This window comes from Colossoma macropomum, unplaced genomic scaffold, assembly GCF_904425465.1.
Source record: "Colossoma macropomum unplaced genomic scaffold, Colossoma_macropomum, whole genome shotgun sequence".
Taxonomy (NCBI): Eukaryota; Metazoa; Chordata; class Actinopteri; order Characiformes; family Serrasalmidae; genus Colossoma; species Colossoma macropomum.
In genome coordinates, this window is record NW_023494796.1 from 17,961,048 (window position 1) to 18,027,533 (window position 66,486).

At 38.4% G+C, this 66,486-nt stretch overlaps 2 protein-coding genes across 3 annotated transcripts; both read left to right on the forward strand.

The window, feature by feature from the left end:
* Positions 1 to 9,045: 9,045 nt before the first annotated feature.
* ldb2b (LIM domain binding 2b) lies at positions 9,046 to 31,335 on the forward strand. The gene is made up of 9 exons (XM_036583472.1): positions 9,046 to 9,180; positions 10,882 to 10,984; positions 15,941 to 16,113; positions 21,250 to 21,372; positions 23,090 to 23,173; positions 25,491 to 25,614; positions 27,058 to 27,111; positions 27,598 to 27,722; positions 30,408 to 31,335. Exons 1-9 carry the CDS (start codon positions 9,046 to 9,048, stop codon positions 30,642 to 30,644), a joined length of 1,158 nt encoding a protein of 385 aa, XP_036439365.1. The 3' UTR covers positions 30,645 to 31,335.
* Positions 31,336 to 32,619: 1,284 nt separating this feature from the next.
* tapt1b (transmembrane anterior posterior transformation 1b) lies at positions 32,620 to 57,249 on the forward strand. 2 transcript variants are annotated; one of them, XM_036583022.1, is made up of 15 exons: positions 32,620 to 32,844; positions 38,875 to 39,005; positions 40,889 to 41,007; positions 42,789 to 42,821; positions 44,775 to 44,937; positions 46,117 to 46,252; positions 46,789 to 46,886; positions 47,634 to 47,703; positions 47,801 to 47,881; positions 48,052 to 48,161; positions 52,568 to 52,627; positions 52,948 to 53,016; positions 53,859 to 53,935; positions 54,054 to 54,220; positions 56,351 to 57,249. In XM_036583022.1, exons 1-15 carry the CDS (start codon positions 32,655 to 32,657, stop codon positions 56,581 to 56,583), a joined length of 1,737 nt encoding a protein of 578 aa, XP_036438915.1. In that variant the 5' UTR covers positions 32,620 to 32,654; the 3' UTR covers positions 56,584 to 57,249. The 2 variants fall into 2 exon arrangements, with proteins under 2 accessions (XP_036438915.1, XP_036438916.1); XM_036583023.1 differs by lacking the exon at positions 42,789 to 42,821.
* The last annotated feature ends 9,237 nt before the right edge of the window (positions 57,250 to 66,486 follow it).

Genomic DNA, 66,486 nt, shown 5'->3' on the forward strand with positions numbered 1-66,486 from the left:
TCTGGCTCGTTTTTTTTAGGTCTCACTGACCCAATCAACATTATACTGATGAAGATATGATGACCACAGCAGATAGTTCACTTACATCCTTGTAAAACACATCCTTTACCAAGTTTTGACTGAGTTCTCTTTGAATGTTCTTTCAACACGCTCTCAATCATTACATTTGTCTGCTCGGGGAAGGGGTCCAAAGCACTACCTGTGTTACAAAATGTTCTTCCACATGTTGCATTCAATTACACATTTCCACCATGTAGGTCTCCAAATCCCCAAATCTTACATAGTGCAATTTTAATTATATTCCCCTGTTTTACGATAATGAACATTACATGTAAAACCTGAGAAGACACATGTAGGTTCACTGTTCATTTTATATAGTGAATAAAATGGCTCTATTTGTGTTGCAGACATCATGTCCCCGTTTCCTATCACCACCACTTTGTTGGTAAGTTTTGAGTGGTAAGTTTCTACAGTTAATAATTTCACATTGAACCACTCTGAATGATTTTATTGACATTGCAGTGGTTGAGTTATTGAAATATTGAAAAGTCAGTGAAATTTCCCTTTGTCAGCGATACAGTGGATCACTTTAGCAAAAAATATGTCTCCCATGAACGTAGTGTGAAAGTATGATCCTTTAAAAAGAGGATTTTTACCTACAAGTACATGTAAGTGAGTAAATGAATCTAGTTACTACCCACCTCTGCATGTCATTGACAAATAAAAGGTTTAATGTTTATCAATTCAGTTTTATGGAGTGATCATCTATACGTGTTTTAGTGCTGCTTCTTTCTCCCCGTATGCAAATATTTGTATTCACTTTTACATTCGAGGGTTCAATTTGGGCTTCAAATATGCAATTGCGCATGTAATAGAAGAACATAATTAGTCTTCGTCATTCAGATCCATTGTGGGGTCCTAGAAGAATATTTGTCGAAATACTTTCTGAAAAGTTTTATGCACAAGAGTCAATGAGAACCCAAGAGAATAAAGCACTGCCATTAGCATAGAAATACATCCTGCTCTTCTATTAATCAGCAAATCTCAAATATGTAAACAGCACACGACCAAGAGTAGATCCTTGGGGAACCCCACTTACAAATTTTGAAAACTCAAGATTATACATCTGTTTCGTAAGCTTATTTGGGTAAGACTAGGACAGGACTGTGCATTTTAATAGCAGCCAATCTGCACATAAATGAAGTGTGGTCAACTGTATCAAAAGTCTTTGATAAATGTACAAAATGAACAGCACATTTTTGCATTTTTCTCTAACATGCACTCTTTTTCACTATAATTAATGCTGCTGTATGGCCTGATTAGCAGTATAGTTTATTTCCAATTCCAAAACTGTATTATAGATTCTAAGTTTGTAGTGACTTTGCCTCCAATTCAGCAGTTCCTCCAAAAGATTTCCCTAATGCCATGGAATCTCATGCTGCAAAGGTAGCAGACCTTAGTTCAAAAAAAGATTTCTGGCTATCATTAATGTCAACACGAGAGATCACTGAAGTCACTGAAATACACTCCCTGAGTACTTTATTGGGAGCACCTGTAAACCTTCTCATTCGTGCAGTTATCGAATCAGCCAATCATGTAGCAGCAATGCAGTGCATAAAACCATGCAGGTGAAGTGCAACAGCTTCAGGTAATGTTCACATTTACCATCACAATGGGAAGAAAATGCGATCTCAGTGATTTTAACCATGTCATGATTTTTGGTGCCAGACGAGCTGGTTTGAGTATTTCTATAACTGCTGATTTCCTCCTAGTATTATCACATACAACAGTCTCTAGTGTTTATTCAGAATGGTGCAATAAAGAAAAAACATCCAGTGAGCAGCAACTCTGTGAATGAAAACTATGATAACCACTGTGTACAATTGTGGTTAGCACTAAAGCATCTCAGAACGCAAAACACACTGAACCTTGAGGTAGATGGGCTACAACAGCAAAAGACCATGTCGGGTTCAACTTCTGCCAGCCAAGAACAGAAAGCTAGGGCTGTATTGGACACAGGCCTTTCAAATCATTATTTCTGCTGAAGCGCACAATGGTAGAGTCAGAATGTGGCACAAACAACATGAATCCATGGATCCAACCTGCCTTGTGTTAAAAGTCTAGGCTAGTGGAGGTGGTGTAATGGTGTGGGAAATGACCCACTGACAGCTGACAATTTACTTGTCTTCTAGTGGCCCCATCCAGCAATGTGGTAGAACAGAAGATTTGCAGCCTGAAAGTTCACTTGAAAAATCTCCTGGAATTGCATAAGTTAAATAAAAAAAAGTGAAAAAGTAAAAAGTGTTCTATACAGCACTAAAAAGGTTTCTTCTATTGTTACAATGTCAAGCTTGTAACAAAAGAAGAACCCTTTTTGGTGCTATATAGAGCCCTTGTCTAAAAGGCTTTATATAGAACCATATTCAACACATTCTCCATCAATCTGAAGAGCCCTTTCTCAATTCAAAGAACCAATTAATCATGCAAAGGGTTCTTTGAGTGTTCATGGTTCTATAAAGAACCATTGTCTTTAATAAAGAACCTTTATAGAACCATCTTTTTTAAGAGTGTAGGTGGACGTACCGACTGTAGTCCACCTGTTTCTATGCATACTTGGTTAGCTCCCTTTTACCCTGTTCTTCCATAGTCAGGACCCCAACAAGGCCACTACAGAGCAGGTACTGTTTGGGTGGTGGATCATTCTCAGCACTGCAGTTACAAAGATGTGGTGGTGTTGTGTTAGTGTGTTTTGTGCTGGTATGAGTGGATCAGACACAGCACCAACCAGAAATGTCTGGCCAACAGTGTCCTGTGGGCAGAGTCCTGTGGCCACTGATGAGAGACTAGAGGATGACCCACACAAACTGTGCAACAACAGATGAGCTACTGTCTCTGACTTTACATCTACAAGGTGGACCAACAAAGTAAGTGTGTCTAATAGAGTGGACAGGGAGTGGAAAAAACTCCCGCAGCACTGCTGTGTTATAAAACTCCCGCAGCACTGCTGTGTTATATTTATCAGTAGATAATTTTCTATTAAATAAATGGCTGTATTGCTTTTTTCTCACAACCTTGAACAACCTTGTATGTACGTATGTAAGTATACATCTATGAGTGGTTGTGTGAGGGGAAAAATAAAGGATGTATATTTGATGCACAGTGAGGTGGTCTAGATGAGAAACAAGGAATGAGCCAAGACAACAGAGAGTTTCAGGCCTGCAGTGTGTGTGTGCGCGTGTGTATGTGTGTCTGAGAGAAGGAGAGAGAGAGGCAGCATTATGCTCTATAAAAAATACTGCATAGACAGTGCAGATTCTCTTATGTACACGGTCTATGCAGTATTTTTTAGAGAATGTGAAATTGCGTTAATATTTAATCAAAGACCGAATTCAACAATGAGGCCCATGTAGAACCAACTCTCTCTCTTTCTCTCTCACTCTCTCGCTCTGCCTTCTTTCTCTCTGTCTTTTTTGCTCTCACCAGCTTTCTCTGTTTTGCTCTATCTTCCCCTCTCAGTTTGTCTTGCTCTCCTCTCTTTCTTTCTCTTCTCTCTCTCTCTTGCTTTCCCTGGTGCTCTCTTTCTCTCACACTCAGTGTCTCTCTTTCTTGCTTTTATTAGCTCTTTCTTGTTTCTTTCTTTCTTGCTCTTTTTCTCTCTCTCCATCTTCCTCTCTTTTTTCTCTCTCTCTCACTCTCTGTCTTGCTCTCTCACTGGCTCTCTGTTGCTCTCTTCCTCTTACTGACTCTTTCTCTTACTCTCGCTGTCCCTCTTTCTCTCTCTCTCTCTCTGTCTCTCTCTCTTCTCTGAATCCCCTGTGTTTGTGCCTCTGTGTGTGTGTGAGTGTTTTACTCCAAACAATGAGCTACATTTCTTTCTCAGTTGAAGAAACCACAATCACCCAATAAACAATTAATTAAAATTGTTTGTTAAAACTGACTCTCATTACATTTCTACATTGACAATAGATGTTTTTTTTTATTCTATTCTATTCTGTTCTGTTCTATTCTGTTTGATACAGTATCATTTGAATAGACTTTCTGGTTATATATATTGCTGATTTTGGTGCAGTGCTGGGTGCAGCTTCTTCCACAGACCATCCAACACCCCGAAACAAACATAATAAGCAGCAACTAATAGGGGCCCAAGCACTCGCAGTAAAGATCAGAGAGTGACACCCTGTGGCCAGCTTTGATCACACCACCCCAAACACACTGGACTAATGTTGACAAATACAAAGAAAACCGAGATCCCCTCTTTCACTTATTCTCTCCTGTATTTTCAGTCCTTCATTTCTCTCTTACTCCCTCTCTCTCTCTCTCTCTCCATTCATACAGGACTAGAGTGGGTAAAATTCCACTCCTCTAGCACCCCCCTCCTTTTTTCCCCCATGAGACACTGCACTCGCTCACAAGAGCCCAGCAACCACTCTTATTAACTGACCTAGAGGGGGAGGGGTGTGTGTGTGTGTGTGTGTGTGTGTGTGTGTGTGTGCATTTGTGTGTGAGAGGGTGTGAAATGCTTGAGAGTGAAGACGAGAGCGAGCGATATAGAGAATTAGAGAAAACGAGAGAGAGAGAGAGAGAGAGAGAGAGAGAGAGAGAGAGAGAGAGAGAGCACTCATCTAAAGGTTTACATAGTATTAAGAGGACCACATTCCGATTGAAAAGCAAAAAAATGTCCAATGGCAGGACATTACAGCAAGACGTATGCGATATTTTCCCTCCTAATAAAACCAAAAATACATATATATAATTGTCCAAAATGAGCTGTTTTAATGGAGGGAGAGAGCATGTGGGTGTATGACTGACTTTCAGTGTTGTTTTCTAACAAGAGGGAGTTCCTTGTTCTTGGCCATGGGAAAGAGAGCAAGAGGAGAGAGAGAAAGAGGGAGAGAGAAAGAGAGAGAAGGAAAAAAAAAGAACAAGGAAAGAAAAAGAGGTGAACTCTTGGGGCCCTCGTCACCACCCCCCCGAATGAGAGTAATATAATCCAGATGTACTCTCTCTCTCTCTTCCCTTCTCTTTCTCTCTCCCTCTCTCACAATGCTATAAAATGCTTTCTCTCATTACAGATTTGTGTGTGTGTGAGAGAGAGAAGTGTGGTAATCCGAGAAATGCAATGTATTGTACAGAAATGCAAAGAAATGACTTTATGTAGTTAAATGTAAACCCAAAAAGAAACATTTTACAGTTCTGTACATGAGAGAAGGTGTGCATGAAAGACTGAAATAGGAGCAAACTGGTGATTCATACTTAGTTGCATGATTGCTGCAGTTTGCTACTCTGTACAATACTCTGAACATATTAAACCATGTTTGTAATCGCATTATGAAAAAAAACTGCATTTTGGCAACAGAAGGAGAGGCCCTGTTCTACAAGAGCCTCAGGCAGCCACCAAGCCCCTCCCCCTCAAAGAGGCCCCTCCCCTTCCACCCTCCTCCTGCCCCACCACAGGCTCCTTCCCCTCTAACACAGCCAGGTCCATAAGTATTTGGACAGTGACACAATTTCTGTAATTTTGCTTTTGTTCACCACCACAAGGGATTTGAAATGAAGCAAACAAGATGTGACTGAAGTGCAGATTTTCAGCTTTAATGCAAGGGGTATAACAAAATATTGCATTAACCATTTAGGAATTACAAACATTTTAAGCAGTTCTATGGTCAGGTGTGGCCTGTTCCTGTAACAAATTAAGGAGATAAAAGGTCTGGACTTGGTTCCAATTGTTGAATATGCATTTGGTAGCTGTTCATGGGAGCTCTCAATATGCAGTCCAAGGAGATGTTGATATAAGTGAAGAGGGCTGAAAAAACAAAACCTATCAGGTTTAGTAGTGGCCAAATCTATAAGCATGAACAATTTGGTACATTCTTAAAAAGAAGAACGTGCGAGTGAGCTCAGCAACACCAAAAGGCCTGAAAAACCATGGAAGACAACTGAAGTGGATGATCGCATAATTCTTTCAGTGGTGAAGAAAAACCGCTTTGCAACATCTAGTAAAATCAAGGACATTCTAGAGCAGGTTGGCATATTATTGTCAAAGTCTGCAATCAAGATGCAAACCACTGGCAACACTCAAAAACAGAAAGACCATATTACACTTCGCTAGAAAGCATCAAAAAAAGGTGCCCACTTCTGAAACAAGATGCTTTGGACAGATAAAACCAAAATTAACTTGTAACCAAATGATGAGAAGAGAAGAGTCTGGAGAAGGGAAGGAAGGGTTCATGATCCAAATCATACCACATCATCCATCATAGATGGTGGACGTAGTGTTACGGTATGTATGACTGCCAGTGGAACTGGGTGTTCATTGGTGATGTAACTGCTGACAGAAGTGGCAGGATGAATACTTAAGTGTACAGAGCAATACTCTCTGCTCAGATTCAGTTAAATGCTGCAAAACTGATAGGACAGCACTTCATAGTACAGACGGATAATGATTCAAAACATACCGCAAAAAAACCCAAGAGCTTCTTAAGGCAAAGAATAGGAATGTCCCTAAATGTCACCTAACCTCAACCACACCGAGCATGCTTCTCACTTACTGAAGACAAAACTGACGGAAAGATGCAAAAACGGAGGCTGCAGTAAAGGCCTGGCAAAACATCTCAAGGGAGGAAACTCAGCATTTGGTGATGTCCATGGGTTCCAGACCTCAGGCAGTCATTGGCTAAGTTTACATGCAAAGATTTTTGCCAATCCGATTGAATACAATCTGATTACAGATTCAGACTGAGGTGTTTATATGCTCACTCTATTCAACAATCTGATAAAAACCTTCGTTTATATGCTCACTACAAGTAATCCGATGCAAAATGACGCGCATGCGTGGAGTAGCGCTTAGAGTAAACGTTACCATGACAGCGAACATCACGTGAGGTCCAGTCCGCGTGAGATGAGTTTCCAGTTGGCGCGCTTGTGTTTTAATTGCTTGAAAATGATGTCAGACTCAGGAAAACGTGCTTCACATGAAGTTATTAAAGAAGGCCGAGAGGAAGACGTCGTGTTCTGAGACACATAAGCTGGAAGTCCGTCCTACCGCCGTCTTTTAAATCTTAAACTTCGTCTCCTCTGCAGACCAGTTTCTGCTCCGCCATGTTGAATGGTACAAACTTTCGCCATGACGCGACGCACATGCGCAGAACATACTTACACGTTCTGGTTGGAATGTAATCGGATTCAGGCGTTTACATGGCTATTATTCTTCTACTTAACAGATTATTTAGAGGTTTACCCACCTCGTTCAATCGGATAGAAATTGTATTCCGAATGGCCTCAATCGGACTAGACTATTCCGATTGAGGTGTTTACATGGACCTGTTCTATTCCGATTGAGCTATTAGTCGGATTATTAACGGATTATCAGGCTGCAGGTAAACGTGGCTAATATTGCATTAACCATTTAGGAATTACATTTTACATAGTGCCACCATTTTCACAGCCTCAAAAGTAATTGGACAAACTAAAATAGTTATAAATACAAGAATTATTGTCAATACTTGGATGCAAATCCTTTGCAGTCAATAGCCACGTTTACATGCAGCCTGATAATCCGTTTATAATCCGACTAATAGCTCAATCGGAATAGAATACGTCCATGTAAACACCTCAATCGGAATAGTCTAGTCCGATTGAGGCCATTCGGAATACAATTTCTATCCGATTGAACGAGGTGGGTAAACCTCTAAATAATCTGTTAAGTAGAAGAATAATAGCCATGTAAACGCCTGAATCCGATTACATTCCAACCAGAACGTGTAAGTATGTTCTGCGCATGTGCGTCGCGTCATGGCGAAAGTTTGTACCATTCAACATGGCGGAGCAGAAACTGGTCTGCAGAGGAGACGAAGTTTAAGATTTAAAAGACGGCGGTAGGACGGACTTCCAGCTTATGTGTCTCAGAACACGACGTCTTCCTCTCGGCCTTCTTTAATAACTTCATGTGAAGCACGTTTTCCTGAGTCTGACATCATTTTCAAGCAATTAAAACACAAGCGCGCCAACTGGAAACTCATCTCACGCGGACTGGACCTCACGTGATGTTCGCTGTCATGGTAACGTTTACTCTAAGCGCTACTCCACGCATGCGCGTCATTTTGCATCGGATTACTTGTAGTGAGCATATAAACGAAGGTTTTTATCAGATTGTTGAATAGAGTGAGCATATAAACACCTCAGTCTGAATCTGTAATCAGATTGTATTCAATCGGATTGGCAAAAATCTTTGCATGTAAACATAGCCATTGTTGTTAAATTCTTGAATTAAAGCTGAAAGTCTACACTTCATTTCAAATCCATTGTGGTGGAGCCCAAATACCTATGGACCTAACTGTAACACCTCTTTTTCAGCCTATTATCATCCCTCAGATGTTCAGCTCTTCCTCCATACAGGCCCCTCCTTTTCCACCGTAGCCCCTCCCCCTCTGCATATATCTAAGCTACTCCTCTTCCAGGCACCGCCCCTCTACTACAGCACCTCCCTTTCATCTCATCTCCTCTACCCTAGCTCCTCCCCTCCACCTAGACTCCTCCTCTCCATCTTCTCCCAGAGCACCTCCCCTCAGCTCCTCCTCTAAATCTTTTCCCTGAGCTCCACCCCTAGATCCTCCCAATCGGCTCCTCCCCCTCCCCTTAACTCCTATCCTAGATCTTCTCCCTTAGCTCCACCCTCTCCACTCAGCTCCTCATCTAGGTCTCCTATCAGCCCCCCCCCCTCCCCCCCCCCTACTTTACCTCCTTCCACATTTCTTCTCCCCCTCCGCCCCAGGTTCCGCCTCTTTCCCGTGAAGCCCCTCCCTCACTCTCTCCCTCTCTCTCTCCGTCAGAACGCGCGAGCGAGCGCACTAGAGGTGCCACTCGCTTTGCACCGTGTCCGCGCGCGCGCGCCTGCCTATCTCTCCCTGGGTCTCTCTCTCTCGCTCTCTCTCACTCACTCCTTCTGTCTCTCTCTCTCTCCCTCCGTGCGTGCGTCTGTTTACGAGAGTGCCGCGCTCCACGTGCGTTGTACAGCGCGGGGCTCGCGCAGCAGCAGCAGCAGCAGCGATGAGCGGCGCGCCGCCGCGAGACCCCTTCTACGCCTCTCCGTTCGGCCCATTCTACCGGAGGCACGCGCCGTGCGCCACACAGCCGGACTACCGCGTGCACGAGCTCAACAAACGCCTACAGTCCCGCACCGAGGTGAGTTTACTGACGTATTTATTAACGTGAGCCAAAGAAAAAAAACTTTGACTGCGTGTCGATGCATAAAATCCACACGCATGAGGCTCAAACGGGCTCCTGTAGTCGTGAATGTGTTACGTTATTCCACACGTTCTGTCGCAGGAAATCAGAGATGCTAAGTTCAGTTAGAAGTGCGCCTACGTCACAATCAGAGCAATTAAAGTAAACTTTGATCTTTTGGCTCCGCTTCTTTCTGATTTGTTGGTTTAATTCGGCGCCGATTTGAATGTAAACTCATTGGGTTTAACCGCTAATGCCTGGTCCGTTAGTGAAGGCTCAGCGGACTGGAGTTCCACAGAAAGAGAGAGAGAGAGAGAGAGAGAGACTCACATAACAATACGATCACGACTCAAATGCGTTCACACTGTCCTTTCGAATCGCTTTCAGCGCTCTGTTTGCTAAACTGATCAGGTTAAAGACTATTGGATTGCTAATGAGTGGGATCGAATTAGCCCCATTTGAACACAAAGCAGTGGACTCTGCACAGAGGTGCTGCATTGGTTTGGAGGAATTCAGACTGGGATGGTTGTGTGATTGAAAGTGTTGCTAAATGTAAACCGCTATAAGGTTTACAGACTTGGTAAAAAAAAGGGTCTGTATGCCATTAGCTAATCAGCTGTGGAGGAAATGGGAGGAAGAATTGTCAGGAAAAAGTCTGTCTGGGGGATGTCAGTTTTTTTTAGACATGTGAGAGAGTGAGTTTCAGTGGGGGGTATAGATGTGTGGTTATGTGAGCTCACTGACTGTGTAAGGGGATGTACGTATGTGGGGTTTATAGATGTGTGTGGGGGGTGTAGGTGCGGGGGTGTGCACACATATGTATGTGTGGTACAGGTGTGTGTGTGTGGATGTAGGGTATATAGGTGGGGTTGCTCGTGCTTACTTGTGATGTGCAGAAGTCAGAGACCGCCCATTAATTTACAGTCAAAATAACCATTAAGTGAAACTTACCTACATGCTATTGTTACATCTGCCATTCTTTTCAGTTCTTCGAAGAAATCTGTACTGATATTTTTCACACCTCCAAAGCTCAGTCTTAGAGGTTGGTTAGATTTTCTGCTTTTTGCGATTCGAATGACCCACGTTCAGTGATGTTGAGGTCTGGACTCTGAGGTGGTCAGTGCATTGTTCTGAGACCACCTGCAGCTTCTTTGTTTAATTTGCAGCTGTGTCTGTTTCCTTTTCCTGGTATTAGCTTCTTGACAGATACACATCCTTTCAGACTCATAGTGCTGAGTTGTCTTCTCACAGTGGAGAGATGGACAGAAACACCTGTGGATGTTTTTAGATCTGAAGCCGCTTCATTTTCTCTTCTCTCTCAATGATCTTGCACAGTTGTTAATCTTTCTGTTCTGTTTCTGTTTATCATTTTTGAACGCCAGTTTTGGAAACTCCCGTTTTTCACTTAATTTGACTTTCCTCTTCATTACACAAGTGGAATATAGTACTTATAAATTCCTGAAAGTGAACAGCTTGAACAGAAGGGCTGTTTTGAATGGAAATTGGAGGGTGGTCTCTGACTTTTGCACAGTACTGTACAGAGGTGTGTGTGGTGAATGTGGGGTCTGTGAGGATTAAGCATGCTCTATTATTTGCTGATTGGTTAGGAAGCATGAGCGTGTGATGTGCTGGGTAACAGTGTGTGTGTTTATCCTGCAGGACTGTGATATTCTGTGGTGGGATGCGTTCTGCACTGAGTTTTTCGAGGAGGATGCAACGCTAACACTCTCATTCTGTCTGGAGGAGGGACCAAAGACATATAGTGAGTATTGTGGGGGGCAGTGTTGCAAACTTTATTCACCACATACTTCAACAACACCAGATCACATTTAACACATATATATATAATCACATTTATGTGCTGTATGTTGCACCTTATTAGTAATTAAATGGTCAAGATGTGCACAAAGTAATTCAGAGAGGTTTGACTGAGACCTACTGAGTCTTAATTGTTCACAGTAGGGCTGGGCAATCTAATAATTATTATTACTACAATGATAAATTATGTCACAAAATGCTTTTCTGAGCACATAATGGATATCATCAGTATTTAAAAACACTTCCCAATTGTATGTTTGATTACAAAGAAAGCATAATTGATCCTGTTTAGGGCTCATTCTACAGAAACGTCCACTTTTTTTATTTATCCATAGGAGTCACTGGTGTTACTGATCATCATTGGTGTTACATGTAAGGAAGGTAACACCAGAGACAGTAACACCAGTGACATTTTTAATGAAAAATGCATTTTACAAAATGGCTGCTGCAGAGCATCAAACCGCATGTTGTCAATCATGGAATATCCACTAAAATATGTAATTTAATCCATTTGTGTTCTATTTTTTTTTACAATTACCTAAGAATAAAGTAGGTCATACTAGTGACTTCAACTAAAAGCTTCATATGAAATCATGAGCTAAATGCAAAAACATCTGGTAACTGAAAAGACACAGTGGACTTACCATGTGCTTTTCTTGATAGATCTTCAAAAATAGGTAAAAGGAAGTAAAGTGATGTCATCAGTGTGATTTTTATTTCAAAATAAGAGATTTTTTGTTATGCAGTAACACCAGTGACATGATTCCTGGGGACCACAACTTTCATTATATATTTTATAATATTTACGTGGCATTTGTTTTCCAGATTTCTAGAATTCTAGATAATTGATTTTATTTTAAAATATAAATAAATTGTAACCCTAACATGTTTTTTATGTGTAATATATCTGTAAATGCTAGGGGCACAAAAATGGATGTTTCCATAGAATGACCCTTGTTGTGTTTAGTGCAGCTCAGTATGAACATTGTTGAATACAAATAAGTAGATTAATTCATGAAAACGTCTTGACGTATTGTGATACTACATTTTTGCCATATCGCCCACCTCTAGGTCACAGTGGTGGTGATAGGAACCGGACGCTTGAAGCGTCCCTAAAAGCTACCTCACAGAAACTTATTTCAGGAATTGGCTATGAATACGTTGCCAAATGCCTGAGACGTTCTTTTACAATAGTTTTAGATAAGCTTTTGGCCTAAAGTGTGTTTGTCAAAATACATCCATGGTGGAGAGGTACATGCAAGGCATTGTAAGGCAAAATGATTTTTCAGCTTTGCCAATTTTTTATTATTATCAACATTACACATAAAGACTCTGTGATGTTGTTTTGGAAGTGAATAAAAGGGAAATTTACAGTGTAGATATTGTGGCTCCTGGTTCCTGTCAGTAAGAGTTTGAGAGTTTAATGATTTCGCTTTTCATGCTCCACTCACAAATGCATACTTTCTTAGCTACTGTTGCGAGGTTGGACAAGCTTTCAGAACAGTGGTATAAATATGTAATCGTCAGGGAATCCGATTTTGGCAATAATTTGCTCAACACGTTTACAAGCACTTAAGTAATCTAATAATGGCACAACATGCATCCCTCAATAATCAGAAAGCTTGCATGTGCACCTCTACCGTTGCTTAGCAACTCACCAATAAACTCAGTAAAGAAGCTCAGCGCATGGCGTAAAATTCAAGCTTCTTGCCACAGTTTTCTTTTTTAACATGCAATCTCTTTACTGGTAAATATTTATTTGGGAAAATATGTGGCTCCAAATTGCACAGAGTGCTGTCAGTTGTCGCCATTTTAGGGGTATAGCGTTGAAATAGGTGTTTGATGTTTAGCTCTACTCTGTCCGGCTCTGTTTCTGCATGTGCACAGATATAGAGGAATGAAAGAAATCAGATTAATGGTATATGTGTACTGAGAAACCCAATTTCTGAGCTAAAATTCATTCTTTATTGGATTTCTTGAAATCTGATAACGACTTCGGTGTGATCAGAGTAATTGCAATATGCTGTTAACATGACCACTTGAATCAAGTAACTGCCGTACTGTTAGTGTGCATGCAAGCACATTCACTGATAAAAGCCCATTTAACCTAATTAACCTCTTTCGATTCCAATAATGTTTTTAGTAATGTTGATACAGTATACAGTGTGTTTCGATAGAAATGTCAATGATTTACAAGCCAGAAAAACTAGAGGTTCATCATCCTAGGTGAGCAAGCAAAGGCAGTTGTAGACAGTTTTTTAATATTAAGAAAGCCGCACTTGTGTTTTCACAGCAGAGGGTTCTCACGCCTCCCCTTTCACTCCTCATTGCTCGTTAGCAGCTCAACACACAATCACATTTCACACACAGAGTCCTTGTTCTTCTGATAACAGTTACGAGGAAAAACACTTTTATTACTTTAATTTAAAACATCTGAGGCGATTTCCATTTCACCAGTGGAACGGCCACTAGGGGGCCTGCAGAAAGAGGTTCATTCAGGTTAAGCTGGACTGTGTTGTAGCTAATTGAAACCTGGCAGGTTGGAAATGACAGTGAAGTTGCCACTGTGCTCATATTAGCTCAGTTACACAACAAAAAGTCTGTCTTGTCGCTCGCATGCATCATAAATAATTTGAACATAATCTCCATCTGTATATTTTGACAAATCTGAGCTGCACTACAGTCTCTTGTTTGGTTGAATGGAATTTAACCACCATCCCATCATTCTGTAAAGTCTGTAGCAACCTGGCAACAGTTGCTATGAAAGAATGCGTTAGTGGGTGGAGCATGGATGGGCCAATTAATTATTAATCACTTAAAAGATGTGGAGCGCTCTCTCTTTCTCTCTCTCTCTCTCTCTCTCTCTCTCTCTCTCTCTGTCTGTCTCTAACTGTTTCTTTCTCTTCATCAGTTTATTTTAAAGTAGCTTCTCTGGGCTGGCATGGCGATCTTGATCTCCTCCCCTTCAGCCTTCCTTTCCCTCTCTTTCTCTGTCTCCCTCTAATGTGTTTTAAATGTGAAGTGTGGTTTGGTCAGTGCTGTGGTCAGACTCTTAGTCCACACTCCTTTGTGCTGTTGGTTTAAAATCCGCTATGTTGCGAATGACAGAGATGTTTACCAACACTGTCATCATCACCCCTTCATCGTAATGCCATTCACAAATCCAGAGAGACAGAGCGAAAGGCAAAGGGAGAGTGAACAAGAGAGAGAAAGAGAAAGAGACAGAGAGATGGAGAGAGAGAAATGCAAGGTAGAGATATACTGAGCTCGGGGGGAGATAGAGATAGAGCAAGAGACAGAACGTGGTAGGCAGAGAGAAGGGGGGGGTAGAGAGAAAGATAGATAGAGATGAAAAAAAGACAGAGATGTACCTAGAGTGAGAGATGAAGAGAAGGAAAGAGAGAGAGACAGAAAGACAGTTAGAATGAGAGAGCAAAAAAGGCCTGAGAGGGAAAGACTGCTAGAGTGAGAGAAGAAAGAAAGAAAAAGAATGGGTGTGGAAAAGAAAGAAAAGAGCGAGAAGAAGCTTGAGATAAAGAAGGAGTATAAGAAAGAGAGAGAGATTAAGAGCATAAAAGAGAAACAGACTGAGAGAATGAGAGAGAGAAACAGGGAAAGAGACGGATAGAGAGAGTGATAGAGAGAGAAATGGAAAAAAGAGAAACAGGGAGAGAGACATATAGAGAAATAGAGAGAGGGAAACGGGAAGATAAACATGTAGAGAAACAGAGAGCGAAACAGGGAGAGACACAGATGGAGAGAGATAGAGAGAGAGAGAGAGAAACAGATAGAGAGAGATAAACAGGGAGAGAGGGAGAGAGAGAGAGAGAGAGAGAGATGGGGGCTTGATTTTGCTCCGTTCTCATTCTGAATGTATGGGGCGAGATTTGATTGACAGCTACGGGGTGTTTAAATAAACATGCCGCTTCAGACTTCACACACATCTACTGCCATGATTGACAACTGCAGAACACTAACAGTAGTGAATGTGTGTGTGTGTGTGTGTGTGTGTGTGTGTGTGTATGTGTGTGTTTGTGTGTGTGTGTGTATGCAGTCTATTGGACTTAATGCCTCTGGCTCTATTCACCAGGCTGTTTGTTTCTAATTCTAAAGGGACCACCAGTGTGACTGAACTTCCTGCCCCACTCATTCTATATGGACAAATAAACAAGGGTTCTTTTGTTTGTTTTTGCTTTTTTTTGCTAATTATTTATTTATTTTGTATTTACTTAAGGGTGAGCAATGTGTCAAATATGTAACATTGCAATACTTTTCACAGTACACAATAGCGATCGACATATGTACACTTGTATGTATGCAAAAGTTTGGGCACTCCCAGGCGAACGACACGCTTTGTTGTTTTTTAAGTTAACACCCGCTACAGAGAACACAATTAAATATGCCATTTTTCTGCAAATTTTAATTGTATTTATTTGCTGAATTTAACATACTGAAAAAATAAATAATAAACTTTAAAATGTGCTATAACAAAAAATGTTTTATTTATTTCCTGTACATTAAATTCAGCAAATAAATAAAAATTGCACACTAAAATTTTCAGAAAAATGCCACATTTACTTTTCTCACTGTAGAGGATGTTAACTTATTTTTCACTAAAAAAAAACAAAAAACAATAGAGCATGTCATTTGACCGGGGTGCTTAAACTTTCACAAACGACTGTATGTAGTTTTCTGAGGTTCGACCAAGTGTACCTACAAATCGTCAGGACCACATTTAAAAAAGAGAACAAAAATGAAAGCAGTGATTTTTTAAAAATTTGCTGAATTTTTTTAAGCCGTGCACTGGGGGGCGGAGCTTATTCTATTGTCTTCTATTATGGGTATTGTAGCAAATATCATGCCTAATCCACAACCATTTCTCTCTCTCTTCCTGTCCCAGCAATCGGACGGGCGCTCATCCCCCGTTTCTTCAGCACGCTGTTTGAAGGAGGAGTGTACGAGCTGTTTTTCGAGTTGAAACACACAAAAGAGTCGTTTAACAACTCCACCATCACTGTAGACTGCCACCAGTGCACCATGATAACGCAGCATGGCAAGCCTACATTCGCAAAGGTACACACATGTACACTCACACAGGTTCGCTTCTATACACTGTCATGTATTTATGGGTCATAGTTATGTCCCCATGTGTATTATGGATATAAAGTACCAATGTGTAATAATAATATGTCCCATATTGTTGCTGCCCAAAGAAAAAACATGTATCTCCATTTTTTTCACTTTGTTACTTTTCTACATCATTCGAGCTTGGCAGATTGTGTGAAGATTTTGTGATGAATGGACCAACAGAAATGCTCTAAAATAGCTTGGAATAAAACCTTTTTACATCTACTTGCATTAAAAGTAAAGAACATTTTGTGCTCTGCTGTGAAGTTACTATTTTGGAGATATTTGTTTTTCCTTCAACAGTATGTATTATATATATGAAGTGCCTATGTGTAATATAGTCTCACTACCTGCTCTAAAATGCGGGAGTGTGGCTAAAATAAGGCTCCGCCTTTAGATTAAAACTCTTTGTGTTTCAGAAGTGACTTGAAAACGTGGAATGGTACTTTTTGAAAGTTGTTTTATTTCAAAATTAAATTCATGATAAATAGAAATCTTTTAACTCCACTGTAAAAGAAATCAAAAAGGTCTTTTATAGAAATTCCTGCATTTTAGAAATGCAGGAATTACTTTCACAAGTTGAAATTTAGCAGTTAGGGTTTGGGACAGACACCTCCCAATAGAAAATACCCTATAAATAGATGATTATTTTGTATATCATCGCTGTCCAAAGAAAAACACCTTTCTTCATTTTTGAATTTCTACTTTTCATTTGAGTATGGCAGCTGTCGTTTACATTGAATGGAAGTTTTATGAAGCCTGGATCAATGGAAATGCCCCAGAAATGCTTGCAATAAAATCTTTTTACATTAACTTACATTGAAAGTAAAGAGTGTTTTTGCCTTCTCCTATAAAGTCTCTGTTTTGGAGATACTTGTTTTTTTTGGACAATATATTTGGCTTATTACTTTTACTTTCAAGTGATGTCAAGGGTTTAAATAGATCCATCAAAGATCTGAAATCTAAATACTAGGAAAACTAGAAAACTAATTGTTGTTTTTACTGTGACTACAGTTTGAACTTAGTATATATATGTAAAATTATATACTAATAGTGTATATACTAATTCTTACTATATAATTGGAATGTGGAATTGGAGTTATATGTGATTTTCTAGGCCTAACTAACCCTAAATAAAACCCTAACCTTTACAAGCACTTTAAGCACTTTACAAAGTGGGGACCGTGTTTTTGGTCCTCATTAATGAGGAAATGAGGATGTTTTATAGGTTTTTGTCCTGAAAATATACTGAAACATTTTTTGTCCTGACAGTGCAGGAAAACAAACACACATACACACACGCCAACTATCAACAGTGTGTAACTCGGCGGAGCTTTTGTTTGCCACGTTTCTATGTATACACACCCGCTCACATTTTCGCATATCTTCTCTCGTTCGTTTTCTCTTTCTCTCTCAGCACACTGATATATTCACATATTCTCCTGCTCTCTCGCAAGCCCTCACTCTCTCTCATCCTCACACACACACACACACACACACACACACACACACACACACACACACACACACACACACTGCACTGTGCGTTTTTAGCTCCCTCATTGTGAGCAGGAATGTGTTCCTCCTCATTGTGAATTCAGGGCTGAGCTGCACAAAACAAAAAAGGAAAATATAGCCCCCCTTCTCTCTCCTGCTACCCACCTCTCCCTCTCCTGCTAGTTCTCTCTCACTCTCTCTCTCGCTCTCTCCTCTCTCTGTCTCTCTTTTCCTCACACACACATACACACACAAACCCTTCAGTCTCTCTTCTTTCCTCTTTATCCCTTATAAAAATGAGAACAGCTGGTAGGTTAAAGTATAAAATCATGTTAACACGTGTTACTGTAAAACGCTTGGGTGGTTTTGTAAATTGCAGAGCACTAGATCACTATTATTATTGTTATGTGCCGTATGTATCTAATGTATACATGTAATTCATTCACTGTAAACAGTGTCATGTATAGTCAAAAAAATACTTCAACCATACTTACTAACGTTGCTAACGATGGATAAGAGCTAATGGCAGTAATGAACGACTACCACTACTACTATCGAAGAACTTGTGGTGAAATCTTTTAATCTTTCAGTATTATGCTACAAATCCAGTCACCTTGACTTAGCCTACTACTACTAGAAAATTCAGTGACCTGGATACTGAAAACCCTCACAGTCAGTTAGAATTACACAAAATAGGCTCAAAGGAGCTCCTCATTCAAACTGATGTTGCTAATGATTAGTGAGAGCTAATAGTATTACAAGTGAAGGACTCCTGATGTAATTCCAGATTTTTCAATGTTTCAAGTCCAGTCACCTTGCCTTTCTACTAATAGAATATTCCATGAGCTAAATAACTGAAGACTTTTACTGACATATTAGCAGTCAGCTAGCATAGCAAATGAGTTCATCTGCTGGAATGAGTGTTCATTCATTTTTATTTTTCGCCTGAAATATTTCTGTAAAAGCTTATCTTTGGAGGCTTGATTACCTAGTGGATGTATTTGTTTTAATATAGTTACTAAATTACAGTAATTATACTTTTAATTAGTTTAATTGTTTCTAATTAAGTTTTTAGCTCTTTCATTTTTATAGCCGATACACAGTGAACATGCTACCAAAGGAAGTGAACATCCTACCACATTTCACAACATCCTACCAGAGGAAGCTAGTAGCAGGCTAACTATTTACTACTAGTTATTAAACTTGTATTTTTGCTTATATGGTTAATTATGAGTGCATGTTAGCTATAGCTAGTTAGCTATTTAAGCTAAAGTTTAAAGTAAGCTAATTAGCAGCAATCAACCTAGTGATTCCTCACAGATTGAACCTTCTTTCTGTAACTTACAGTCATTGTTCGACCCAGTTATTCGTGTTTTACCTGAGTAATTCTATTTATTAATAGTTTTGCTTATATTTAAGTCTTATGAGACCTAACAGTAAGTTGTGAGATTTGGTGAGAGTTCAAGCTGAGTGGCTTAAAATAAGGTACAGCGAACCTTTGAGAAAGCTCCTCAGTACAGTATGAAGAAAGACTTCCAATGATTGAGAACTAAAATGAGTAGATTGGAAAAGCCTCAATGAAAAGTGTTGATATAATCTAAATAACAATGGCAGAACTGAATGTATAGTTCTCAAATATGACTGTATACCAATGCTAATGTCTCCATCACTCTCCGGAACAGAGCCGTATCCAACTTTGCTCTTTAGCGAATTGACATTTGTGAATTAGATATTGATTTCCAAAAACTTATACTCGAGCTAACTATTACAAATACTATTTCTGTGTATATATATATATATATATATATATATATATATGTGTGTGTGTGTGTGTGTGTGTGTGTGTGTGGAGGCATTGATTAGAGCGTGTCTGCTGGGATTACATCTCTCCTGTTGCCATGCCAACCTCGCAGTTACCCTCCGTTCCTCCGGCAGCAGAATGTTGGGGTTCAGAGTTCCAAACAGCGAATTCTCCTCTGAAATTGCCAGTTTAATGAGTAAATCATTTCACTTGGAAAAAAGCACAATTTCTGCAAATGAAAAAACAGAAGATGATTCAAAGTAGTGCTCACTGAGATCATTTTTTTTTGGATGCAGCTTAAGCCTAGCTTCAAACTGCATTTCACTTAGTGCATGCTCAAGTATGCTCAGTGGGAATTTTCAATACATTGAAAATCCTTTTTAACAGTCCACAGGGCATAAATAGTCCCAATTCAAGTAAACTGCTGCTACTAAACTGGAGGAAATATTGCCAAGATTTACTTTGTACATTAAATAAACAGTGGACTTCAATATGTCAATTAACAGTATGTTTCTTCTTTGAATGTGATTTGCATAGTGGGCCAGTTTTTACAACTGATTTGCATGGTTCATAATAATTCTAAATTAGGAACTCTTCATAACTGACATGATGTAAGGAAGGAAGAAGAAAACCAGAAGGAAATAAGTGAAAGGAACAGGAATTTTCAAAGCAATTTTCTAAAACATTTAGAGAAAATGAGACTACTAACAACCATGCAAGACCTGCTAGACCAGCAAAACTGTTGCAATCAGATAAACAGTGCTTTTATCTTTGAGAGAGAAGAGAAAATGAAGATCCACTCTTGCTTCAGATCTGGGAAAATCCACAGATGTTTCTGTCCATCCTTTCACTGTGAGAAGACAAAGAAGATGCTGATACACTCAACACAATCATCTGGCCACCCCAGAGCCTGGACCTGAACGTCACTAACATATTATAGCCCCCTGCCCTCTACCACCTTAATCATTGGTCAGTTTGTGAGCACAGCACCACTCTTGACCAGATAATATTCAGGTGGTGGACTGAAATGGATGTGGTATTCAACTTGGCTGAGAACAGTCAACCAGCCAAAAACATGCAGTCAAAAGCAGCCGGTCAGTTTCTGACCACTGATGAAGGGCCACAGAATGTCTAACACAAATTGTGCATCAAAAGATGGGCTACAGGCTCAAGATAGGTGTTTCTGATAAAGAGGCCAGTGAGTGAATATCAGTGGAGCACACTTGGCTTTTCAGTGTTTAACCGCTTAAAGGGTCCAAATAACAGAAACATGGCAGTTTGTCCAGTATGTATCATGTAAACAGTGTACATTTTTAAAATGTTCCCTTCACTCCCAAGTCACTACAGTTCTTATAAGGGAACAAAGCTGCAGAAATGACATTGAATTCATCATAGCTGTGATGTCACACTTATTGGATTGGAGCATTGTGGTGTTGGAAAGCAGTTTTCTAAAGGATTCACATGCCTGAAAGGAGTGGCTGAACATTTTTCTCTGTCATCCCTGAGGATTTCAGTCTGAACTTAACAGTTCGATCCACATTTCAGCCCAGGCTGTTTTTTGAACAATGACAATGCGGAGCAGCCAATCAGAAGAGAATCCATTTACATATATACAGTGACCAAAACAGCCTGTTGAATTCTAAGGGATAAAAAAAGGTTGGAATTACTACTGTTTTTGGTACTTAATAAGAAAATGAGCCATTTAACAGCACATATATGCATATCAATACTTAATTTAAGCTCTTTTTTGCGCATCACATACTCATTCTGTGCTCGTTCCACAGGTGTGTACGGAAGGCCGTCTGATTTTGGTGTTCACGTTCGATGACCTCATGAGAATCAAAACGTGGCACTTCACTATCTCGCACTACAGTGAGCTCATTCCTCGCAGTGTGTTGGCTGTTCACGTAAGTAAAATACTGTTAACATAATTCAAACACTGTTCACATGAGTCGTTCACGAGTCAGGCTTGGTTTATGTAATTAAATATTGTGCGTTAAAGTCCGCTGCTGATCACAAGTCAAGAGGTGTTCATGAATAGCATAGTTCGAGAATAGTAGTTGGAGGTTCACAGGTCAAATATTGTTCATATGAGTCAAATATTGTTCATTAGTAAGATTTCACTACCAATATAGGTCTTGGGTAATATGTGGCTATTCATGAGTCAAATACCATTCAAATGAATCAAATATTGTTCATGAATAATATTTCACTAATAATATAGGTTGTGAGTATTTGGCTGGTCATGGGTCAAATGCTGTTCATATGAGTCTGATATTGTTGACGAATAGTATTTCATTAGTAGCATAACTTGTGAATTGTGTTTGTCTATAAGTCAAATGCTGTTCATAGGAGTCAAATATTGTTCATGAACAGTATTTCACGAACAACACTGTATATGATAGTAGGCTATACGGCTATTCCTGCGTTATATACTGTTCATATGAGTCAAATATTGTTCACAAATAGTATTTCATGAACAACAGGTTGTGAATGGCGTTTGCTATTCATCAGTAAAGCTGGGCAGTATGACAATATTTATCATCAATTGTGATAAATTACATCATAATATGCATTTCTGAGCTATATTGTGGAGATCGTCAGTACTTAATAAAACCAACTGCATTGCATCCAAGTGCGCTACAAATAATTAGATTCATAGTTTTGATAGTATTTTTAAAATATGCACTACTTTGTCTGTTCTAACTTATCAGATGTCAGAAAAAATAAATATTGTGATATGTTGTGAATCGTAAAACAACTTCCTGAAGTATCGTGATATTACATTTTGCCATATTGCCCACCTCTATTCACAGGTCACATATTGTATGTACAAGTCAAATATTGTTATGAATAATATTTCACTAACAGTATAGCTTGTAAATAGTATTTGGCTGTTCATGAGTGAAATAATGTTCAGGAATAGTTTTTCACAAACAGCACAGTACATGAATACTGTTTGGCTGTTCATGAGTCAGATACGGTTCATATGAGTCAAATGTTATTCATGAATAGTATTTCATGAGCAACATAGTTAGTTTAGTACTGTTCTCTTGAGAATGTATTGTGTGTGATAATGAACACTATAAATCTAATGATTTATACATTTTTGAGTGTTTGAACTGTCTGTGTGCATCAACAGATTGTGCAGAATTTTAAAGACAGGATCTATGCAACATAACAAGAACCAAAGTCTGCCAGAGGCTGCATCATTTTATCATTTCATACAGGATAGAAACAGTTTGCTCAAATACGGGACTGTAATTATTACAAGAATCATTTTTTGAAAATGAAGTCTCATTCTGACTGCTTTAGGTAATGTTTCTTTTGTTCTGTGGAACGCAGATTGTCATTAGTATTTTTGTGTTAGTTTACAAGCAGCCAGAATATTATATTGACGCTAATAACGTAGATTCGGATGCTTGCGCTACAACAAAATTGCTCTGCGTTATTTTTATCAATCAAGGTGAAACCTTTTAGTGCCGCTGTTGGAGTGTTGCTATGGCAACCTCTCCATTAATGAATTAGAGACGTATCGGGCCCGAGTACCGGGAGAATAACAGACGGAATAAATGGAGTTTGTGTGTGTGTGTGTGTGTGTGCATGTGTTTGTTTTCCTGCCAGGCACAAGACCCTGGAGCTCTGGAGCAACTGTCCAAAAACATCAGCAGAGTGGGACTAACCAAACTTACACTGAACTACCTCAGAGTAAGACACACATACACACACACTAGCATGCAGGTCCTCTCTCTTCCTCTCTCTCTCTCTCTCTCTCTCTCTCTCTGTCTTTATATATATATATATATATATATATATATATATATATATATATATATATATATATATGAGAATAATGAACAGAGCAGTAGATTATTCCATAATGACTGATAAAGCTGTATAATGTTAAGAATGAAGTTATACTGAAATAAACATCCTCACTGCCTTGAGTTTGAAATGTATTGATCCAATCTCAGTCAGATAACTTGCTATAAATAAAGAGTAACAGTTTATTTATTTTGTTATTTGCAACTTGTTGTTGAAATGTTGAAAAAACATGTTAAAATACCTTTTGGTGTCAAGCTTATAGTCTTTCGGTCTACACTGTACAAGTTAAAATTGAACAAATGACTAATTATTAATATGACAAGAGATTCCAATTTTTTGAAGGCTAGTGTATTTGTAATATTTGTCAGTAAATATTATGTAATATTTGTCTGTGTTTAAACCTAAACTTAACCCTAACCGTAACCCTAACCACTAACCATAACCTCAGTAACCAAAAAGAAGTGGTTACTCTTCATGTTTCACAATGAATCATTAAGCTTTTGTTTAAAATTACTTGACAATGTGAGGACCATTGTGTAGGTCCCCGTGTTGTAGGTTTTTCTCCAGTTTTCCTACAAGTGAGGACATTTTTGTCCTGAAGATATATAAAAACAAACACAAAACATACACATGCACAAGGTTGGGATGGTTACTTTAAAGATTCTGGTACAGATTACAAACATGTAAGACACAGACTTTTAATCTGTAACCAAATGCAAAAGATTACTATATTAAAGTTATATAATCATGGTACTTCCTATTACATTTAGATTACTTATATAATTGTAGAAGAAGAGAAACAAGTTGAAACTGCACTCTTGTTGCAAAATTATAGATTATTGGTGAGTTGATTGGCTGGGCTGTTAACCAAAGTCAAAAGGTCAGTGTGACGATGCTAGTCAGGGCAGCCGAGCGCGTTTGGCTGTCCAGTGGCATGGCATGAGTGGCTGTTCTAAAAGATGCGGTGGCACTTCACAGTTCTCGGAGGAAGCATGTGCTAGCCTTCGCTCTCCTAGCGTTGGTGGTATCATGTGATTGGGGGAGTCCTAACTAGTGGGTGGAATTAGGAACAACTAAATTGGGGAAAAAAAAAACTTACTGAGAACTTACTTATTCACTTGTGTTCTATCTCCAGTAATGATCATTTACACATATTAATGTTTTTTTTTCATCAATGGTCCAAAAACTACTGAAAAAAAGAAAACAAGCGTGAAAATGAAACCGACTTTACTGCCTGCAGGGCGGTTTTTGTGTTTCGTAATTCGTCTGTTTCATGTTATTCTTCTTAATCAGTATTAATATTCGCTCTCTTTGGCACATTAGCAAAAGTTTGAATAAAAAGCCAGTCACACTGTCAGGAAAAAGACACTGTGCAGGTACATTTTTCATCAATCATCAAGGTACAAACAACGTAAATATACCCTCAAAGGTACAACAATGGTTTTAAGGTCCAACTGTGTACCTTAAGTTTTTCCCAAGGAAAAGGTGCATATTTGTATCCTTTTATAACCTAATTCTTTAAAATAAAACAATAAAATAAAAGGCTGTAGACAAGACAGGGTGTTTAGAGTCACTACAGCTTAAAAAATATTTGCAATAAATTAGGTACAATTATGTTCCCTGGCTAAAGCTACTGCCGACGTACCTTTGAGGGTTCAACCCCTGTAACAGGAGGGATATCACTCCAGTGACAGTTTAGTCATGAGAAAAAAAAGAGTTTACTTCCAGATCAGAATCTGGCATTATGGAAAATCAGGTTAAATTCCTGATTAAAATATCTTTGGGAAAATGCTGCAGATCTTAGCTCTACCAATAAAAAAATAAAGCACTTACTATTCTAACTTTACTACTGTACATCTCTATATATTGGCCAAATAAAAGACTGTGCTGCTGTGTGAGGGGGATTCTTTAAAATTCTCTTTTGGTAGTGGTCCCCACCGCTGTTTTCCCAAAATGAAAAGCTCTTCAAATTTACACAATCCATGTGACATATCCATCATTCAGAATGACGAATTTTGGCAAAAGGCAACAATTATGTGTGTTTGTGGGTTTAATGTAATTCTGCTGGTAATCAGTCTGTTTTTTGTAATGAATCTGTAATTTGATTACTGGCTTTTTTTACTGTAACTGTGACGGCACATGCAAAACAGTTTTGCGTATTACATTGTGTGTGTGTGTGTGTGTGTGTGCACATGTGCAGCTGTGTATGATTCTTGAGCCAATGCAGGAGTTGATGTCGAGGCATAAAACGTACGGCCTGAGTCCACGAGACTGCCTGAAAACCTGCCTCTTTCACCAATGGCAAAGAATGACAACACCACCAGGTATCTCTCTCTCTCTCTCTCTCTCTCTCTCTCTCTCTCTCTCTCTCTCTCTCTCTTTCTCTACATGCACGTGTACCCATGCAAACACGTTTTTTGCTCTTTGTCGGAACCATTTTTCTTGCTTTCATTACCCCCCAGCCCTGTCTCAAGGGAATAATAACAAAAGAAGCACTGTTTTTTTGTCTCACTTTTTTCAGCCTTTGTTTCTTTCATTGTGTTCTTATTTTTAACGGGTAAATAATATCATTACATTTACAGCAGCTAGTTTCATTCATTGTAAACATATTTTAGATTCATGATTAACATTTCAAAGTCCGGAGTGCAGTTCGTCGGGGGTATTGTGAAATTCCGCAACAACAGTCAGACTAATTAATGAAGCTCGTGACCTTGGGTTTGTTATTTGTATGCTATTTCACTGTGTTTTAAACATAATAACCCCCTTTTGCTCAATGACAGGCCTGAAAAAGAAAACAAAAAACACTCCCCGATTCTCTGTCTCTCTCTCTTCCTTTGCATTTTAACTTGAATCTAACATTATTAGGAATGAAATCTCTGTCAACTGTTGACTGGTTTATGTTTGTAATCATTAATCATATATGACCCTATGTCCATTTTATATAATTATCATGCTTGTTTTATTTAAATTCTTATTTCTTTGTTGGGGTTGAATTCTTGAAAATGATCCTGTCAGGATTTTTTTCTCTGTTGTATTGAAGAAGATACATCTTTCCCATTGTTTAGGCCCTCAGGAGCTGTTCTAAAGGCCTAAGGTGTCAGATTATAATTAGAAAATAATTAGGAACTGATGGTGGAATCAACCAATCAATTTGATGAGAAAGAATATGACTTTAAGCCTTCTGGAAGGCTGACATGTCACTTACTGCGAGTTCGAGGGGTAGCCTGACCAATGCGTTGCTGTCAGATGTTAGAAATGGAAACCAGTGACAGCTCGATACTAGATCTAGAGCAGCCAAAAAATGTTCAAGTGATTTGCTGTTAGCTAAGCACTAACATACTACTAGAGTCCCATAGGGGTCCTACCAGAAATGAACATTATTGTTGAGGTTGTGTCTATCCTTAATTTTTTGACAGTTTTTTTTTGAGTTTTGAAAGTTCGAATTCGAACTGAACTAAACGTCTGGCTCTAAAAAGTCAAAAATAGTACACATCATCTATAGAGAACACATTTCTGCACTTCATTTTAATAAACATTTACTGTTTATTTGCTCAATTTAACATATTAGGGGATATAAGAAGACAAAAAAGTTGCAATTTTGCAAAGAAGTTGGTGTTTTTTAAACTTTTACTTGCAGAAAAATGTCATATTTAATGTTATTTCCTGTAGATTTTTTGTTATTTTCTTATTTTCACTTAGAATATCATAGGGTATTCTGGAATGGATGTTGCTGTTAACTGACTGAAAATATTTTCATATTATTTCAGTTGGACCCTCGCCCAACTTTAAGACAGAAATTTTTCAATCAAATTCCAAAAAATGTAAGTGTATCTCAGCCATCAATCCAGTAATCCATCCAGTCTTTCTTTCCATTCATCTACCCACCCATCCATCCATCCACCCATGCATCTGTCCATGCACCCACCCACACATCCATCCACCTGTCCGTCCATCCACCTAGACACCCACCCACCCCTCCATCCATGCGCCCACCCACCCATCAATCCATGTACCCACCTACTTATCCATGCTCTCAACCAGGCATCCATCCATCCACCCACCCATTCCGTCCATCCATCCATCACTCTACTCACTCATCCATCAATCCAATCCACCCATCCATTCATCCATCCATACACCCACCTATCCACCCATCCATTCATTCACCCACCCATTAACACATCCATCCACCCATCCTGCATATTTGTATGTTTCTATTCAGAGAGTGCACTGCTGAGTGCAGTTTATCTTTTTATATTCAGCTGGTGTTTGTATGCGTTACACTTTTTCTTTTTTCTGACTGACAGCAGAACCAGCCAAACCAACAGCAAAGAGAAGAAGGAGGCGGAACTCAGCCGGCAGCGCATCCAATAGCAGCGCAGGAAACAGTAAGAAGCGCAGCCCAGCCAACAGCTTCAGCCTGCCCACACAGGTAAATCTACACACACATACAAACTAGCGTATATTCTCTGCCTGTCAAAAGTTTGGGACACATTGCTCTTTAGAATGCTTTTAATACAAATAACAAACTTTTAATACAAAATTGGCTTTGTTGGTTTGCAATGACGTGTTAAAGACTAATCAGATGTACTTTTATATTTAAGACAATAACAAAAAAACCTTAAAAAAAAAACCTGTAAGTCCAACCAAAGAAAAATCCAAAAACGTTGGGACAGTAGGTGAAATGCTAATCCATACAGAAAGCAGTGATTAGTCAATTCTGTTCAACCTGTATTAAATTGATAACGGTACAAAAACCTGATATTTGATTTGATTACCTTTTATTGGTACTGCCATTCATTGTTTTTTTTTGTTTTTGAAAAGATATACTCATTCCAAATTTGATGCCTCCAACACATTCTAAAAGATTTGAGACAGGTGTATGTTGACCAGTGTATTACACATCCACACTGTGTGATTACACTGTCATGGTGTTGTAACACATGCAGATTGTGACTTGCAAATAAGCATGCGCATCTTTAAAAAAGACCTCATCTAGGAGACAAATGTGTATATGTCTTCCAGCATTAATGGTGCCTTCACAGATGTCCAAGGTACCCATGCCATGGGCACTGTAATACCCCCTTACCTTAACACACTCTGGCCTTCGAACTTTACGCTGGTAACAGTCCGGAGGGTACTTTTCTCCTTCGGCCCAGAAAATTTAACGCCTGTCATTTCCATCAATGATCTGAAATGATTATGAGTTTGAGGTCAGAGAACTCAGCGGCTTTTCTGGACATTGACACATGGCTTCTGATGTGCATAGTACAGTCTTAATTTGCATTGCGTTTGTGGATGCAGTCACACAAAATACTGTGTTTATCAAAGTATTGCCGAGTCCATGTGTTGATATCCATCACAGAGGCATGCCGATTTTTAATGCAGTGCTGTCTGAGGAATCGGAGGTTGCATGCATTTGTGGCTTCGGCCTTGCTCTTTAAGCACAGATATATCTGTGGATTCCCAAAATCTTTTAAAGTCCTTAAACTGTTGGATTATTCGCTGAGGCATTTGGTGGTGAACCTTGACCCATCCTTGTACATGGAGCACTAGGCCTTTCCTGGATGCTCCGTTTTTACCCAACAATAATTAAACGTTGCATGTTTAAGATATTTGTTGAACATCCGAACGTTCCCAGTCTGGAAATGTCCCTGTCCCAACTTTTTTGGAATGTGTTGCAGAAAGAATGCATTTATGTTTACAAAAAAAATCTCCTCCAGTTAAACACAGGCTATTCTTTAATCTGCAAAGTTATTGAAAGGACAAACTTTTGAAGGACAGACTTCACACTCAAGCATGTACACAGATACAAGTACACGTTTGCAGTTGTAGTTAGAATACTGCTCATAAGAACGTTAGTAAGATTGAACACTGTATGAATGAGTGTGTGTGTATGTGTATGTATGTGTGTGTGTGCATGAATGTGTGAAAAATAGATTAGAATTAGCTACAAGAGAGCAGCCCTGTTGTCCTTAAATGTTTTTCATATCAAGTTTTAAGTAGACTACTTGAAAGATATCAAGTTATTTATTGAACGATTTGAAAAGATTAATAATGTACACTCTTTAATTCATTATTTCTATTCACTGTTCAGTAAGGTTTGTTAAGATATGCTCCTAATTTGAACAAGAGATTTATATTGTTTAATTGATGATGTCATATTGAGTGCTTGCTAATGTGCTTTCATCTAACTGGTCTAATTGATATGTTTGTAATTGATAGCAATTAGTCGTAATTGATTTGATGATAATTAGTACTGTCCGTCTCTGGTCCCCAGCCCAAACGTGTCGCCGGGGAAACGAGGGGTGGCGGGTGGCTGGAGGCGGAGCTTAGGTAGGTGACTGACACGTGCAGATGGTTATCACACAGCATGTGCTGCCTTAACGAGCTTATTAGCAATGCAAATGAGCTTAATTAGCAGACATGTTGTAGCTATGCTTTGTCTGAATGAGCTAATTAAAGAGCAAAGAGATAGTGTCTGTAGACAAGAATGTATGTGTGTGTGTGTGTGTGTGTGTGAGTGTGTGTGTGTGTGTGTGTGTAAAATGTAAGTGTGAACATATTATTTGTTCATCCTTCAGATTACACTTTAAATGCACTTATACAGTTGTGTGGCATGTGCTTGCATTAGAGCTAATGCATATTATGAATAAATATATATATATATTATAGATTATATTTCAGTAATACATATGTAATATATATGTAATTACACTTAATATAAAGTTCACATTGATTCCCATTGGTAACAGATTTTGTATTTTTTCCTCTCCTTATTTTTTTTTTTCCTTCCTATCTTTCTTTCTCTCCTTCCTTCTTTGTCTTGCTGTCTCTCTCGATCTCCCTCTTTCTCTCCCTCCCCCTCACTCTCCCTCACTCTCTTTCTCCCTCCCTGTCTTTCTCCTCTCTCTCTCTCTTCCTCCTTCTCTTTCTACCTCTCTCCCTCCGTCTCTCCTCTCTCTCTCTCTCTCTCTCTCTCTCTCTCTTCTCTCTCCCTCCTTCCCCTTTCTCTGCCCCTGTTGCTTGCGCTCTGTTTCACTCCTTTCTCTTTCTGCCTCTCCTTCTCTATTCTCTCTCTCTCTCTTTCTCTCTCCCTCTCTCTCTCTGGCTGTAGGATGTAATGGTGGTCGGGGAGCCATCTCTGATGGGGGGGGAGTTGGGGGACGTGGACGAGCGCTTGATCACGAGGCTGGAGAACGAACAATATGACCCCACCAATGGTCTCCATGACGACGGTCTCCATGACTACACCAACTCACAGGCGCTCAGCAACAGCAGCCCCTGGAACGGCCAGCCCCCTGGCAACCAGGACAGCAAGCCTGATGCCATGGCAACGCAGCAGTTGGAGTAACGTGAGCTGACAGCGGGTCGCCATGGAAACGGAGCCACCGAGGGATGGGAGTGCTCATCTGGGGATGGAGAGAGGGAATTTGTGTATGTGCGTGCGTGTGTTTGCATATGCGTGCGTGAGAGAAGACGTGTGACGTATGACGTCATCCCATACGTAAAACTATCACATTGGCTTTAATAGTATTTTTTTTCAATCTCCATCTCCAGAGACAGAGACCAATGAAGAAAAAAATAAAAATGAATCCAATCACAGCACACATTTCCATTGCTTGTATCAGTAAAAGTTCAAACATAGAAAGCTCTATAAATACGCTGCGCTGTCGACTAATTTCATACGGGACTTTTTAAGCTCTCTGGACAATTCCGCTTTAATTCTGTTCTATAATCTTTGTTTTCAGAAGTTGATGAAATTGTCTTCTTTGTGGATATCGTATTGTTTTTTTTATTGGCACAACTGCAGATAACTTTACCCTTTATTACCTAATTGTTTAATGTGTAATGTAATATACCTGCAGGTATGTGTATTTACCATTACGTGTGTATTTTCTGTATGCTTTTATGCTTTTCAATTATTCGCATCAATAAACTGTGTTCGGTTAAGACAACAGGCCAATGCCTTAGTTACTCGGTCAGTTATTTAATATTATTTGATTCAATGCTGAGTTAAATAAAACATTTTCAATGAAGTCAAAGCTGTCTGGAAATGTATTTATTTTCCACACTTTAACTGTATCATATTAATATGATTTTGGCTGAGAATCATCACTGAAATAAGCGAAGGCGAGCTTATAGTATAATTTAAAAAGTCTAGTTAAACTGATTAGATAAAGGACAAATAGATAAAGGATTTAAACTAATAAACCAGGAGTACTTGTTATATGTTATATGAAATTAATTACTTTTGACAAAGACGAGTTACACTCAGTGCAGACACAAATGCAACGGGTGTTCCGAGTTTTTTTTAATATTTATGATATATTATATATATACTATATGTGTAAATTTTGTATATATATATATATATATATACATATATATACAAAAAATAGAAAAATGAAACATACTCGTGGGGCCCCCTGGTGGTTCGGGGCCCCGACTGCCTATACAGCTTATAAGTAGAAATAGCCCTCCTCTCTCTCTCTCTCTCTCTCTCTCTCTCTCCCCCTCTATCCAACTATAAAAATAGGTTTTACTCAAAAGTTTTCCAAACACTTTTGACACTTTTAGCTTCTTTTCGTCAAACACGTGCCTCTACAGACAGATTTCCTCCCAAACCATTATTAAGAACATCAGTGCTCTTAGAGGCTGTGCTATAACACTAACAGAGCGACAGTGTTCCGATGTTATAAAGAACAGAACGCATGACGTCTTTAACGCTCCCACACTATTTTACTGCTGCGCGCGCTTTTAAACGCTGTTGGTAGTGATGCGTGTCTGTGAAACGTCATCGTTTGTCATTTCTCTCTTCTCCTGTGTAGGGTCACAGAAACACACCAAAACTTTTAAATAAATAAATTAACTAAAGTTTTCTGAGGATTCCTCCATTAATGTATAAAATATGAAGGAATAAGGGGGGAATCGATGTCATTTTAATTAAGCTCTGGTCAGCATTCGAAGACATGATTTTGCAATGCGGATCTCTGAGATATTAAAAAAGGGAAAGGAGAAGGATTTTCGTATAAACGTGTTATAACCGCAGTGTGTCCTAGCTGTAGTTTTTTTTTTGTCAAGGAAGACATTTATCAGGACTGGGAAACAACTGAGGAAAAAATAATGAATAATAATAAAAGCTGACCGGTCAAATATCTTTAGCTCTGAAACAGAAAAGTATAACTACTTTTTTTAAAAAAACATTTTTAATTCATTATGTGCAGCCATGAAACAGTTCTTTATTAGATGTATAGGCCGCTAGAGAAAGAGATATTAGACACATGTCAGTTTTCAGTGTATTTACTTCTGGAGTGATGACGTAAGAGTGTTGTGTCTGCTCTCGCGCGGCGAATGAGTGAAGATGGCGGACTCGGTAGCGGCGGGGCTGGGAGATGAAAAAGAGGCCGAAAATGAAGAAAAGGAGAAGGAGAAACGAGCTTTTCGTGCCTCTGGCAAAGCGGAGACGGGCAGCGAAACGTCGGAGTTGACCGAGACTCTTGGCTTTTACGAGAGAAAGGCGAAAAGGCAGGACAGCAGGCGCAGTCTGTCGGGTAAGAGCGGCGCCTCGACCACCTCCACATCCACTGCACTGTCAGCTAATGGGGCTGATTTAATGTAGTGCCCTGTAATGCACTGTAATATAATGTACTGCAATGTAATGTAATTAAGGTAGCAGGCTGTCATGTAACGTAATGTACGGTAATGTAACGTAACGTAATGTAGTGGAAGCTGGTTGGCTATTAGGGCTATTAGGGTTGACAGCTTACCACACCGACCTACACGACCGCTATGTATCGAACCCATGCAGTAAACATCTACTCCTCACGCTCTAATATGATATCTGATGTCAACCATTTATTAGCAATTGCTGGCCATACATGACCTATTGCCCCCTGGAAGCTTGCTAGCGCTAACATCTCATTTCGCTTAGTGTAGTTAGTGTGTTTGTATCTGCTCTGCTAGCTACTAATGTACAGTGCGAAAATCAGCTACCAGCTAGCTAGCGTTAATGTCTGCAAGGTACTGTGAAGACAAATGTGACATGCAAAGCTTTGTCAAACGCTTAACTTTATGTCTAAGTTAGAGCTCTATTGACTGTTTAATAGCTAATTTAGTAATAACTCTGGCTTTACTTTCAAACAGCGCTGCTAACTTCGGCTAGCTCATATTAGGTTAGCTAACTTAGAGTCAAACACTGCCCTTATTTATAAATCTGACCAGAATGAGTTAAAGTTTAAAGATTAGACAGACTAACGCTTACTCTTCAGTGATATTTGAAGCAGATGTTCTGTGAGCTCCCTTGAGCTTTCTGGTTAGTTAGTATAACTACATTTACCACAATGCATTGCGTTTAGATCTAGTTCACTTGCATTCACCTTAAGCTGCTGTTGTAGGCTAGCTATGTGAACTGGGCTATTTTAATGACGTTTTTTGCTGGATACTAGATTAAAACAGTCTTTTTCTGTTATAAAATATCTCCTTATGGTGATGTGAAGTGTCTTGTCTGTCTCTATTGTTTACTAAAAAAAAGTGCTCTCTTAAATTGCACTCCAAGTAACTCACTGCGGTGTCATTCAGTGACACCTGCCGTGTAGAATTACCCTAATGTCAAGAAGCACCACTTCTTTTTTACATTTACTTTACGTGAAAGAATCTCTGTTGTAACAGACTCTTTACTAGTCTGTCAGTCCACACAGGTTGATGAGTCATGCATGTTCAGGTTACTGAGTTTGTTCTGTTTTTTTTTTAAATGAAATGTTGCCATTATCAGTACAGTACTTCAGTGGTAGATGGCAAATACAGAATAGCCAGAGAATGCAAATATTTGTTCACTTTAGTCATTCTGGCCTCGCTTACATCCACGCTATGTGAAAGTACCATATTCTCTGAACTGTTAACCATGTTTGTGGTTTTCTGTCCAAGTCTTATGGGTTTCATCGCACAGGTTTTTTTGTGTTTTCCCTGCTATAACAGAACAGATTCTCATTTGTTAATTGACTGTCTGCAAAATTCAGACAAGTTTCTCCTCTGTTAGTTGCTGTAGCTAAAATCCATCATGCTTTCTGTTCAGCCTGCCTGATAACTTAATAGACTAAACAGCTCAGTAGCATAAAGAAACACTCTGAGGCCCTCAGAGTATCTCTGAAAACATTGTATAATGTCAAAATAAACTGACTTTATAGGGTAACTTACAATTTGAATGTAGGTGAATTTAAATTAAAAATATATTCTTGAAATCGTGTGTACAGTAATTTAGCCAAGGGTGGCAAGGGTTAAAGTGGCAGGTGTTTTTGTGTAATAAGGAGAAGGTTAGAGCTAAGAAATCTGCTAGCACAAAGCTAACAAAACTAACACTGAAACTAGTCAGAATCAACGTTAAATGCTGAGGAGGACGTTATCGTTTGAACAAACTTTAATGAGAAAAATAGAAGTATGAATGTATTAATATTTAGCTTTACATTAAATTAACAAATCAAGCTGTTAAGCTGTTAAGAAAACCATTAAGAAAAGCTAACTTGGTTAACTAATCTAAATATTAGTTCTGTAATGTTATATATCGGTAGACATCATAATAAAATAAAGTAATAACAATAAAATATAACTTAGCTTACTTTAGAGCCAGTGTAAATCTGCAATTTTGATAGTTTTGCTGCTAAATGCTGTGAATTTGGTCTTCTGCATAGTTTAATCCAAATAGTTTTCAGTTTCAGGAATGATATAAACACATCATCGTCCTCCAGATGATCAGCATGGCGTGTGTCCACTACAAGCCCATTATGACTTGAAGTGGGAGTGCTGAAACCAGGCAAAACACTAAACTGTGCAGGGCAGGAGGCACTACAGGACCAATGTGAACCTGTGTATAGTATAAAGTATCACTGTGTGGCTATGGTAGGCCACAAATCATTCAAGCTATGAGAGCATTTGTTAGACTAGCCAAAACTATGCAGAAAGAGTGTGGGGCAGGGCTGTAGTACTGAAATATCTGCCCTAATTCTGATCCAACTAAGGAGACACTAAAGTGTTTGAATCAGAATGACTTTTGGCATTTTTGTTTATTTGACAGTCAATAGTGCATTCATGTGGCTAAAGATTGACAAAATAAGTTGAGAGCTTGAACTTGAATAAATCACATTTACACCTTTTTTTTCTTACACATTTCTACGCAAATGTAGTCAATCAGCATGTTCAAGACAATCAAGACATGTTTCTGCACTGGTGCTATGGGGCTAAAGTAGCTAACAAGTAGTAAAAGCTTATACCTCACAAATTAGCATTTTACAAACTTCATGTCTAAGGCTGTAGCTTGGACGCTGCTAAATTTAGTGTTTTCTCCACTTCAGAGTTTTGCATTTGAAATGTATTTGCCCTGGAAAATTGCATCACAAAATAATTGCACTGAAACACACTTTTGCTTGTGAAATTTTGCTGAGAAAAGCTAGTGTGATGGGGTCTTAAATCATCACACTCTTTCCAAAAACAGCGCCAAGTAGCCTCAACATACTGTTATCTGTAAAAATGAACAAAAAACAGAAAACGTAATGCTCCAAGTTTGCTGCCTCTGCTGATTTTAGCTGCTTGTCTGTTTTGATAGATAGCAGTATGTCATATAGCTGTGGTCACCAGCCCAGGTCCTGAAGATCTGCCTTCTTGTGGAGTCTAGTTCCAACCACGATCTGCCACATCTACTCCAGTTAATAAACTTCTTCAGAATGTCTTGACTGACTGAATAAGATACACTAGTGTTAGGTAAAGGAGGCAGCATGTTGGATACAGGCTGGAACAAAAGTCTCTAGAAAAGTAGATGTCCAGGAGCGAGTTGGTGACCACTGAAACCTAGAAAGTTGGTTTGAGATTACTTAACAACTAAATTGTGTTTAATGCAAGTGTACAATGATTTAGACCTGCAGTTTGCTTATTTTGTTCTTTCTTTTGTGTGTGAAAACAGTAAATGTGATTTGTTTTTTCTCTCTCTCTTTGCCAAACCATTCCTTTAACTGCAGTTTACCTTCTGTTATTGTGTACCATTCACCTCAGCACAACCTCTCGCCCTCACCGTGAGTGGAACACACTGAACCAGAGAGAACAAGCACATTCGCTCTTGGCCTCATGTCAAACTAAATAAACACTTGAGAAGGAATAAGAGTGACTGGGCAAAACAGATACACTTTTTCTCCTTCGTTTTTCTTCTCCAAGGCAAACAGACAACAGTAAACAAATCCTTTACAGTACAATCAATAGCAGCACATGTTCATCATAGGAGTGGGCAAAAAATATAGCACCACTATACTTCAAGATGTTTTCTCGATACATAATATACATTGCAGTATTTCGTTTTTCTGAGGGTTTGTATGTTAAATACAATGCTACATTAAATCCAATTAAACAGGACTAATTGTGCTTTCTTTGTAATGAAACATGCAGGTGGTCAGGGTTCTTTAAATAGTGATGATGTACACAATATGCTCAGAAACTGACCTAAATTAATACCATGGCAATAAATACTGTTTAGTTTGTCAGCAGATATGTCATTATTTGTTTAAGTAAAAATTAAGACTGCTTGAAATTCTTATAGTTTTATGCTTGCTTACGTTGGGCGGTATGATTATATAATTTTTCCCCCAGTAAAGTGTTTAACTACAGTTCCAACAATCCATTAAAACACGTGCTGTAGCCTTCCACTGAACGTCTTCCCACACAAAACATAAATGGGGATTTAAAGGATTTTAAGGTACAGCAAAATTGGAAAATACAGAACAGACAATTTGATATAGACCATCCTAATAGCACAATAACAATGGTAGGCTGCAGTAACCGTAGACTGTAGGCTAACTCAAAAACTACCAAACTGTTCTAAAAACAGCGTTGATAACATCAACGAATGACAGCAGCCCTGTAATAAAGACAGATTTGTAACATTTATACAGAGCATGTAGACAACTAGTGTGGCAGTGCTAGGCAATTTAGTGTCTATAACACGGGTAGTCAAAAGTTAAAACTTGCGAAGGTCAACTTCCATCAAAGTTCTGGCTTACAAAGGTCAAAGGTGAACAAGCTACCTTAAGTGGTGACGGTGATTACCTTTAAATGCTTAACCATTAATAATTAGGCCAGGTAATTAATAAGGTAATGCAAGACATATCAAATATATTTTGTAACTGTTTGTAACTGTTTTGCTTGTTTTGCTGCTTTTAAAAAATGTTTTTCCGCAAAAGAAAAACAAATCCTGTACTTCCATAAGGTAAAATAAATTCAAAAGAAAACTGAAAATAAGAAATAGTAAAGTACTTTTAATGAGCCTATAAGCCACACTGGTTCATGTATGTACATTTTTATTTATTTTTTTTCATGTGAATTGGGTTTGCTACAAATTTTATTTGGTCCGCTAAAATACTTTGCTGAATCCCTAAGTTGACAACCTGTGGTCAATAACATTATACTGGTATTGGAGTCATACAACAGCATTGATTTTGAGCTTCATCAGTATTGATAGACAAAATGTCATTGTTTTCAGATGGTTTTAAAAGAGCAGTTGAACTTGAATAAAAGCAAAATAAATAGGAAGTTTCCTTTCTGACAAGCTGCTTTCTGTCTGGGTAACATTTACAGTACTGTGTCAGGTTTGTAAGACATACATACAGTACTCGGAAAGCCTGGGTTAATTAACTCACTGTGAAATGTATTTGGAACATGCTGTGTTAGTTAATTTTATCAGTGCTGCCCGGCACTAATGTATACTAATTTCTAGGGTGGCTAATACGATGTTATTGTTGTTGTGCATAATTAGTCCTGTTTAATTAGATTTAGAGTGGTGTAATATGTACAAAGTAATTTTAAATCTACTTTGACCTATATTCAAGCAAAAACACTACAAGATATGAAAGACAAGATATGTAATATACATTGTGGAGCTGATGCCTGCAACATGTTCCAGAAAAGTTGGGACAGGTGCAATTTAAGCCTAGGAACATTGTGAAAGGTTCAAAAAACATCTTAAACAGGTGATTCCATTATGCTTGGATATAAAAAAAACAATTCAAGAAAAGCCTAGTCCTTTATGAGCAGATATGGGTCAGGGATCCCCTGTTAATGTGGAGGCATCAAATTTGGAATGAGTATATAGTGAGTTTGTGAAATGTTAAATAACACTCATTGTATGCACAACTTTTGATATTTTTTAATGTGACAGTGATTTTTATTTGTCTGTTCTGTGAAAATGTGTAGAATGATTACTTAGTAATTTATTTTCACCTTGTTCCTGTTTTACTGTTGCAAACCCTTTTTAATAAATGCAATGTAACATATAGTATAATAGAAAATGGATGCCATAGAGGACAAATGTATATGTGTTTGTTCCCTTTGTTCTCTTTTTTTTTCTTCACTTCTTCAGTCATGTACACCTTCTGCTTTTAGACTTTTTATTCTCTGCACAAAGCTTACTGAATAGATGTATAGTGGGCTGCTAATAATAGTCCTGAATAATGAGCAGAAAGGCTTTATTGTGCTGGCTGCTGAATTGTATTCATGTGTGTGTGTGTGTGTGTGTGTGTGTGTGTGTGTGTGTGTGTGTGCTTGCGCAGATCTCTCTCTGGTGCGGTTCGTCAGTGCTGAGTTGACCAGAGGATATTTTCTGGAACATAACGAGGCCAAATACACAGAAAGGAGAGAGAGGGTCTACACCTGCTTGCGCATTCCCAAAGAACTGGAGAAGGTACTGCAGCTCAATACACAATACAACACAAAAGCACACAGCACCACATAATGCAATCATTGCTTCACATCATTTCTGTAGCGTAACAAAAGCCCACAACAATATGCTACCAGGCAAAAGACTGAGTACACACAGTAGAAATAACTGTATAAATTACTCAAAATAGCTTGGTATTTTGGCCAGAAAGCAAATATATACAGTTTTCCTCTTACCTCTAGTAAGTAATAAATAAATTAAATATAAAATAAATAAATGTGGGCGGCACGGTGGCGCAGTGGGTAGCGCTGTCGCCTCACAGCAAGAATGGCCTGGGTTTGATTCCCGGCCGGGCGACCAGGGTCGTTTCTGTGTGCAGTTTGCATGCTCTCCCCGTGTCTGCGTGGGTTTCCTCCGGGTACTCCGGTTTCCTCCCACAGTCCAAAAACATGCAGTCAGGCTGATTGGACACGCTAAATTGCCCCTAGGTGTGAATGTGTGTGTGACTGTGTATGTCTGTCTGTTTGCCCTGCGATGGACTGGCGACCTGTCCAGGGTGTATCCTGCCTTCCGCCCAATGACAGCTGGGATAGGCTCCAGCACCCCGCCGTGACCCAGAAGGATAAGCGGTTTAGATGATGTATGTATGTATGTATAAAATAAATATTCAGTAAATATTAAATCATTTACTCTAACAGCAGCAGTGGTTGAGCCACAGATTTCTTGGCTTTGTTGAAGCAAAAGTCCGTGAGGCTACGCCGCTGTGTGGTGCAGCTCACCGACAGAGGCCCACGGTGGGCTGTGCTAGTGGACACACAGGCCTTGCTAGCGGGCTGCTGTGCTAAAGGCTGTCATTATCACAAGACACTGCCGGTTCTCTTTATAGATCTCTTTAATGTTTGCTCCCTCATTACAAACCTGGACTAACATTAGCTAAGATTGTAACTGACTACACAGTTGGAGATGAAGGATTTCTGAAAGACACCTGACTCGGCTGTTAAGGGGCTCTCGTTAGCGTCTGTAATGCTCTTTCTATGTTGCATTGCCTGGTGTATTTGTGACATATTGGTGAAACCATTAGCTTAGGAAGAATTCAAAATAGTATATCACCCTTTACTATTGCCTTTCCAGAAAATACTGGTGTTACAATTTCTACCATGAGCATTTCTATTGCTGCTTACACTCTGCCGACATGCTAAGTTCCATCTACTGGCGCACACATATGCCATAGCGCTCATGCACACCAGAAATTGCTTGGTATTGGTCATAGGTATCAGTATCCCCATCACTGATACCGATACTACGTTCAAGTGCCTGTATTCATGCAACCCTAGTAGCAGCAGCCCTCTTAAAGCCTGCAATGTTTGTATTTTATATTTTTTTATAGATGACCGTCTGTCATACAGTGATTGAAACCACATAAGCAAAGCTGTTTCAGATTACTAGACATTTCAGTGTGGTTTGAGACAAGTGTGCAGTGCCCAAGCACATGGACATCTGCCCAAGTAGATTTCGATTTCAAGCTTGTAACAATAAAAGAACCTTTTTTAGTGCTATATAGAACCTTTTTTTAAAAAGGTTCTGTGTAGAACCATATACAACACATTCTCAGTCAGTCTGAAGAACCATTTCACCGCGCAAAGAACCCTTTAATCTTGCAAAGAGTTCTTTGTGTTCATGGTTGTAAATATGGTCCTATTACAATATTTAGCATATCACAAATCTTTAACTCATGTTTGAATTGTATTGCTCAAGTTTTGTGAATTCACCCCTACTCCCTCCACTGTGTTGGCATGCAGTTTACATGATGCCAGCTGGTGGATATAAGCTGCCATTACTTGTTAGCTACATTAGCCTAAATCAATACTAAAAATGTTCTCTCTCTCTTACTCTCTCACACTGTGTAGCTGATGATCTTTGGGTTCTTCCTGTGTCTGGATGCGTTTCTCTACGTGTTCACTCTGTTGCCGCTCAGAGTGCTGCTGGCGCTGATCAGGCTGCTCACACTGCCCTGCTGTGGACTCAGGTAACACAAACACACTCACTCAAGATGGTGAGCCATTCCCTGAGAATTGAATTCAAATATTTATTACATAAAATCTTACTATTAGAATGCGATAGCACAATTTCAAAGATTTACCCTCTATCCCGTTAAATAAAGTATAGTGTAAATAAAGAAAATGGTCTTAAAGCCATAGTTTGGCCAGTTTCCTTAATTGTCTCCTTAATCTGAATGAAGCCAATCGGCCAAGACATGTTTAAAATCTGACGTTTGCTTCTTTAGTTTTACACTGGAGATACAAAACTAATGTACTGTGCAGGAATTGGAGTTTCCTTAAGCTGTATCATGATGGTGATGTTGGACCTACATTATTCATGATAGGGGTCAACATACCAAAATTAAGCATGCCGCTGTCCTCACACATTCGAATGACCTTTTCCATTCGAATGAAATAAATTTTTTTGAGTTCTTTTCAAATGTTGACATTTGATTCTAGTAACTGGGATTGGGCGATATGTCAATAGTTTTGACCAACGTTCTGTGTAACTTTTTAACAGTGCGAGAGAAGCCATCCACAAGTCCGACTCGGATGCAACCAATCACAGCACATTGTTAGTTAACATGAACTAAATACATGACAGTTTGAGATGGAAGCAAAATACAAATGTAATTGTACGATTCCCTGCAGAGGACAGAGGTTTTTGGAGTTTCTTTCAAACATGTAGATGGGTGATGAAGGAAAAAATAACATAGAGTAGGGTGTTGGACCACCGCAAACCTCCAGGACAGAGTACTACAGGGAAGAAACACCATTCCTCTCAAAGATATTCCCTCAGTTGATGTTTTGATGCTGGCAGTCTAACACGTTGGTCCAAAATCTCCAATAGGCGTTCCAACTGGGTTGAGATCTAGTGACTGTGAAGGTCATAGTATATGATTTACATAATTTTCATTATCAACAAACTATTTCGTGATCCCTTGTTCCCTATAGATGGGGACATTGTCATCCTAGAAGAGACCACTCCCTTCAGGATAAGTGCTTCATTATCAATTGCACAGCTTAACAGAGCCACTGGACCCCCTCACTGTGGGGGTCCAGTGGCTCTGTCTTAATCCAAAATCAAGGTCACTTGGACCTGCTTAGCATTTTTATACATGCCACAGAGCGTGGTAGGATGTTAATTGCTTAATTGTATCATACATGAGCAGTACGTCTGTCTGAAAGCATCTGCACTCATTGTGTTTCTCCACATAGTTTATTTATAATTTATTTGGGTTTTTCTACATATCACCTGTCTGTGTTTAACTTGTTTGAATCTTAGCACTGTAGGAATCTATTCACTGCCACCATGTGGCCAAATTATAAAATGCAGTTTCAAAAAGAGCCCGATTATGCCTATAAACTGATTTTTTAATGATTGTCTATTTAGAAAAAAATTAATATCGCCCATCCCTTCATGCTGTATTCCTGCTATGGCTTTTGTCTTTATGAGCCCCCTCAGCAATGCACATTTACAACACACCATGCACGTATTCTTTGTATAACCACTCCAAAGCATTCTTCTGGGCTTTGTTGTAATAGATAGAATAGACAATGGTTTTGTTTTATGTTTTGTTCTGTATTGATTATTTATTGGTTTGTAGTGCTTTGGGTTTGAGAAAAGGCGTTATAAATGGAATTTATCAGTATTTATTTATTTATTTTCATTAATTCCAAAAGTGGCCCAGATAGCTCTCCACACATAGACATAATGTAAACTGTTAGGATTGGAGGAGCTGCTCACCATTTATCTTTCTGCCTGCAGGGCTAATATATGCCCCTACTGCAAAAAGAGAAGGTATGCAGAAATGCACACTAGTGCTGATATGACTGCAACAGCTTTACACACATGCACACTCGCTCACAAGCGCACGCATGCAGTCAGACAGACTGCAGCTGTTTTATCTATCTAACCACATTTTTGTTTTTGCTTTCACTCAGAGCTGCACATTCAAATAAACCACAGAATCTGCCAGCAAGTGAAATGGTTACATGTAAATGTCCAGGTTCAGCCTGTAGGTGGCTGCATTGTGCTATGTTTGTAGCTCCAGAGTTATAGAAGGAGTTTGTTTTTATGCAAGGTGCCTTCTGTGAGCTTATATGGCATTGATTTGGAATTATTTAGGTAATAATGCTTTGAATAATCTTAGAATTATCTGTGAAAAAGCCTATAGGCATTTTATTGGTTATAGTTAGTACTTGGCAAGTGTCTGCAATACTCAATACTTAAAAATCCTTGAATAATTAATAAAGTGTGCTGCATGATGCATGTTTTGTGGCTTTATAATAACTACCCTACATAACTAACAAGTCATGTGCATGTGTAGAGTAAGGACTAGGCCTGTTCCTGGTGTTGGTTAACTAAGTTACCGTGGTAACAGGCCCCAGTGATCGTGAAAAACTCATTGACTGCCAGTTTAAAACCTGTTGTTCACTTCTTTCATTAATATCATGCAAACCGTATGCTGGGTGAATTGATATCCTACATTTTATTATTACCTAACATAAGATGGTTTAAGAAACAAACCTGTTGAGCTGCGCTGGTTGAACGTGCTCGGTACAGCAGTCAGATATCATGCCTATACATAAAGCCTATACCTTTTAGGACATCATCAGACCACAGCATCAGGTTTCAGACATCAGACAAAACAGCTTCCGTTCTCGGGGGGTGGCAATAAACACATGAAGTCAGGTCTCAGCTCTTGTAGACCTCAGGTGAAACAGGCTGTTTAAACGGCCTCAGGCAAAATGGCTTCAGAGAATTACTAAATTAATACCAAGTTTGTGGCCAAATTAAATATAACAGTCTCCAACAACCACAACTTTTTTTAAGGTGCCCTTTAACTATGTTCTTTTCTTTTACACAGTTTAAGCTTTAACTCGCATCACTTTCACTTTTTTTTCCCACGTGTACTTGAGTGCCAGGGACCATCTCAAAATTACTGTCTGAAAAAGTGTTGCTATTATTATGTATTCTATATATGACTTAGGTATATTATTGTTTTATGTGTATTATTAAGTTGTCTTGACAAAGCTGTTCTTCATTATCTTCTTATTATTCTTATTCTTATTATAGTCCCATATACAGTTTTCATACAGTGTTCGTTCAAACAAGCTTTTTTTCCCTCCACAGTAAAGGAAGGAATGGCGGAATACCGAAAAATCAAAACTAACTGCCACAAATTGTGTCGTATAGTACATCTCTCATGCTGACATACATACTAATGTGTACACAAACACACACATACACTCACACACATGCTCACACATACATACACATATATACATAAATAGCAAGCACCTGGGATAACATAGCAATGGCCCAGCAACACCTCAGCAACCACCTGGATTTTATGACAACAGCTTTGTCAAGCCAACTTAAAGTTCAGGCAAGGACTTCCTCTCTAGTTCTTATTGATATGTGGGTAAAATAACCATGGAGGAAATAAAAAATAAAAAGTAAATCAAAGAGAGAAAATAACCCCAAGGTCTATGTCAAACCACCCACCCCACCCCTACCTGGTTTAACCGGTTACTGTGGTTATTTTGTACATGGTTACCCAACTAAGACTCTGTTACCGACACAGGCCTAGATAGAACACTACTTTGAAGCCGTTTTGTTGCCTGTTACATAGATGTACAGATTAGTACAAAAAATTGTAAATACCATCTGAAGTATAATGTTATCATGTAATAACAGTGTGTGTGTGTGTGTGTGTGTGTGTGTGTGTGTGTGTGTGTGTGTGTGTAGTGGCTCTCGTCTCTTGCAGCCTGCTCAGGTGTGTGACGTGCTGAAGGGGTTTATCATGGTGCTGTGTTACTCCATGATGCACTACGTGGACTACTCCATGATGTACCACCTGATTAGGGGCCAGTCTGTCATCAAGCTCTACATCATCTACAACATGCTGGAGGTGCTGCTCTCAGATCAGCCTATGCTATTTAAATACACATCTCTCTGCATGTCATTAAAGATCTACATCAGTTTAGTGCCCTAATCTACCCTGATCCCCTAATCTAACCCTAATCTAACACACCTGGTCTAACTATTCAAGGCCTTCAGAAGCATCTGTATATTAGAGTCAGCTGAGCTAGATTAGGCTTGCAGGTCAGAGGTCGCTAGATCACCAGGGATTTGATACTTCTGACGGATGGAAGCGCTGACCACAGATCAGTTCATACATTGAGTTAGCATTTTATTAGGTACAAATTAGGTCCACTGGCCATTTTATCAGGTTTATCAGGACAGTAGTGTGCAAAAGTCAGAGACCAGCCCTCATTTATCTTATTTCCAAACAAAACAGCCATTAATTAAAAGTTATTTAGATGTATTATAATGTACTTGCATAGGAAGGGGAAATCAAAGAAAAATAAGTCTGTTGGGGGTCAGGAGATTCCAAAAGAAATTATTTTAAAAAAATAGAGACAAAATGGGATTATTAATAACTGTACAAGACCTAGTAGACCACCAAAACTCTAATCAACCACTCTTGCTTCTGATCTGATCTTCCTGCTCGAAGTTTTTTTTAAAGAAATCTCCAGAGATATTTTTCTACATGTCTAAAGTGGACACCCTAAATACTGTTTATAAAAAAATCTGTATTTAATTTTGTGTAATTTTGTGTTAACTACATGTTTTCTGTATTTTTCCCTGTCACTGAAAACTGAACTTATGCTTAATGGCTGTTTGGACTGCAAATTAAATAAATTAAAGGCTGGCACAATATTGTAGGTACACTTTGAGGGTTTATGGTTACTGACTGTAGCCCACCTGTTATTGAGAACGTCTCACCACCCAGGTAATATCTGGTCAGCGGTGGTCCTGTTGATCTCTTTTCAATGATGGACAACGTTGAGGACGGCTGATATTGCAGAAGGGCTACAGTCAATTATAAACCTTCAAAGCGCACGTATAAAGTAGGTGTACTTGATAAAATGGTAACTCTATACATTGAAGCATACACCGGTCAACATATCATTCTACAGTCTATGATTTATACAGCCTATCGTAGAGAATACATTATGCCACCACTATTTTCTTGCAAAACTGATTAATGACCTGTCCTTTCTCTCTCTGTCTTCCTCTCGTTTAGGTGGCGGATCGATTGTTTTCGTCCTTTGGACAGGACATTCTGGACGCTCTGTATTGGACAGCCACAGAGCCCAAAGAAAGAAAGAGAGCACACATTGGTGTAATACCTCACTTCTTCATGGCTGTCCTCTATGTCTGTATCCTTTACAGAAATTACACCCACAGTTTTTTAGATTGCCAGAAAGTCTAAAGTTTTTAGAAACTCATTGGGGGGCCTCCTGGTGCCTAGGAGGCCATAAGTAGCTGGCTTATATTGCTTAGAGCAAGAGACAGCTCTGACCAGTTATCTAATTGCATGAGACTAATTGGAGCCTTATGGTAAAAATGCTTGCTAACAGTCCAGTGAGCGTGTGACACTTGTGGGATTCTGCAGTGTTTAAGGGGGCCATGTCATAGAAAACCAAGTTCTTCTACACTGTTTATAAAAATACCAGTCATTCTCCAGTCTGAACAGTGTATATGGAAACTAAGCTGCAAAAAACATCTGGTTTGAGTTTCTGACATCACAACCATGAACACATATATTACGTGTGAGCGCCCAGTCAGCCTACAGCAATTTAGCCTCCAAGTTACATTGAGATGATAAGGAGTGTTGTTACTGCAGACAGTCTGTAACAGAATTTAAATGAATGTTAGGCTGGAGTGCCTGTGCTTTCCTGAACTTTTCCTACAGTTCTTCATGCCATTCTAATCATGGTTCAGGCCACCACCCTGAATGTGGCGTTTAACTCCCACAACAAATCCCTGCTCACCATCATGATGTCCAACAATGTAGGTGTCTACACACACACACACACACACACACACACACACACACACACACACACACAGTGGTGGGCAGAATGCTTTGAAAAAGTAGCAAAGGCTGAATACTGAATATAGTCTCCATCTTGTGCACTAAGCCAACAATTCACCATATCCCAATAACAAAGTCTTTGACATGTAATGAGTCCAGTACAACGCTGATGCTAAGCTTATCACTCATGAACATGTACACTACTATTCAGTTCAAGCATTCCTCAAAGGAGGTCAGTAACACTGACATTAATAAATGGCTCATCACATTGATTTATCAGTCTACTCAGGCTTTAGCAGAGCTCAGTATCACCTGAGATTAATAACTGATCATCACAATGATTTATCAGTCTACTCAGGCATTCGGGAGCTTTTAGTGTTTGTAAAGAAGTTGTTTTTTTGAGTTCTTCTTTAGAGTTTGTCTTTATAGAAATATATTTATTTGACTGAATACAGATACCTCGTTACTGTATTCTGTGTATGTATTCCAGATACTGGTATTCTGTTACATCCCTTTCCTGCACATACCAACAATCAGAGAAAAAATCATGTCATATTTAATTTTTTTTTTTAAATACTCTGCCCATTTTATAGGATTTTTTTGTGTGTTCTTCGGAAAATAGCATGACGAAATATGATATAGATGTGCTTCTATAATCTGTTGTCTGGCTGTAACACGTTTTTTTCGTGAAATGTCTCTCGTCTTTCTCATTTTCAATACAGTTTGTTGAGATCAAGGGGAGCGTGTTCAAGAAGTTTGAAAAGAATAACCTCTTTCAGATGTCCAACAGTGGTAAGTCACAACAAACTGAAAATCCATCCAGTCAGAACAGACTTATCTCAACCACAGAACACACTAAACTTGCCTTTCTTTGTGCTTATTATTTCAGATATCAAAGAAAGATTCACAAACTATGTGCTCTTATTAATTGTCTGCCTCAGAAACATGGAACAGTTCTCTTGGAACCCAGGTAATCACTTTATAACTAAACAACCACAAGCTCCTATAAAATGATTTGATTTCTTCAATAAACTAACTGTGGCGGAATCTACCTTATCTGTGCACCGATTTCAATTATAATGGATAAACTCCTATTTTTTGGACATTTCTGATGTAGTCATTATATTTGATTGATTTTAGATCATCTGTGGGTGCTGTTTCCGGATGTATGTATGGTGATTGCTTCTGAGATCGCCGTGGATGTGGTAAAACATGCCTTCATCACCAAATTTAATGACATCCCAGCAGATGTAAGTACAACCTGTGTGGATATGAATATTTAGATAAGAAAATGAAGGTTAGAAATGACTCTAAACAGATCTGCCTTCAGTGTGACCCAGAAATGTGTTTGCAGATGCCCTTTTCATCAATTCATTAAGGGCTTAACTCTAAAAATGCCTTGAAGAAGGCTATAAACTACACATAACTAGTTTGCAAACCAGCTACTATAGTTTATTGTATGTTTCATCTCATATAGTGTACAGAGAGCTGTTTTTCATCTTTTTGCAATACATTGCTGATTGCCAACGTTAATGTAAAAATATATCATGCAGTACCTACCTGATTGTGAAGATTTGAAACAAAATTATATCTTTTAAAACAACCTTAATATAGAGTAGATTTTGTTCATGGACAACCTGTGAATCCTATTAGGACATTTCTACTAGTATATAGAGTTCCGTGTCAGACTGTTTCCAAAATATTACTTTTTGCAGTTCTGTCTTTGCTTGATATTAACTGGCATCTTTATTACTCAGCTGAGGTAGTACCAAAAAACCCCCAAATTTTATGTTAGAACAGATTTTTTGATACTACACAAAACATTGCTCCTGCTTCTCATAGTCTGATCCATGTCAACCTGATATGTGGACAAGCATATGTGATGACACCTGTATTTGTTGAAATACGATATAGGTGCACTTTGTAGGTCTACAGTTACTGACTGTAGCTCACCTGTTGCTGCACAATATATCACCCCTTCTACCCAGTCTGTCAGTGGACGACCAGCAAGGAACGACCACTGAGCAGATACTGTTTGAGTGGTGGACCATTCTCAGCACTGGTACAGCAGAGTTGCTGGGCTTTTTACATAAGTCATTGTCACTGCTGAACTGAGAACAGTCCACCAACTAAAATTATCCAGTGAACAGCATCCTGTGATCACTGATGAAAGACTAGATGATGACTAACACAAACTCTAAGAATTTACACCTACAAGATAGACCAACAAGCCAAGTGTGTCTAGTAAATGTACAGTGTTTTCAAATCCAGCAGTTCTGCTGTGCTGAAAATAATCCATATGGTTGTCTCTTTACATTGATCTATGGGATAGATGGTGACTTATGAATTGTACAGCAACAGATGGGCTACAGTCACTAATTGTGTCCCTACAACGTGCACATATATGGTAGATATTTCTGATAAATATGGCAAATGAATAGAGCATAAAATGGCAACTCGGTATATTGACATGGATAATAACAATATACAGGCTACGTACTAAAAGCACACACTGCATGGTCTTGTTAGAAATCTTATTCACTTTAGTCTAACTATCCAAGGAATTTGCTAAAAGTAAATTCACTACTATATCATACATCGATAATGCTTAATGCCTCTGCACACCAAGTTAACAGACACCAGGATGTGACCTAAAAAGTGAGGGAACGTGAGATATATCACTTGACCTATTTTAACTAGCTCAAGCCAACATAGACAAGACTCCTTTTTTCTTATGTGTGAAAAGAAAAGCATGTTGACACTGAAGACGAACGCTTACAAAGGCAGACAGGTTTCTCTGGGGACAGGTTTGGAAAGTGACCCAGCTCTCAGCCACCATGATGACCCGAATAGTTCCATTAACCCAAATCATCCTCGACAGCGGTTTAGAGTGAGAGGGACAGGCCAGTGTAAAGCTCCCTGCCTCTCCTTTTTACCTTCTTTCCTGGACTTCTATCTCAGGGTTTTCTTAGTAAATTGTGGTTGTTTGAATATGGTGGTAATAGAGCAATAACTGCATATAAAAAACTGTAAAATACACTCGTGTTCAATAACATATTAGTAATGATCACAATAAACAATGCTTCCTCCAAACAGCATAGTTTACCAGTAGGCTATGGTTGCCAAGATTATTCTGTGAACAGTGCAGTGGTTTTTGCATTAAAAAGAATTGAGCATTTGCAAAAATTTAGTGCTGGAGTAATATGCTTGTACCATACAGTGAACACTAGCTTTATTCCCTCATGTGTTTGTTTATCTGTGTACATTTATTTATTTATTTCCACTTCAGAAAGAGGGGGTGGAAGTGATGGGCGGGGAGAAGAGGAGGGAGAGTGAGCGAACAAGAAAGAAAGAAAGACACATGAAAGGAGAGAAAGAGTGGGATGAGCTTGCTGGCAGGGATTAGTGCCAGAGATCTGCTCTGTCTTACAGTGGCTTAGTTTAGTTTTGTCAGGGAGATTAGTGTCACAGCTCGCGCACACACGTACACACACTGCTGTTCCTCCTCTCCAGTCCATGTCAGTTTCTGATGTATTTACTTCATCCCTTCATCTTAGGTAACATGAAAGAGGATGTTAAATGGTGGGGGCGATCTGAAGGTAATGGGACAGAAAGAGAGAGAAAAACATGAAATGAGGAACATAAACTCTGTCACAGTGGACCTTTTTGTACAATATTTCCTAGGCAGTAAGAGTGTGCAATGCGTGTTATGATCTAAATAAAGGGTGGTTACGTAATGCACCTCAACACCCAGTGATTAACCCTTGCTATCGCGCTGTCAGCCTTGGTTCACCCGATTACTTGCTCGATTACACCAGCAATTCAGGTAAAGGGCAAAAAGGAGAGAAGATCCACAATCATATATATACATATTTAAAACATAATTAAATCAATACATTTTATTTATGTATTTAATTAAAATGTATTTATTTATATATTTTCTTTCTAGAATTTCCATCAGTATGCTAATAAGAAAGTCTAAACCTGCATGGTATTGGTTAATCAAAGAGAAAGCAGTGTGTTTGATTACTCTTGTCTTGTTTTTGAAATGCTGCTAAATACTTCAGTGATGTTGGAGGATCTGAGCTGAGTTTCTGTGCAGTTACACTTGATAGCGGACAAATTAAATACTGGACAGTTGGACAGTAACTATGTTCTGTTTAGAGCAGAGGTATTAATTGCAGACTTAAGAGAACTGAGCAGTGAAATAGTTGTAAATGTGTCAGTGTTGAATACACTTTACGATGTTGCCCCACAATGTCAACAAGCTGCTGTAGTATGGTTTCTCAGTGTGTTTGTTCAGTACTCGGGCACACAGTGTGTTTATGTTTAAATGAAACAGCTTTATTTGAAATTGTTTATGGACAGAGCTGTCTGTATTGGCTGCGCTTTATGTAGTATGGACTGTGCATTTTTGTACAGAGTGAGCATAAATTGTAGGCTTTGTCCGTGACTGTTCAGACAAACAGTGTGAGTCACCAAAGAACAAAGTATCTAAAATCACATAGTGTATACCTGGCTTTAGAGGACATTCATCTACAGCTCAACCAGCCAAACAAAAAACCTCAGAGCCTTAGCCTTGGATGTTATTCCTGCTGTCAGTATGCTACAGAGAATGTTGTTGAGACAGATGAGAATTAAAACTATGAAACTGCTAAGATACATTGCACTTTTTTACGTTATCTACTACTTAATTCGGTTACTCAATATGGTATCAGACTCTGTATCGGCAAGTATAAAAAAAATTATGTACTCATACTCGGTCTGAAAAAATTATATTGATGCATCCCTAGTAAAAATATAAGAAAATGTACAAATATTCGCCTTTCCCTTGGAAAAACGAAACGTTTGCCTTAAAAACTTATTTAAGACAAACATTAAGGGCCATATTGCACCTTTTTTGTACCTTGGGGGACAAAAAAAAAATCTACCTGGTACAATACCCTTTTTTTCTAACAGCGTACAGAACTCAACTTTTCCAGGTAACATAAAGGCTTCTGTTCACACACAATGCTAATTTCACAGGAATAGTATTTGGTCTCTTGCAGGTAAATTGTCATGTCCTCCTTTATAATTCATTTCCATGTGTGAAAGGAACTAGACTTTTAAAAAGTATCATATAACATTGTGTTTATTTACAAAAATACTTCAGAAATATAATTTTAAAAATATTAAAAATGTGTTTAAAAATATGCTTGCTCTTTCTTTTGGTGAGGGGGTAGTGCTAGGGTAACTTTTTCTTTAGTGGGCCAACTTTGCGCGGCCCTAGTCTACAGTTATATGTAGGTCAATGGCAAAGGTTTTGCAGTAGCAAGGTTTTGTGTCTTGGGTTAGAAGATGTTTGCGCATAATTTGAAAACTCCAGCTTTTCTTGCATTGTGTGAAAATGTCATGATGAGTGGAGCAGAAGAAATGGTCTACATTTACTTGGGGAAAAAAACATTTATTTTTATATTTACTTCCATTATAAGTTTTTCTCCTGTAAAGTTACCGTTTCAGAGATACTAGGTTTTATGGTGACAATATGTTTAAATATGTGTTCTCATATTAATACTTATTTCTGATAGTGCAGTGTACAAAAGTAAAAACGTACCCTGCACATTTATGATTCTGAACATGCTGACTAATGATGGTGGATGGGTGGGTGTGTTTGCAGGTGTACGGTGAATACAGAGCGAGTTTGGCGTTTGATCTGGTCAGCAGCAGACAGAAGAATGTAAGTCAGTAAATAGAAGTTCACCTTTCTTGACCAAGGAGGATGATTACAAGATTGGGCCCAGTGTCCCAAAAATTTTGCAGCATTTTCATTATAACTGGTAGAGAAGAGAGTCTTTTATATGATGCTCGTGCCACCATTTAACAATGCTTTTGGGAAATCCAGCTCTCTTTAGTCAGGCGCATAATCAGAACGAACTGTTGTGAAGTTAGTTACACCCCTGCTGTTACCTCCATTATCTACTATGCATAATTATAATGTATTTTGTATTGCTTTGTGTGTGTTACTCATATTTTGTGTGGACTTCGGGTGTTTTCTAGGCATATACTGACTACAGTGACAGCGTTTCAAGAAGAATGGGCTTCATCCCTCTTCCTCTTGCTCTACTGGTAACAGCCTTCTTGAATCACTTTCACCATTTTCTTTGTTAGTATTTACTATGCAGGTGAACAGGTTCCAGTAGCTTTTTTGGTTACCAGAGTTGACTATCTCTATTTTTTCATTAAATTCAAAAAGATGTGATGAGTACATCAATTTTAAATAAATAATATTTTTTGCCAGTGTTTACTATTCAGGTGGAAGTTTTATTCATTTATTTATGCATCTGTTTATATATATATTTTTTTTACCTATACAATGGAGTTTAAAAGTGCACAGTGAAGATCATCATCTTGATTTATAGCTGGGAATAAATGTTTTAGAATTCTTAAAAATTAAAACAAAAAAGTAAAATAAAAACAAAAAATCAAGATTCTGTACTATTTTCTAGCTCACTATTCCAGTTTAACCAAATTTGTGACGCTTACAGTGTTAAGGCTTTTGTACTAAAAGGTCAGAAATTTTGTCATTAAAGCAAAAAAGAGATTTACCAAATATAAAAATATTTCAAAGGTTTTACTTTTTCACAGTTGTGATGCTGATAATATACTTTATAATGACACATTTTGTATTAAATTAGAAAAGAATGTAAAAGAAAAGCTCAGACTTTGGGACATCTCTGTATGTAACTGTTTTCATTATATTCAACAAGATTAACATGCTTTATTTTAAACGTTACTTTGTCACATTCATTTTGTTTGCCAGAATTTATTAGTTAGGTTAGTAGCTATTAGTCATAGTTTTACCAACAGTGTGATAAAAATATGCAACATGTTACAGCATCCTTTTACGATATCATGTTTACGTTTGCATGGTATGCTGGTGTTAAAAACATGCCATTTTTGCTTGAAAGCTCATCCGGGTGGTGACCAGTTCAGTGAAGATCCAGGGTGCCCTTGCCGTTGTGTGTGTTGTGCTCTTTTATCTGGGGTAAGTTTCGGAACTGTGATTTTGTTTGTGCCTACGCTACACATGTTCAACAGAGCTCTCTAGATTGTGCCTATGTTGTACATGTATCTTGCTGATACTGTGTTCTGTGTGCTTGCAGTATGATCACACTGAAGGTGCTGAACAGCATCGTGTTGTTGGGAAAGTCATGTGTGTATGTGAAAGAAGCTAACATGGAGGAAAAGCTCTTCCAGTCTCCCCCCTCTGCTGCGCCAAGCAGAGTATCGAGTAGAGCTCACCGAACAAAACAAACACGTGAATCAGCAGGTACGGTTTACACACACGCATACACACACTGCTGTCCACAAATGTTAATTTCTGAATTCTGCAAAAGGTAATATGTATGTATTTTTTATACTGTTCTTGTAAATTAGCCACTGTAATTGGCCAGTATCAAAGTTTCAGACTAGCGCTTTCCCGTCATCTTGGGGTAATAAAAGGGACGATGTTTCACCCATTTTGGGACACTATGGGGCAATAAAGTAGTGGATAATGTCTGTAAAATATATAGTCACAAAATCATGAACTACAGGCGTTAGCATGCTAGCAAAGACTTTCCGCTTTTGTTGTTCTTCACATTGAACAGGTCTGAAGTGCTCTCGTACCTGTAGATCTTCTTAAGTGTTGTATCCCCTCTTGTTACTTGGCATAAACAGAGCTTATAAATCTCTTGTTGATTAATACCCCTCTTAAAAACGGTTTCAAACAGCCCATATTTTTACCCTGTTGTTGCTCAAATAGTTTAAACACAAGCGTCGGAGCTGATTAGCATGGGACAGTGAGGGGAACAAACAGTATTTTAAATCACAATTTCGCATACTATTACGTTTTCATTTCCATTATTTGTAAAGTCCTGAATTTTGACTTTTTTGGCAGTTTTTCTCTTTTGGCCGAGAACTGAAAGAGCTGTTTGACAATTTTCAGACTAAAATTTTGGGCAAAATTTTGAAACATCCTTAATGTTCTTTTTATATGCCAGTAAAGGGATTGATGCTGTTCAGTCCTCATACACCTTACATTAACTGTCAGCTGACATCTTCCTGTTCTTTCTTCTTTGCGTTGTTATCCCTCTGTTTCTGTCTAGGTCTCAAGGCTTGAGGTTCTTCCTCCTGTCTTACATCAAACCTATCTATGCTGCTGCCACTGCTTTTTCTTTCTCCATCTCTTGCTCTCCTCCTTCCTCCTACTTCACTCCCACTTTGTCCTGCCTTCCCTTATGCTACTTGCCTGTTTCTCCCTCTTGCTCAGCAGGTGTACCACCTCCTTGCCTTCTGCCTCGTTTTGCTATTATTACTTACAACTTCAGTTTACAAGAAGACCCTCATTAATTTGAATTTTATGTATTACATCAACCAGTAAATTATGAAGAATTAGACAAATCTAAATTTAAATGCACACAGTTTTTCCCTTATTCCAAATGTAGTGGATCGACCAAGAGAGTTTTATACTGGAGCTGTAAGAATAAAGTAGATTATAAATGTCTGTTACTCATCTTTTTCAGTGACTTCTCTTATATTAGCGTCATACCTCCAGCCTCATAGCTACATTATATGGCCAAAAGTATGTGGACACTTAGGCATCACATTTCTATGAGCTTGTTGGACATCCTATTTCAAACCCTTGGGCATTAATATGCATTAGGCCCTCCTTTTGTGGCTATCATAGCCACAAAACATAGCACTTCCGGCAAGACTTTTCACAAGATCTTGGAGTTTTTCTGGGGGAATCTGTCTCCAGTCAGTCAAAAGAGAATTTGTGAGGTCAGACACTGATATTGGACAGGAAGTTCTGGCTCTGTCTTTATGGAGCTTCCCTTGTGCTCAGTGGCACAGTTATGCTCGAACAGAAAAGGGCCTTTTCCAAACTGTTGCCACAAAGTTGGAAACAAAGTTGTCTAAAATATCTTTGTATTAACGTTACACTTCACTGGAATTAAGGAGCTGAGCCCTAACCCTGAAAAACAGCCCCAGACCATTATACCACCTCTCCCAAACTTTACTGTTGGCACTGTGCATCCTGGAAAGTAGTGTTCTGGCATTTGCCAGAGCCAGATTCACATCATCTACACAGAATGCACAACTTTGATGCACGATTACTGTTTATTTGCTAAATTTAACATACTAAAACATGAGATACGGCCTGTGCAAAAGTTATGGCACAATAATTTTAAGTTTGTCTCCTGTAGAGGATGTGAAGACAATGTGTTAATAAAAAAAGTTTTTTACTTAGAAAATCAACAACAAGTAAAATGACCAGCGCTGTACAAACATTTGCATATGACTGTATATTTAAAAATGTATTTTTCTTATTCTTACAGAATATTCAACATTATTACATTTTTTAATATAATATTTAAAAAAATGAAAATATTCAGAACTGTGATTTCCTGCCTCTTAGGTGAGCCTGTGGATGAAGACGTATCTGCGTCAATCATCACTCAACCCACCCACCAGCCTGAGCGTACTGCCTCTAGTCTCCCAACCAGCGAATCAGATCAGTTCCTTACGACACCTGATGAATCGGAAGAGAAGATCATTACACAGGATGGAACAGAACTCATACACAGAGCTCCTAAGAAAGACCTGCTGGAGATCGATCGTTTTACTATCTGTGGGAACCGAATTGATTGACACATATACCTATATATGAGTTCAGAAAGTGACGAAAGCTGGGAAGCTGGTTACGAACTGAAAGACCCTCCCTGTTTACCAGCTTGATTTCTTTATTGACTTTTGACCCTGGGGCTTGCAGGATCAGGGTAGCAAAAAACAGTGGGATATTTATTAAGAAGACCTAATTTATTGAAGTTTCATACTGAAACACACTCGCACACACATTACACAACCTTCCCTTCTATACTCCTCCACTTATGGATCCTCGTTTGCTTGGACAAAAGGTTGCATAGGCCTTGGACTTAGATCTGGGGAGATGATTGCTTGGTTGCTTTGCCGTCCTGACGGGAAGAGAGAGAAAGAGTGATGGATCACTTCATTCAGAAGACTAGGCAAAAGACTAGACATTGTGTATGGTGGTATCATGAAGAATTCAAACAGGTCAGAATCGACTAATGCTAAGGTCAGTTTGAGGTGGTTGACTTGAACTGTGTGGCATTTTTTTCATGCTAAATTTTCTTAAAGCTCAGTACTTTTCTTTTCCAATCTTTATTTCTGTTGTTGAGGGCACTGAGACACATCTACAGTACTGTGCAAAAGTCTTAGGCCATTTGAGATGGTATATATGAAACGTAAAGCTTTTTATCTGAGCAGTTAGTTTGTTTGTAAAAAAAAAAACACTAACTAATAAATTAGCACCACACATTGTGTTGTTATGGATGTCATTGTGTTAGCTTAACTATTTCAAAATCATTACCTCTTTTTTATCTAATCAATACCTAATAAAGTGAAGGTGCTGCTGATGAAAATGATATTAGTAACTTCTATGTTATTTTTTTCAGTTTTCTCTCCGCTTCAGTCACGTCCGATTCCCAATCGCTAGGCAGATCTTCCCCTATCACACTATGCTATCAAGCTAGAAGGGTCAAGTCTAGAAGACAGCATTATCAAAACTGATCAAAACGTAAGACGCAGGCTCTTCACTGCCCAGTCCAGTCTCATAGTTCTTATGAGAATGTGTAATGCTGGAGGCAAGCTCATTTGCATAATTTACTATTAACTTTCCTACCCTCCCACTCAGAGAAAGTGAGGCCAATTATAATATCAGCCTTGAAGGGCTCTGGCATCAATTACATTTTTTTTTAAAGCAAAATATGTGTTTGTAAATTAATTTTTACAGTGTTTGTTTCTTTGTGTTTATGCTAATTTTATATAGCGTTTTACACACTTGCTGCAGAGATAAATCGTTTTAAACAGTTTTCTTGGTTGCTTAAGACTTTTGCACAGTACTGTATAATCTGAGCATGTTAATGGCTCATGTACACAGGACATAAGAGTGAGCTGTGTAGGCCAGGTCAGCTCTTCAAGTCTGCATTTTTTTTTGGAAGAAAGCAGACTGAAAGTAGCATTCGACTGAAATACTTTAGTTACTTTGATTCCTTAGAGTAACATTTGAGCATTGAAAACTATCATTATACAACAAATAGTCTATAGAAGCCAGGGTATCAAAATGGATCAACTGATTGATCTCTTTTTGTTTTTTTTGTTTTTTTTTTAATTATGAATATTGCAAAGCTAAAATGTGGTAATTTTGTATTTTATCAGTCAGGTAATTTTGTATTTTCTGCTACAGTCTTAATTCATGCTGAACAACTGTTCATTATACTTTAATGCTTGTGAATTGCAGATTAGCTTACTACTTAGACTTTTACAGTATTAATATTTTTGTAGGTACATAACAGAAACACTATAGGAAAACCCCAGTAAAGATAGCATGTAATTACTCAAATACATTACATGTACATGACTTAACTTACAAATTGACCAGTTTATCGAAAAAATGTGTTTACTGTGGTAAAATCATAATAGCAGATCAGCAGATCTGTAGATCTATTCAGCTCCTGGATAAATTATTAGGTTTATTAGGTTTATGTCAATAAATCTTCTAATCAATTTTATATCTGTCTTGTCACTGCCTGATATGGTCAGGCGTGCATTTACCACTTTTTCAATTATGAATAGATGTCTACAAATTCTATATTTTAGAATTTGAACGCTTGTTCAAATATGGTATATCATAGAGGTGGGTGTGGGGGCAAATTATATCATGATGGTGCTTAGAGACATTTTTCGAGACATTATGTGTACCACAATATTTCATTTTTTCCTGAGTTAAAACAGATAGAAAAAGCATGTTCAGCATGTCACTTACTATGTTACAGTAAATTCAGTTAAACAGGACTAATTGACCCTGACTACGCCTTGCATTAATTTGTGTGTATGTCACATCTGGATAAAAACACGAAAACGCAAACGCTGTTCTGTTTACACTTGTGTTAAATGTGTTCAAGATGTGTCTCTGACCACTTCAGAATGTAGTGTGAGTGATCTGATCTCTCAAAACAGTCCATACAATTCCATATTTGTGACATAATACCTGTAATACCTTAAAGGGGAAATTCTACCGCTTCTTTAGAATGTCTGTTGAGATATAAGCAAAGTTTAGAGTTGTTTGATGTGAAATGGTGCATCTTAGATAAACAGTGACAGTGATGAGAACCAGGGGTTGTGATGTCTACATAGTCAGTTTATGAACTATTCAAAGCCACCAGGGAACCTACATGTGTCCTCTGAGATTATACATGTAATGTTGATGGTATGATGGAGGTTTTCTTTGGGGACTGTTCACCTTATAACATTTAAAAAAACGTTTTGGGCCAAGATCTAATGTCAGAACGATCGTAACACAATGCTTTAGCCATCAGACACTGGATTTGTAACCAATTCATATGATAACTTACTGTCAGGAAGCTTTTAGAGGCATTAATGCTTCTGATGTCTGGTTCCTATCACCCCACTGTGAACAATTCAGACTCAATACGTTTCTCTAAAACAGAGCATTTCACGTCAAACCACTCAGAATGACTCTGTTTATGTCTTAACAGTTAAATTATGCAGCTAAATTAGGCATTCCCTTGGATGTTACAGCTGTTGATATTGGGTCTACAGTAATGTTCCGTATGACTTTACTTCTGTCATACTGGTATTAGATATGTGCACCTCATAAAACAGGTTAGAAACAGATTAAAGCACCAATCAAGATGATTGGAGTTGGTTTGCGGGACTTTTCACAGGTGTCATAGTGGAAATAAAGACAGCTCAGATTTGTCCAACTACATCTAGTATTGTTATTTATCCAGGAGTTCTGATTTCCTGTTTATTCTATTCACAGTAGGCCTATACTGCTGTGTATATGCTGACTATAGTTTAGCTTTAAAAAACATTCTGATTGGAGCATTAATATATTACTATTGTCACTCATTAAAGCATTCAGAATGCTCTTTCAAAAGCTCAGTATGTATCTTCATTTATACCCACATAGTGAAAATGCACATGACTAAATATGATCTATCTCTTAGTTTCTGTCTATTTGTCTATTTGTCAGGTGCATTTTGTCTCAAAATAATATAGCAATACATCATAAATCATGTCAGTACAGATCATTTTCCAGCCTTTGATGTTTATACTCTTGTTGTTTCTAGGCAGTTCTGATATTTTTGCAAATTACTTCATAGTTCACTTATTCTTCAGAGGCAAATTGAATCAGAATTTTTGGTGATTATAATGTCAGCCACTGACACTGAACGTCAATTCTAAAGCAAGGCTCCAAAAGATTTTTAGAGGTTATACTGGCAGTATACTTTTTAGTGACTAGTATAATGCCCTGTTTTTTGTGTTTATTTAAGGATATTATTACTTGGAGTTAAAGGAATGAAATAAAATCAAATTTACATAATTGATAATTGATGATAAATGATGTAGTCCATAAGTCATGTTTGGTGTTCAGATTTTGCTGGTTTAGTTCAGCGCTGAAGCTAAGAGGCTAATGTTGTAAACAAACACTCAATAGTCACCCAAATCTTTTCTGTAAATACTCCCCCAAAACTCAATCAGCTTAAACCGCATCCAAGTCTTCATTATGGTTGCGCAGACTTGTCGATGAGGACACATCACAACTTACTTTGAAATAAAATGAACAAAACTTCGCTGTGTAGCTGAACGCAGCAGGAAGCCACTTAAGAAAAAGGGGGGGGTGATATGCTGAATTCTGACTCCTGGACAGAATGTGTCATACAGTGCTTCCTTTAAACGGAAGTAAAATTTTTTTTTTTTTTTTTATATTTTGGAATAATTATCATTTTTAAAATCTCACTGAGCATATGTTGCTGCAGTGAAGGCTAGGCATTTAGAATAATGTGTATTTTTGCATTACAAGTGAAGTATGATATTTGCCATCATGTCTTTACTGTCCTTTAGTTACTGCTAATTGAAATGATTATAGAAACATTGAAACATGTTGGAGTGTCAAACTTAGGATTAATCCTGAAAACATGCTTTTAGATGATCCTACATTTTAAGCTATAAATAACTCTTTACTCTTTGATGGAAGCTGCCCTGTGTTGATTTGAAATCAGTTTTTTGTTTGAGCTTTAGGCCCAGCGGTCAATAGCGAAAATGAATTTTTAACCATAACAATTTATACCAGCATAACGTTTGTAGCTCAGTTTTAGCTTTAGAAATTTCCTTGAAAATGAACGCAAATGTTGGGACTTTTGAAATTCGAAGCTAAGCTCTTTCTAACCTACTGGACATTTCTCTCTTTTTCTGCATGACAAAACTGATCGCTTCTTACACGTCTTTTCAAGTCTGTGTTCGCTCTGGTTTTTATTCCTCCATATCAATATCGGCAATTACTGAGTTTGTGATTTGCTTTTTTTCTTTAAGAGCAGAAAGAGACAGATTATTTCACATCCTTTGTAAGTGATGTATTTTTGGGGGGGGCAGGGGGGGGATTGCGCATTGGTGAATAAAAGTTTTGCTGTTTTGTACCTCTTGGATAATCTCTCTTTGTGTGTGTGTGTGTGTGTGTGTGTGTGTGTGTGTGTGTGTGTGTGTGTGTGTGCGCGCGCCAGTGGTTACTATGGAGCGTGTTGCCATGGTTTCGCTCCTAAAAGGCAGGTTTAGTGCGTATGGAGTTGGGAATGTAAGCGGATCTGCTCTGTCAAACATTTCATAAGGTACACACACAGTTTCACAAAGGACTTACATCATGTATATCTTGTCCTTTATGACAAAACTACATGTGGAGGTTGACAGTGTATGAACACTATGCCACACCAACACCTACTTTTCAGCACATTCTCACACACGCTTTAATAAACTGCCTGGGTGCACACTCACTCATGCTGATAGCTCCTAAACCCACTAGATATTTGTCCAAGAGGAAGCCTTTCGAAGAAATAGTTTGTGCTCTGCTCTTCACTAACTCATAGTGAAATGTAACATGGATAATTTATGACGTTTATGCTTTGAGTCATGTTCTTATAGTCTCATAGCAACGTCATCGGCAAATTTTGACAGGAATCGGGCAGATATTTCTCGAGATTCACCCTGAAGAATGTTTTTCGATTACTGAACTGTGTGTACAAGTCACAGAATTCACACCTGTATTAACTGAGTCTCTCGTTTGCTGTAATATAACACAATTCACATTGAGAGCTAGTCAATCTAAAGCACAGCCTCCACACAGCAAGGTTAGTTGTAATTCAGCGTTACAATGTATGTTGCTGTGAAGTGGTCTCGTTTTACTTTCCCACCACATGACTACATGAACACCCCCTTCAAAGTCGAAGAAGTTGAGTACATCAAAATTTTCAATTTCAAATTGCAGCATGAATTGGCTGAGTGGTGACTTCAACGCTATTTTCATCATGGTTGATGATGGATGCGAACAGTCAAACAACGGAAAGCAGATAAACTGTACAAATAAAATACATTTTAAAGTGAATTTTAAACATGTACAGCTGACCCACATTTTATTTCAGCTATATATGAAGGCAAAAATAGGCCAAAACTTAGCTTGAAATGGAATTCCACAAATTATGCAAAATTTCTGCATAATTCAATTGTTAAGATGTAAACAAGCCATCAAGAGTGGTTTTATTTTAAATAGTTAAGTGCAGAGAAACTTGCTGACTCATTTCTTTAGTGGTGGTGCCAGATGTTAACAACACAAATATAGCCATTTTATTTACTACCCAAAATGACTAGTGAATCTATGCTTTTATATATAATATTGATGATGGTACAATAATGGTTATTCTGGAATAAAAGGTGTTCTTTGGGTCTTGTTTTGCCTTACAACGCTCTCTCCACCATGAATGGATTTAAAAATTTCTTTCAAACCAAAACTTTATCTCAAAGGGATCAAATAGGTGGAATTCCCCTTTAAGTTTTAGCACAGATCAAGTCAGTATGTTTCCTGAAGCATAGGATCCTTCTAATCCCCAAATTGGCTAGATATGAATTGTGTGTGGCTGAGCTGTAATTATGTCTGCTAAACTCCAGTGATTTTTGGCTGAGCTCCAATCTGTCTGTTCTGAGAGGATTCTCATCCCCTGCTCAGCAGTTCACATACACTCACTTTTCACTCGCACAGCTCATTTACTAAAATCATTCTTTAAAGAACCATCCATTTGAAGGTCCTTAGGGAACCAAAAGCCAAAACACCAGAAGTTACACCCACTTGAATAATTTACAAATGCAACACTGCTGGATTTAGGAGGCCTGTTCAAAAAAGTTGACCAGAACACTCTCAGAAAAAAAAAAGGAACGAAAACAGTCACTGGGTCAGTACCCCTCTTGTCGGTGGAGTGGGACCCTCAAGGGTACATCTCAGGACCTTAAAACCACTGTTGTACCTTTGATGGTACATTTCCTTTGTTTGTACCTTGATGAATGAAAAACGTACCTGCACAGAACCTTTATTTCTAACAGTGTAGAAAGAGCAGGTGAATGCCCTCTTACCCGCCCCCTGTTAAAAAGTGCTGATTCACAAGCAAGAAGTGTATCAGCAAAATCAGCAAATGGAAAAAAAATTAAAGCAAAACCTGGGAAAATGAGTACTAAATTTATAGTGGAATGAGAGAAAATGGGTAGTAATCTTTTTGAAAAATTAAGTTTGATTTAACTCTCATGACTTGTATTTGCAAAATATTCTGGACATTTTGATGCTCAGTAGTTTATGGGTTTTGTTATTTTATTTGTAACAAAATTAACACCACATAGTCATTACCACATCACTCATGTTACACAGAGATAGTCAGTGTGGGGGAAAAAGGACTGTCTGGCTTGCAGGATGGAGCAGTATTAGAGCGATTTCGGCAGAGTTGCCAGTCAGTCCATCGTAATAAGATACTGTACGTCCACAGCAGAATTTGCTGGAACTGTTGCTAACTTAAATGCAGCGCATCTGTAGCGCAGTAACTAATGCTAACGTGCTAATTTAAAATTCAAAATCCAACGGAAAACTCAGCGCGAGCTGCTCCAACCGTCACAGAAAACTCCAAAATTCAACAGAAGCTGAACGGATACAGTGTGAAATCATCTACTGCAGGTGAGGGAAACAGTTTAGTTCTTTCCTAATGTTGTTCTTCAGAATCAGAATCAGAATACTTTATTGATCCCAGAGGGAAATTGCAGTTGTTACAGTTGCAACCATTAATGTAAAAGAATAAACACTAATAATTTAAAACAAGAGAGAAATTTGCAATATGTACACTTTTAAATTCTTACAAATACAGTAAAATGACTGTGGCTGTGATTATAAATAAATATGAAACATACTGTATAAAGCAGTTCAAATTATTGCACCTCTGAGTTATTGTACACATAATTAAGAAAATTACTTACATTATTACTATTATTATTACACATATGAACAGTACAATTTGGTATTGAATATTGCACAGATGAATCATAGTGTCACACATTGAGGGAGGAGTTATAGAGTTATAGAGTTATAGAGTTATATTCTTATAATCTAACCTGAGAAAAATTAACTTAATTTGTCGTACTGGAGGGAGTTTATAATGCACTCAAGTTCACGTTAAAAATTGTGGTGATTTAACAGCGTTGCCTGATGACTTGTGAATTAATCCAGCCAGGCCAATTTAGCCAAGGCAAGTCAGCTATCTGTAAATAATGTGGTAGCTTAGTTACGTTAGATTAACACTGATGGTTATAAACTCCTTTTTTGTTTTAGGGGTGAATCAGAGTGGAGTCATAGTAAGCAAACCTAGATAAGACGAGTGTAAGTTATTTTCCTCGTCTCAGTAACAGTCTGTAAACAGTCTGTTACGTTAATTTACCCGTCTGTTTTAGTGTCATGGTGTGGTCACTGCAGGAGTCCCCCGACGTCATCCAATCTAGGCTGATTAGCTAGCTAGCTAAGCTATTACCTCAGAGTGGCAGCAGCAACAACCAAGATAGCTGGCTATTTAACTGTTTGTGTTTTGCTGAACTATTCCAATGATAGTCCCCTTGTCGTCTTATTTACTGAGGACAGTTTCTGCAGCTATGTAACGTTGCTAGATATGTATAAAACGTAAAGTTGTCATGGACACAAGCTTCCCGTTTAGCTAACCTAGCATTAACTAACTTCCATCCCATCTGCAGTTAACCTACCTCACCCAGAAACTAGCTACTTCTTGAAATAAATCGCAATCTTCGTAAAAATCGTGGTGTTGGGATTTTGTCAAACTTTGTTTGAGTAACGTTGGTATGAACTGTCGCTTCAACAATACACTTGTTGATGTCAGGTGTGTTGTGATTTTATATATTATTATATATATATATACATAAAAGCACTATAGCAAAGTGCGAGGTGTTTTGGCCTCATGGCAGAATTACTGATTGTTGTTTTCGTTCGACACTCAATAGTCCAACAAAATGTCATACTCCTTTGATTCTGTTTTTCTGCCTATCCCAATTTTAAAAAGTGACACCTGTGTAGTTATAGAGGCAAGTACACTCAAATTTAGGCAGGTACTCTACATTAATCATCATTGTCTTATGTCATTTCCAAAATATAAAGCCAAAACAACAACAACCATGCACTCTGTGTAGAGTGAAGTGGTTAAATTGAAGAAATGACCTCACTGAATCTGAAATCTGTGTTGCACTGATCTCGGTGGGACTGCACCATACACTGACCTAATGTAGCTAACAATAGACACATAGATACCAGCAGATCTGAACTGAAGTGGCTTCTGTTGCTGGTTGAATGTTGTTGCCAAGGAAAATGAGCACACACCAGATTTATATGAAAAATACAGAGGTATGAGTGTCATTTCTAAGGCATTTTCAATGCAGAAAAGTAGCTAACTGTATCAAAACGTGATTTGTTCTTTGAAACAGCTTGAATGATTCCTACTGCCATGGGAGGCTGGCTGGATTTGTTAAGCAGTGGGGAGAGGGATTTGAATGGCGTTTAAATCAGGGGATTGTCACAGATGCCGTCTTATTATACTGAGAGAAACATGAGCCCAACTCAGGGGGCTCTGTCTGTGCATTAGATCACGGCTCTTTGTGCGTGTTTGAAAGAGAGCAGGCAACACACACTGTCAAATGCACAGAAAGGCTGTGTAAATGAATGAGCTGATCATTCAAGATACTGTATATCCAGACTGAATTCTTTATGCAGAGCAAAATCCCTAATGTTGAATAACACCTACAGTGTGAAATTAACACATACAGTGCTAAATGAACACAAATGATCTCTATAAAAATGTCTCAACACTGTAGAGGTTCACTCACTACCGTAAATATTTAGTAGTGTTAATTCAACACAATTCACAGGCCTAGTTTCAAATCAGCACTGTAGGTGTTAGTTTAACATTATTACTGATCTCATCAAAAGTAAGGTCCAAGATCACAGCGCAGGTCTGTGAGGGTCTGTAAGATATATTTGTGGTATTTTTGTGACCAGTGACGCATGCGCTAACCCAGCGCAGGACAACACAAATGTAAAAAGGTGCAGGTTTAAAAATATGCTTGCAAATGGCCTTATATGGTGGCTCT

Coding starts and splice junctions, on each gene's coding strand:
- ldb2b (XM_036583472.1), top strand. CDS start 9,046: ATGAGCGGCGCGCCGCCGCGAGACCCCTTCTACGCCTCTCCGTTCGGC. Junction 10,985..15,940: donor GGAGGGACCAAAGACATATA/GTGAGTATTGTG, acceptor TTCCTGTCCCAG/CAATCGGACGGGCGCTCATC. Junction 27,723..30,407: donor GCTTCAGCCTGCCCACACAG/GTAAATCTACAC, acceptor CTCTGGCTGTAG/GATGTAATGGTGGTCGGGGA.
- tapt1b (XM_036583022.1), top strand. CDS start 32,655: ATGGCGGACTCGGTAGCGGCGGGGCTGGGAGATGAAAAAGAGGCCGAA. Junction 44,938..46,116: donor TCATCTACAACATGCTGGAG/GTGCTGCTCTCA, acceptor CCTCTCGTTTAG/GTGGCGGATCGATTGTTTTC. Junction 47,704..47,800: donor CTTTCAGATGTCCAACAGTG/GTAAGTCACAAC, acceptor TTATTATTTCAG/ATATCAAAGAAAGATTCACA.